Source organism: Coregonus clupeaformis, chromosome 7 (assembly GCF_020615455.1).
Source record: "Coregonus clupeaformis isolate EN_2021a chromosome 7, ASM2061545v1, whole genome shotgun sequence".
NCBI classification, from domain to species: Eukaryota; Metazoa; Chordata; class Actinopteri; order Salmoniformes; family Salmonidae; genus Coregonus; species Coregonus clupeaformis.
Genome location: NC_059198.1, coordinates 1,648,200 through 1,720,288, shown reverse-complemented (window position 1 = coordinate 1,720,288; position 72,089 = coordinate 1,648,200). Strand labels below are relative to the sequence as shown.

At 43.4% G+C, this 72,089-nt stretch overlaps 1 protein-coding gene and 1 pseudogene across 1 annotated transcript; one reads left to right on the top strand and one right to left on the bottom strand.

Annotated features, from left to right (window-relative positions):
• The first annotated feature begins 7,214 nt into the window (after window positions 1-7,214).
• LOC121568727 (transcription factor Sox-8-like) lies at window positions 7,215-11,690 on the top strand. The gene is made up of 3 exons (XM_041879129.2): window positions 7,215-7,914; window positions 8,346-8,575; window positions 8,888-11,690. Exons 1-3 carry the CDS (start codon window positions 7,499-7,501, stop codon window positions 9,655-9,657), a joined length of 1,416 nt encoding a protein of 471 aa, XP_041735063.1. The 5' UTR covers window positions 7,215-7,498; the 3' UTR covers window positions 9,658-11,690.
• Window positions 11,691-33,989: 22,299 nt separating this feature from the next.
• Window positions 33,990-52,042, bottom strand: LOC121570718 (annotated as a pseudogene).
• Between the last annotated feature and the right edge of the window lie 20,047 nt (window positions 52,043-72,089).

The following is a 72,089-nucleotide window of genomic DNA, read 5'->3' as shown; positions in this document are numbered from 1 at the left end:
ACACTCTTGCATGCTTACAACAACGAACAATGTATTATATCTGAATGCTTTCAGTAAAGTTTTACCATCATATACAGCTGAAGCTGAAATGAAAGCCTTTTAAGATTCACTGAGGTTGCCCATCACCCTTTTTTTGCTGGGTTTTAGGGTTATAGCCTCATAGTTGCCTCGCATGTTGAATGGGTGACCCATGTTTAGGGGTTATTATACATACTGTAATAGGGTCTTGGTTACTTTACCGTCTAATTTCCCCAAGCCCCTTTTCTCATCTTCAGAACAGGTCTCTCTTGTAAAATATTGAATAATCTGTTTAAACCTCAAATTAAAATCTGGACCACGAAGTGTTGAATAACCTGTATAAACCTCCAATTAAAATCTGGACCACGAAGTGTTGAATAACCTGTATAAACCTCCAATTAAAATCTGGACCACGAAGTGTTGAATAACCTGTATAAACCTCCAATTAAAATCTGGACCACGAAGTGTTGAATAACCTGTATAAACCTCCAATTAAAATCTGGACCACGAAGTGTTGAATAACCTGTATAAACCTCCAATTAAAATCTGGACCACGAAGTGTTGAATAACCTGTATAAACCTCCAATTAAAATCTGGACCACAAAGTGTTGAATAACCTGTATAAACCTCCAATTAAAATCTGGACAACGAATTGTTGAATAACCTGTATAAACCTCCAATTAAAATCTGGGCCACGAAGTGTTGAATAACCTGTATAAACCTCCAATTAAAATCTGGACCACGAAGTGTTGAATAACCTGTATAAACCTCCAATTAAAATCTGGACCACGAAGTGTTGAATAACCTGTATAAACCTCCAATTAAAATCTGGACCACGAAGTGTTGAATAACCTGTATAAACCTCCAATTAAAATCTGGACCACGAAGTGTTGAATAACCTGTATAAACCTCCAATTAAAATCTGGACCACAAAGTGTTGAATAACCTGTATAAACCTCCAATTAAAATCTGGACCACGAAGTGTTGAATAACCTGCATAAACCTCCAATTAAAATCTGGACCACGAAGTGTTGAATAACCTGTATAAACCTCCAATTAAAATCTGGACCACGAAGTGTTGAATAACCTGTATAAACCTCCAATTAAAATCTGGACCACGAAGTGTTGAATAACCTGTATAAACCTCCAATTAAAATCTGGACCACGAAGTGTTGAATAAGCTGTATAAACCTCCAATTAAAATCTGGACCACGAAGTGTTGAATAACCTGTATAAACCTCCAATTAAAATCTGGACCACGAAGTGTTGAATAACCTGTATAAACCTCCAATTAAAATCTGGACCATGAATTGTTGAATAACCTGCATAAACCTCCAATTAAAATCTGGACCACGAAGTGTTGAATAACCTGCATAAACCTCCAATTAAAATCTGGACCACGAAGTGTTGAATAACCTGTATAAACCTCCAATTAAAATCTGGACCACAAAGTGTTGAATAACCTGTATAAACCTCCAATTAAAATCTGGACCACAAAGTGTTGAATAACCTGTATAAACCTCCAATTAAAATCTGGACCACGAAGTGTTGAATAACCTGCATAAACCTCCAATTAAAATCTGGACCACGAAGTGTTAAATAACCTGTATAAACCTCAAATTAAAATCTGGACCACGAAGTGTTGAATAACCTGTATAAACCTCCAATTAAAATCTGGACCACGAAGCCAGTTCCACTACTTTTTTTCATTCTTCCCCTCTAATCAGGGACTGATTTGGACCAGGTGGGTTCTATCAGAGAAAAACCATCAGCACTCCTGACCTGTAGAGTAAGATTTAAATACCCTGCTGCATAAAATTAAATAAAAGGAACATAACACACCTGTTGATGGTCCTGTCAAGGCTACTGTACTATACATCACTTCTCAGCCAGCATTGTTCATATAATATATAGTTCTGCTAAGTGGGAAGCCTGTGCAAATTCATATAGCTACTTTAAAGAAATTGTTCCAAGCAAAGAGACGTGCTTTAAGTGTATTAGAAACAGAGGCAGACTAAAGGATATAGCTTTCCCGTGGGTGATTCTGTAATTTTATTTTGTATGTGTGGTAGAGTATTATTGACATGGCGAGGGGTATTGGCTGACCAGAGCTTGGGAGTGTTGGGATAGAGAAGAAGGGGAAGCTGTGCTGCATGAGGCTCTGTCTCAGTGAGAAAATCTTAACGCCAAAGCAGAGATCCTTTGAGATGTCTCCAAAAGCAGAACATTTAAACCTTCCTTCCCTCCACGGGACACTTAGGGTTCACGCACGCCCCCCCTCCCCACCCCCCTTTTATTTTTGTAATTCTCTCTCTCTCTCTCTCTCTCTCTCACAAGAGCTCTCCCAAGTCCCCACCACAACACAGGGACCGGCGAAGGACAAGGGCTGGAGTCTTTTTAACTGCCTTCCTCTCCTCACTTCCCTCCTCTCCTCTGTTCCCATATTCTCTCCTCTCTAAGCTCCGTTTCCCTCTCCTGACCCCAGACCCCTCCGAAACCACCACAGGCCAGTCCCGCTCCCGCCTTCCGCTTGGCAGAGTATTAAGGCAGCTGTCAGTCAATGTTACGGTTCCGCCCTCCTCGCTGTCTCTCTGAGTGGCGATACTATGATTGCGAGCTGAAACTAGTTGTAGTAATTTTAGCTATATTCTGTCCTGTTGGCTCTACTGGCATCCATTGCTCCTGAGTGAAGTTTACCCTAGGTACAGATCTAGGATCAGCTTCCCCTCCCCCAATCCTAACCTTAACCATTAGTGGGGAAAATGCTAAACTGACCCAAGATTGGCAGCTAGGGGCAACTTCACCCTACTCCGCAACCAGTAGGCTGGGTCTTATCCACATTCACTACCACAGGACAACAGGATTATTTCAATCACTCTAGTCAGTATATAGCTACACTCACCTGCTCTGGCTCTGAGACTTTTACCTCCATTTAACAACACTGCACAGAGACAACTTTTTCCTGTCATCAATAACATGTCTTTGAACCTTCTCCCAACACAATGTGACCCACCTGAGTCGACTTTGTTGGGGTGCTCCACTGTTCTTAATGAAAGCAGCCTGTCGTCGGCCATGCTGGCTATTCTTCTGTGTCCTGCCTTGGCCATTTACTTTCCCTTCCTCAGATACATGGCTTCTGGAATACGTAGCTTGTTCTGATATGTAGCTTGTTCTGCTGAGTCAGTCAGAAAGTGTGCAATTAGAGACCATCAATATCTAATTAAAATTATATTTTATCCAAAATGTCCCAATCAATTTACAGTATTCAACAAAAGTGCACAGATTGCTTACAAAACATTTAGGTAAAAAGTAAGTCAGTATTTTCTTTAGGAAACAGGGCAGTTTGATTACACTCATCCGATTACACTTCAAAATTCAAGAGAATCCAATCTTATGCAAATGCAGGGTCACAGGGACCCATGAGAAACCATTGAGAATGAAAATCTCAATGCTCCTTGTTCATTCAGTCATTCACAGAACTCCATGAGGTGCTGCAGAGAGTATTGTCTTACTGTTTACTGTGGTGGGCCCATATGCCCCACAACACGTAGCCGTGTGTGTGTGTCAGACATTACAGTATAGAGGCATGTTTAAACTAGCTCTGTGTATGACAGAAAACCCTCAGTACTGTCTACCTCTCTCCAGTCATCTTTCATAGAGCACCACAAACTTATAAAAAGCAACTTCCAGACTTAAAGAATTTCTCAAAGAATGACAAAACCCTCTGGAATTTGATGACATAATTTGTGTGGTGTGAAATAGGAAAATACTAGCAGATGGAGCTTACGCCTTTTAACTTGTGTTAAGCAAATTCTACAGTTTCTAGTTCAAATGAAAAACACAGTACACAGACAGAGAGATTATTATCAGTGCTGAGGGAGCAGATGGCCAACAGTAATTTAACTAACAAAGTATTAAAACATTTTCATTCACACTTTAAAAAAAAAAGGCCAACCCTTCTTTTTTTCTGACTCCCTCGCTCTCATCTTGTTAGCCCATAAAGATCACACGAGATGTACTCTACAAGCCCATTCTTCTTACCTCCAAATAGAGTATGGAAGATAGTGATGATGGAGATATTTCCAATATTTTACATCCCCTTTTCCCATCCGATTCTGCATTGAAGAGCAACAGCAACAACATATTCCACATTGTTAAAGACCTCTCCCATCCCATCCAAGTCCCATTCAACTGTCTGTCCATTCCATACGTAGATATCCAAAGGTTGGCTTACCATTCCCCTAGCCTAGCTGTTTCCCTAGCCACCTACAGTGAGCATTGAATAAACCAAACTGCCGGTCAACTGAAACATACCTTGTCTTTTCAATGGAAAGAGCGGTGATAAAATATCTACATGGGAACACACAGAGCCACACAGAGCCACACAGAGCCACACAGAGCCACTAACAAAGGCAGTGATTCAATCTCTCATCTTATCTCCTCTACTCATTCTCTCTAGCCTTCAACATCATCAAGAGGCCTGTTCATATTTTCATCTGAAGTCAGATGTGTTTTTTTCCTCATGGATAACAAACAGACATCTGTCTTTGAGAGATGGACTTCCTCCTTCAACTGTGAAACCTGGCTGCAGTTATAGTCACTACTATAGTAATGTTAACAAAAGAGCTTTACAGTAGCCTACGTGGCCCTGACTGGTAAGTGATGTGGCCATGTTATCTAAAGCTAACAGAGGCCTTTGTTTCAATACATTAGGAGTATTCTGTACATGTGTGGTTCATAGTGTGGCACAGTGTGTGAACAAGAGTCTGGTCCATTTGGTTACATTCAAATTCAGGCTGTGCCCCTCACAGGGATGGATGTGTCTTATCATAGGCCACTAAAACAGAGATGAGAGTCACTGCTACAGTGTAAATGAAAATAGCACCCTGATTATGTGGCTGTTGAACTAACTGACGCATAAATAATCTACATGTTGAAAATGTTATTTATTTATTGATGTATTATTTTTTATTTCCATGTGGCTTAAGTTTTCATTTAGTATTTTCAAAACGTTTTTCCCCAATACTTTTAAGTTCACCATAGGCATCTGACTTATTTTGTAAACTGGCAAGCTCAGAACAGTACTGTCTCTGTGTTACCTTTATTACAGTGACTGACTGCAATGTCACAGGCAACTAGGACCAGAGGTGCCCACTGTATATAGCCTCGTTATTGTTATTTTACTGTGTTACTTTTTATTTTATTTTTTACTTTAGTTTATTGAGTAAATATTTTCTTAACTCTATTTCTTGAACTGCATTGTTGGTTAAGGGCTTGTAAGTAAGCATTTCACGGTAAGGTTGTATTGGGCGCATGTGAGAAATACAATTTGATTTGATTTGATTTGAACTCTCACAAGTTATTTATTAGAATGACCTTAAAAAATAAACATTTGTCTTAGTAGGCCTATGTAACCATAATATATTCCATTCACATTTACTTTTAATTTGTACTTCACATTTTCAGATTGAAGTCCATTGCCCTGGCACAAAGTGGGAAGATATCTATGCACTGACCTGTGGTGGTGCCGTGCCACTGGCGAATCCTAATTGGCCGACAGCGTCTCTGATGGGCAAGAGAGCGCTGCTGCTACAGAAATACAAGCCAGAGCACCACTGACTACACTGGACACCGCGCTGAACCGACTGTGTAGTTAGTTATGTTCTCATACCTGTCATTAATACGGGTTTGTCTCAATAGTTTTTAGAATGGGAACCAGAATAGGTTACAACTCCCTGCGCGTTCAACAAGTGCTTTTTAATGTGGATGTTTAAATAATGTACATGCTATCATGAAGCCAAGTATAATTATTATTCCAGCGTCCAACCACAACTTTTGACAAATATCTGACCAATTGACAACATTACGAATCTGTTGGCACTCGAACGAAATCAGCAAAATATTTTTTTATCTGGACATTTTTATATCCTACCTCTTTACAATATTTTCTCCCTATAGTCCTATCCCATGTGAATTAATTTCGATTGTCGGTGTCTATTTTGTCCAAACAAAACTTAGCCTACGGATAAAAACCCTGTCAAAATGTCCGCAAGGAATGGAAACGCATGACTTTCCTCTTCAACAATGAAGTGGCTGTGCATAATAGAGTGAATGTGATGCTTTAATCCAAGTCCCTGACGTGGATAAAAATGATTACATATTTGTAATACCTAGAAACCTAAAACGTTTTCTATGCAATGGTTTAAATTAAAATTCCACCTTGTCAAAATGATGAAAATATTATCTTTGTTATTGGACGTTTTATTTATCTAGAATATAGATGCAATTCTATCAAAAGGGTCAGCACGTTATTAGATGAAGTCTTAAACAATAAATACGACACATCTGTTTATGAGTGTGTTTTAAACGTATAAGTGCACGGAGGACATTAAGGTTGGTTTCATATGATGCGTTATCATCTACGTAACCACTACGAATCAAATTGCCAAGGCAATGAAATATCACAAATAATATGTTCATAGGATTATGTCTTTAAAAAAAACAAAAACATTATTGCTTAAATATGTATTTTTTTGTGCCAGGATACATGCATATTTACTAGGCTACCTAACATAAGGAGATCGAAATAAAACATATTATTTGTGAATAATGCACTGCAACTTAATAGTAAAATAGTCTAGAAAGTATGGAACAAAAGTAAAGTATGTCTCTCAAGTTTTTCCAAAAATATTTTACATACCAAAATTCTATTCAATAGAAGTATTCTTTATAAATAACATCAATTCCTTGATGTATTGATATGCTACTGGATTCAAGATTGGAAATAGATTTCTGACACTTTCATAATGTTTTGTGATAAAGCTTAGTCAATGTCACAATGGAGGTGTTTTTCCATGCATTAACCAACCGTTAAATCATTATTTGCGATTGCCAAATAGGTAGGCTAATCCGCACTAAACGAGAGTGTGCACGCTCGGATGAGTATGAAAAAATGAAAACGTTATTACAGAAACATATATATATATATATATATATATATATATATATATATATATATATATATATATATATATATATATATATATATATATTATAATAATATTTTAAATTTTTTACAAATGACTTGCCATTCAATACCACAACCAATCGGAAACGAAAATGGTGATAAGGCTCAGCCAATCAGAAGCAGAAGGTGGAGTGAGGGCTCCAAACTTCAAGTAAAGTTCCTCTATCGCCCAACCTCTGCACTCATAGTGAAGACTGCTGCGTCCAGAACTGTACCACCCCTGACAGCACAGGACAGGACCGAAGAAAAACAAACAAACAAAGAAAGGGAAAACAACAGAGTTTTTGTTTTTGTTGATGCTGTCAAGGAGTCTACCTAACATGGTTCAGCGTGCGTAAAATGCGCAATCGTTCTAGCTCATTATTTTCACTTAAATAGTCGGCGACGCTTTAAAAAAGAAATCAACAACACTAAAGTATTTACATCGGATTTAATCATTTTGAGGCTGACCAAATGTTAAAAATGACCGCAGAGCATGACAAGTCCATCAGCGACCCGCCGTGTAGCCCGGCGGGGACTACCAGCTCCATGTCGCAGGATGACTCCGACTCGGATGCACCCTCGTCGCCGACGGGATCAGATGGACACGGATCACTGCTTGCTGGTATAGGAAAGAAACTGGACGGCGAGGATGATGACAGATTCCCAGCCTGCATACGTGACGCGGTGTCGCAGGTTCTCAAGGGATACGACTGGTCCCTCGTCCCCATGCCGGTGCGGGGAAATGGCTCGCTGAAAAATAAACCCCATGTCAAAAGACCGATGAACGCGTTCATGGTGTGGGCGCAAGCTGCGCGCAGAAAGCTCGCGGACCAATACCCTCATCTGCACAACGCCGAACTGAGCAAGACTTTGGGGAAGCTATGGCGGTAAGTAGGACCAAATGGGACTGTTTATAATTTGGTTAACTAAAAAAATATAATTTACATACGCCTATCAAACAAAAACAAGTATACTTGATACAGTACAATGTCTGAATCTGATTTTAAAGCGATGTGTCACTAAATAGAAACGAATTAGGTCATCATTCCAGTGACTATTCTGTGAAGTCAGTAGAAAACATGCACATTTTTGCATAATTTAGAAAGTTGAAATATTACGACTGTAAAGAAAAGAAAAGAAAAACGGAGGAAAGTATGTGTTTCCTACTTTGGATAATTGTAGGCCTAATGACCAGAATGATCTTCCCTGTTTAAATAGGCCTACTTAAAAAAAAATATATATGTGTTTTATAATTAGGCTATTACAATTCACCAACTGAATAGTTAATTTACATATTATGTTTACACTATTACCATAGCTTACTATCAGAGAATGAGAAGCGGCCATTCGTGGAGGAAGCGGAGAGGCTTCGGGTGCAGCACAAAAAAGATCACCCCGACTACAAGTACCAGCCTCGGCGTAGGAAGAGTGTGAAACCTGGGCAGAGTGACTCAGACTCTGGTGCGGAGCTGGGGAATCAAATGTACAAGGCTGAACCAGGATTGTTGGCGGGCATAGCCGATGGACACCACCACCCTGAACATGCAGGTGAGTTGATGAGAAGGAATGTGTCAAAATAGCACAATTAACATCTTATTGTAGTCAACCATTTGGATTTATGAAATGTGTTAATGGCTGAGGACAGTTAATACTTTACAATGTCTGTTGTTTTTTAGGAGCTAATTGTACAGTAACTGTTAATAATATTGAGATTTTACAGAATGTCCCCAAAGCTTCATGACATTCTAAATTGACCAATTAATTACATGTGATCAAATTCGACCATATTTGGATCACTTGGACCATTCCCAAGTGTGGTCCACAACACAGCTGACATGTTATTGTTTTACCATCCTCAAGGCCAACCTCATGGTCCACCCACACCCCCCACCACCCCCAAAACAGACCTGCACTACGGGGGCAAACAGGACATGAAGCACGAGGGACGGCGCCTGCTGGACAGCGGCCGACAGAACATAGACTTCAGCAACGTGGACATCTCCGAGCTCAGCACCGACGTCATCAGCAACATGGAAGCCTTCGACGTGCACGAGTTTGACCAGTATCTACCACTCAACGGCCATGCCTCCACCGCTGGCGCAGGTGTGGACCACCATGGCCACCATGGACCAAACCTGGCGTCTGGCGCCGGCTCGTATACATCATACAGCCATGCCACAGTGAACAGCGCCATTTGGAGCCGCAAGAGTGCCGCCATGTCTGCCTCTTCCTCAACTTCTAGCGAGGCGGTCCCACAGCACCGGGCCCACATCAAGACGGAGCAGCTGAGCCCCAGCCACTACAGCGGGGACAGTCACTCCCACAGCTCCCCCTCCCACTCAGAATACTCCCACTCCTACACAGCCCAGACCTGCGTGACATCATCCGCCGCTGCAGCTGCAGCCTCCTTCTCCAGCTCTCAGTGTGACTATACAGACCTCCAGAGCTCCAACTATTACAACCCCTACTCAGGCTACCCTTCCAGCCTGTACCAGTACCCCTACTTCCACTCCTCCAGAAGGGCGTACCACGGGAGCCCCATACTCAACAGTTTGTCCATTCCCCCCACCCACAGTCCCCCCACATCCAACTGGGACCAGCCGGTGTACACCACCCTATCCAGACCGTAGGTGACTGTTCATGTAAAAGGACCATCCATTACTCACCAGGAACATGTTCATCAATATGTTTTGCAACGGACAACAAAGATGACCACTTCTTATTTGACAAGTCCAAGTAGTCCCTCCCCTTATTGTTTGTCTGGTGCCCAATGAACATGACCAAGGTCTCATGGAAATGTGAGAACTAGAGGAAGAGGATCGGAGGGTGCTAGGCTACCCCCATGCCAATTTGAACATGAAGTGAAATAGAAAAATAATTGAAGTGCCTGCTGTTTTTATACAAAGCTTTTTCGTTTGAGCTTACCCATGGAAAGACAGAAAGACTGACTTTGACACAGAAATCAAGTCAAAGGCGAACCAAAATTCCTCTGTGAGGAGTCGGACATCCCCCCCGCCCCACACACACACACATCTAGTACAGCCACGCCTTTTTTCAAGTTCAGGGTTGTGTTCATTAGTGCACACAATGGAAACGTTTAAAGACGTTTTGCAACGGGAAATGAGCATTTCTTATTTCTTCTGTTTGGTGCCTAATGAATACGACCCAGGTCTGCACATGTTGTTGTGTTGTGTGCACCATTTGAGCCAGCAGCGTGCAGGCCTGCCATGGACTTGTGTAGGAGAGAGAGGGCATAACGGTTAGGCCCAAGTCCTTTGAGAAGCAGATGGAGAAACAGATACTTTTGGAATGAAGCTCTGGGATTAATGATGTGTTTTCACAGGCTGAATCCCAAATGCCACCCTATTCCTTTTATAGTGCACTACTTTTAACCAGGGCCCTTAGGGCTTTGGTCAAGTAGTGCACTACAGTACGAGGCCGAGCTGTATAACTTAAATATGCACACATATATTTACATCAGTGGACCAGTCTTAATTCAGTTGTTCATTTATATTCTTAAATGTTCATGTTGTTGTTATTTTGACGTTAGAAATATCTTAAATATGTATTTATGTTCATTACGTTATTTTCCTTTTTGTTTCCGATTTATTCGTTAAACACTAGTAACAAAGGAGGGGTATATCTCAATGTCTTTCGGATGAAAATGGGTGGATGGTGGATCTAAGTACAGTAGAAATTCTATGACACATTACTACATTTTATAGCACCATTCCCTAGACGACCAATAACAAACATTGTCTCCATTCCAAGTTGCGGGACAGCAAAGTGGGACCAATAGAACAGCTCTATTTGAATATCACATGATGCAACAGATACCAATAGACCAATAGAATGCCACCTGATCCAACAGGTGCCTGGAAGCTATGCTTGGCCAATTGCGATTAGTCATGATGTGGGGTTAAAGGAAGTGGGGTAAGATAACACCAGACACACTGAGTAACGCGTCAGCTGGACTCATGCAGACAAGACGACACACAGATGTGTGTGTGTGTGTGTGTGTGTGTGTGTTTGTGTGTGTGTTGTCTTAGGGGACCAAGCATGAACATGTAAGGACAGAACAGTTGTTTTGATTGACTAAGCAGCACACTGTACTGTTATCTGAGCTAAACAGGGTCACCGTAAGCTTACAAAGAAAAACTGAGAGTCTTCTTATTCACTATGACAGAATGCATGTGAGACCGTTTATGTGTGTGCATTGGGTCAATTCCTCAGAAGTCATAAGATGCCAATTCACTGTAACCCTGTTTACATGTGCAGAATATATTTGTGCCTTCTAATGCTTTATCTTAATTTCCGAATTGGATTATTAACAAACTTCATGCAACATACACTACAATCAGTAATCCACACTACAGAATCAAATAATTAATCTCTACGGAATCTTCATTTGGTGCCGTTTGTAACAGCCTCAATGTCTGTTCAATTTCTCTGTGATTAGTTGAGATTTAAAGGTACAGAGCACCATACTCTACTTTATGTCCACAGAATGCAGTGTTTTTCTTTATATTATCGCAGTGTATGTTTTTAATGACTAAGCTGTGAACCATGTTGTCATCTATTAACTAGGTCATCCACACGCCACAGCTAAACCATTTGCTGGCCATTTCTGTGTAAATAAATAAAAAAGAACTTTTCTCATTGACTGACTGTGCCTTTAAAAAAATTTAAACGTGATATTGAAGTTAGCCTGGTCCCAGATCTGTCTGTACTGTCTTGCCAATTCCTATTGTCATTGTTTGGCATGACAGCACAAACAGGTTTCGGACCAGTTTAGTTTAAAGTAGCTCTAGGCTTGAAATTTAAGATGATATATTGACATTTTATTTTCTCAAGCTCCAATACTGACGGATTCAGCTAAATGGGGTTACGATAACAGAATAGGGTCGTGTTAAACGTTCTCGGTTAGCTTTGAATAAGTAAGCTTTGTGGAAAGGTCTAAGCAGCACATATTGAGCAGCTTGAGGTAGTGGCTGTTTTGCTCTATCCTCCTCCTGCTCTCACATCTGTATAGTAGACAACAGTTGTCGAACACAGAACCATGTATTACAGATGAAAGGAGAACTACACTCAAAAACAATATTTTTGTATTGTATTAATTATTTCACTGTTACTACAATCCCAAAAAGCATCTCCAGAACACATTTAGCTCTGTGCTGAAATCCTGAAGAACATGACTGCTGCGCTGCCATGCACAATTTTGGGATTGTATTAACAGCAGAGTAATGAACAAAATATGAAAATATCCCTCACCCATCTAAAACATTAATATATAAGCAATGACAGTCCTTCATTTGGAACTGTCTATAGGATGCCACAGAGTCACTGTAGTTAGTTTTCCTCACTACATGCATCCATTTGGATCAGTTAGCTTTCACTTGAAACACTATGCTAAAATAAAATACTATTTAGGGTTCCATCAGTCTTTATTTCTGTCACCATCATGTAGGCCACATGATGTGCACGCGCACGCACATGCACGCACACACACACGCACACACACACACACACACACACACACACACACACACACACACACACACACACACACACACACACACACACACACACACACACACACACACACACACACACACACACACACACACACACACGCACACGGCTCTGGGAAACCCCTCCGACCTCTGATGTAGGTAGTTGAACTGTAAAAAATAAGAAGAAAGAACCTCAATAGTTCAAACAGAGTTAAACTAACAGGCAAAGAAGACTGAGAATGCCTGCCTGCCTGAATCTAGAATGTTCAAGTTGGCACTGGCATGCATGCCACCAAGCAGCCGTCCCCAATGGGTCTGAGGGAGAAAGCCAAGTGCCAGCACTGAACTGCTGAATTGTAATGAGTCATTATGCGCTGGAGGGGCCTCATTGTCTCCATTTATTCGGACGGAGAGAAAAGAATTAATTGGACAGAAAATGGCAGGGCAGAGGAACTGACCAGTCATTAAGAGGGCTGTGAATGGACGATTAGATGCACATTTATTTTTTAGATTTCCCCCTCGCCTGTTTCATATCGCAACGAATGCCCCGAAAACAACAAAACAACAACCACCGGTGGCAGCCTAACAACCACCACCACAACGTAGAATCAGGAAATGATATCAGCACATAATGTTAATACCAAACAAGAGAGAAAAGATAATACCACAGCAGATGGGGTGTGGGTGGTTCAGGAACGGCTTGTTGTTTTCCTCCTTCAAAGTCTGTCTTTTTTCACAGTTGTTCGCCAAATAGTTTCAGGAGGAACTCTTGAGAAAGGATGGGGGGGGCTGCTTGGGTCCTGTTTCGTTGGAGAACGTCCTTTCGCCATGTTTCTGCCGGGGCCCTCTTGAAAGCTCTACTGTAAATGAGTAACAATGAGGCTGAAGTGGAGGGCTGTTCCCACTGACTGGAAAAGCAGAGCAAGTCAAACCTGAGCAACACTCCCATCTCCAACATTTATGGGTTTAAAAGTATTTCATGCAGTTTTTAATGACACGAGAGAAGAAGACAATGGACTAGCACAGCCATGGGATTCATGTTCCATTTGTATTCAAATGAATGGGAGAAATTCTGAACATGCACACGCACTGACACACAAATGGATAAGACACACACATGCATGCTCACACACACGCACACTCGCACACACACAGGCGTACGCCATCAGAGTATTTGATCAGTGAACACCAGATCTAGACAGGGTTAGTTCTGTCAGGGGGTTCGTGTGTAGAGCAGGGTCCAAGGTCTGATGTACATTCCGCCTGTCACAGCCATTGTTGACTTTTGGAAAGACGTGGTCTGGGACACATCCCATTACGGAACACTGGATGAACCCAGGGACATCACAAAGCCACAACCACCTCACCAGATCCCATCGTTATCAAACTGGGTTCAAACAGTTTTTGTTTTCTTACAAGTACTTCAGCTTCACTCGTGCAATGGAATCAATGGAATAAATCAAATCAAAGTTTATTGGTCACGTGCACAGGATACAGGTGTATGCTTACTTGTTAACTCTCCTCAACAATGGAGTACAATATCAATATCAATATCAATCAATATTCAAATGCAAAATACAAAGTCCAAAATAACAGGAATAGTTCCAAAAATGCACTCCAGGCAGGCTCAATCAAATACTCAAAGTATTTGAAAGAAAATAAATACCATCGGAACCCAGTTTTGGGTCGCATTGTTAGGACTGGGATAGCTATCAGGGTTATAGTCTCATTGCTGTTAATGAGTCCCTGTTACTCTGCATGTTTAGGGGAAACGGGGAGCTACTGGGAACTCTGGGAACCCAGGGAACTCAGGGCCTGATTTGCAATGGAAATGAAGTGGACATAAAGTATCGTTACTGCCTGCCTGCCATTGAACTAACCGGCCTAGCCTGCCTGACCGGGACACACTTGATGCACAAAATCTTCCTGATAGAAGTGGGACTTGGTTGGGAGAAGAGCCTCTCCTTCCTTCCTGCTTCAAGGCAAACCTTACAGAAATGGCGCTTTAGCGGATTCCACGATGAGGTGTAGTCACCTTCACTATACAGAAAATGTTAAGCTGCTTTGTGTCGTTACTGTCCAAATATCCTGGCTATCTGAATAAAGTAATTGCTCCTGATTGCTGGAGTTGACTGTTTTAGATCGATACAAAATGTCAGACTTTTTATGTGTAGGCCTCCTTTTTTCTCAGGATGTAAACATACATCAATATAGATATAGAAGGTAAATAAATATACTAATGAAATATGAATATACATATAAGCTAATAAAAGCAGCAATGATTATAGCAAGGGGAAAGCTGTGCAATATGATATGACAAAAGCTAAAGCTAATATGCTAGTAGGCTAACGTGGTAGCATAGCATACAGGTGGCAAGCAACAAAAAATGCTTCTATAATAAAGCTGGTAAGTCTGATTTGGCAGTTATTTAACAGAAAAATATATGCACAAAAAATGCCAGTGCAAAAATATTGTGATTGAAGTAACGTGCTTTTCAATGGCTAGCTCCAATTAGCAAACATAAATAACTTCAGAATGCGAACAGAACTTCACAGAATGCAAACAAAAACTTCATTAAATGTTAAACAGATTTATTTAAATTGAGGCTAACAAAAACAACATAAAAGTAAACCCTGTTGTTAAATTACTACAGCAACCTGGTTAGTTAGTTAGTTAGTTAGTTACCACTAGTTCAACACCTAGTGACCCAATCAATAGATTTGTGCCTTTTAGGGAGGCTAAAAGAGGCATAGTTCAGCCATAATCCGAGTCCGAGAGGAAGTTGTGTATTACTGGAAGCTTGAGGACATTATTTTTGCTTTAATCGTTACACTTTTAAAATTTTCAGATTTTTAAGAGGGGGCGTCCGTTAATCATTTAATTACATTTGTATGGCCTAAATAGATGAATGTATTAACTAGTATATCAAGAAATCAATATAGATAGATACTGTAGATGAATGACCATATCAGTGGATTTAGATATAGATTTAACTATATAAATCAATAAATGTCATCTTGATTGAAAAGTTTGGATATGGCCACGTGACCTTGGGTACCAGTCTGAGTAATGTATTCTCTGAACCTACACCACCTCTTGTTTGCAATTGAATCCCCGGCCTCCAAAACAAACACTAAACTGAATTTCATTCATTCTGTCCCCAGAGTTAATGACTTCCTGAATACATCAGCTTTATTTTGTGTCCTTTTCTTGTTCTTCTCGCTAAATAAAATGTTGCGTTTTACCAGCAGTGTCTCCTGAGTGACTGGCGCACTGTGGACCAAGGAAAACAGGCTGCCAGACAGAACTAACATTGACTTAACATTGACTTCCCTAGTTCCACGAGGGCTCGGACAGAGGGGAAGGAGAGAGGGAGTGGGTCTTGGTGCCAGTGCATTCACCCTGCCGCCCCTGAACACGCCACTAAATTGGGTCTGGCTCCTCCAAGGACGACTATATTTGGCAAGATGTTCATCACCAACCGGGGCCCTGGATGGACCTAGCACTATAGATGTAGACCCACATCAGCCAATAGGAAAAGGAAAACAACTCTGTAATAGTCCTACAGTAGTTAAACATTTGACCGCACTTAATTCACACATGTCCGATGAAACACTGGGTGTTAACATCACAATAGAAAATATGCTGTGTGTTTACTGAATATGACAGGTAAAGTATAGTGCCTTTCACAACTAAAGAAAGCAGCAGAAAAGGACATCTGTTTCTGTTTTCACTGTCGAGAGGTTGTCATTTAGTGTCACTGAACAGTTGTCCATGTTTTTTCACCCTCTCCTTTCTTTTGTCTGTTGTTTTCTACTTTCTCTTGGCACATTTTGATTGTGAACTGGGTGATTACTTCATTTAGTTTCAACAGCCGCAACACTTGTTGATTTGTCACTATGGTGATGACCCCTCTATCGGAATCCACCAGGTACAGAACCAAGCACTACCAAAGAAGTGCCATAACATTGGCTGCTCAAACAGTGAGCTATGGACGGACACTTCTGTCTTACCCTTAGAACTGAGAGGTATGTATTTTAAAGTTGTAGTTTTTTTTATTGTGTCGATGATTTCCTTGTGCATAGTGTATTTATGTGAATTGTGTCAAATAATTCCGCATTGGCTGTCATTGGTACTTCATCATGTCGAATTTGTGAAATAAACCATTCTATATTGTTTCTCAGTCATTGCTCAGGACTATTGTAAAACTATTGTACACTTAGATAGGCCCATTTTCAGTATTACTTATCCCTCAAATGTATTCTCACTCTCCTCCTCACCCACCTCCTTCATCTTCTCCTCAACCTCCTTCCGTTCTCATCACCACATATCACGGTTGAGTAGAAGGGGAAATTCTATAAGAAAGCTTGTAATTGTTCATTATCTCACATAGATCATCTCACTAGGTCTCTGAAATTTGATTAAATCAACGTTAATGTCGTTAATTCACTCTAACTGTGTTCATTATCCTGTTAAAGAAGAGTAGTAGTCGGAGAGAAAGACTAAGGTCAGCTGAATGGAGTAATACACTCGTATTGTTGACATCCTTGCCATGCGAGTGGAGAAAGGCCTCCTTTGTGAGTGTTATTGAGGCAGCCATTACTTTTTAAAGAGGTTAGATGAATTAATGAGGGGGATCGTCTCTGCTAGGTCTGCTCTGATATAATTAGAGATGGAATATAGAGTGGTTAGCTCCATACGGATGTGGTAAATAAAACATAAAAATGTTGAATAAATACAGTGGGACCTTCTTCTAAACCCTCCCTACTCCCAGACGCCCACATATATTACTTTGTCGTCTCGTCAGAGCGCCGCCGGTGTGAGAGAGAGAGAGAGAGAGAGAGAGAGAGAGAGAGAGAGAGAGAGAGAGAGAGAGAGAGAGAGAGAGAGAGAGAGAGAGAGAGAGAGAGAGAGAGAGAGAGAGAGAGAGAGAGAGAGAGAGAGAGATTAAGAGAGAGGCACAGAGAAAAAGAAGCAGATGAAAGAAAGAGTCTCTGAATTGGAGAGAATGGCCAAACTACATATAGTGGGTCAGAAAGAAAAACAACACCCCTTTTTCTCTCCCACTGCCCCCCTTCTGGAGGCTGGCTGGCAGACAGACAGCAGGGCCAGAGGTTTACTGGTTGGCAGAGAGTGGCAGAGAGACAGCAGGGCCAGAGGTTTAAATGAAGCCTAGTGCTGTGCTGGCAGGGCTGTGTGTGAACTGTGAGCTGAGTTCGCTCTGTCACACGGCAACTGTGATAAAACAGTAGAGCCATCACAACCCATTTATTCTGTTGAGAAGCATGCTCCACCACTAGACTGGTCCCAGATCAGTTTCTTCTGCTGTCGTGCCAACTCCTATGGTCATTGTCACGCCTAACTGACAGCACAAACAGATCTGGGACCAGGCTACCCCACCACCACCACTTGCCTATTGAAACGTTGTAGACTATACACCACAGAAGGTTGGTGGCACCTTCACTGGGGAGGACGGGCTCGTGGTAATGGCTGGAGCGGAATTAGTGGAATGGTATCAAATACATCAAACACATGGTTTCCATGTTTGTTTCCATTATTATGAGCTGTCCTCCCCCCAGCAGCCTCTACATATTAAATACCATTACGAACCCAAGAGACCATAAGGAATACATTTGAAAACCTGAGGTGCCACTTTATCTTTCACTTCCAGGGCTGTTTTGAGCATGGACAATACAGACAGTACAACCACAACATATTATGTGACCATTGTGATATTTGTCGAAAATGCAGATGATCAGCAACACATGGACTTCCCCTCACACTTGATATCTTCTGTGGTATGACAAAGAACAGGAGAGAGAGAGAGAACAACTAAGGGAGAACAGAGTTTGTTCTCCCATGTGGTTTTGGCCCTGCTCTGCGAGGCTTGGAGAACGGCCAGTCTCTCTCCTGGCCCATGCTTTGATATGAATTGGGTTCATTATGTATGTGAATCTATTGTCAGTGAATGAAAGAATGTGGGGCCTTCTGGAGGAAAGTGTGTGTGTGTGTGTGTGTGTGTGTGTGTGTGTGTGTGTGTGTGTGTGTGTGTGTGTGTGTGTGTGTGTGTGTGTGTGTGTGTGTGTGTGTGTGTGTGTGTGAGCGAGTGCATCTGTGTGTGTACGTGTGTGTGTATTGGTCTCAGTGGAGGTTCTCTCTAGTCCTGTAGGTGGCTTATGTGCTTTATGGGGACACAAACCCAGCTCTGTGTCACCTGATCACAGCACCGGCTGTGTGGGGCAATGTCTCTGTAGCAGACATTTTCTCTGATCAGATTCCAGTTCTAAGCCATGTACTCCTCTCCTCTCATCATAGTGCTTGATGGTTTTTGCGACTGCATTTGAAGAAACGTTCAGTTCTTGAAATGTTCCTTATTGACTGACCTTCATGTCTTAAAGTAATGATGGACTGACGTTTCTCTTTGCTTATTTGAAGTGCTCTTACCATAATATGGACTTGGTATTTTACCAAATAGGGCTGTCTTCTGTATACCCCGCATACCTTGTCACAATACAACTGATTGTATCAAACGCATTAAGGAGGAAATAAATTCCACAAATACAATTTTAGGAAGGCACACCATTCCAGGTGATTACCTCATGAAACTGGTTGAGAGAATGCCAAGAGTGTGCAAAACTGTCATCAAGGCAAAGGGTGGTGTAGTGGGTGATTTCAGAGGGTAAATCACAGAATATATGGTTTATTCAGGAACACAGCGATACGCACCAATGTGTAAAAGACTGGGGCACTGGAGAAAAACAAGGCACAAGGGTGAATATCCCGGTGACACAAAATACAAAGTAGCTCCACCGAGCTTGAGTAACTTCCACAATAACTAATTACACACCAAGACAGGGGGGCAGAGGGAGCACTTACAGTGGCTTGCAAAAGTATTCACCCCCCTTGGCATTTTTCCTATTTTGTTGCCTTACAACCTGGAATTTAAATTGATTTTGGGGGGGTTTGTATCATTTGATTTACACAACATGCCTACCACTTTGAAGATGCAAAATATTTGTGAAAATTTAGAGCGCTTAACTATTCACCCCCCCCCCAAAGTCAATACTTTGTAGAGCCACCTTTTGCAGCAATTACAGCTGCAAGTCTCTTGGGGTATGTCTCTCTAAGCTTGGCACATCAAGCCACTGGGATTTTTGCCCATTCTTCAAGGCAAAACTGCTTCTGCTCCTTCAAGTTGGATGGGTTCCGCTGGTGTACAGCAAACTTTAAGTCATACAACAGAATCTCAATTGGATTGAGGTCTGGGCTTTGACTAGGCCATTCCAAGACATTTAAATGTTTCCCCTTAAACCACTCGTGTTGCTTTAGCTGTATGCTTAGGGTTATTGTCCTGATGGAAAGTGAACCTCCGTCCCAGTCTCAAATCTCTGGAAGACTGAAACAGGTTTCCCTCAAGAATTTCCCTGTATTTAGCGCCATACATCATTCCTTCAATTCTGACCAGTTTCCCAGTCCCTACCGATGAAAAACATGCTGCCACCACCATGCTTCACTGTGGGGATGGTGTTCTCAGGGTGATGAGAGGTGTTGGGTTTGCGCCAGACATAGCGTTTTCCTTGATGGCCAAAAAGCTCAATTTTTGTCTTATCTGACCAGAGTACCTTCTTCCATATGTTTGGGGAGTCTCCCATATGCCTTTTGGTGAACACCAAATGTGTTCGCTTATTTTTTTCTTTAAGCAATGGCTTTTTTCTGGCCACTCTTCCGTAAAGCCCAGCTCTGTGGAGTGTACGGCTTAAAGTGGTCCTATGGACAGATACTCCAATCTCCGCTGCGGAGCTTTGCAGCTCCTTCAGGGTTATATTTGGTCTCTTTGTTGCCTGTCTGATTAATGCCCTCCTTGCCTGGTCTGTGGGTTTTGGTGGGCGGCCCACTCTTGGCAGGTTTGTTGTGGTGCCATATTCTTTCCATTTTTTAATAATGGATTTAATAGTGCTCTGTGGGATGTTCAAAGTTTCTGATATTTTTTTTATAACCCAACCCTGATCTGTACTTCACCACAACTTTGTCCCTGACCTGTTTGGAGAGCTCCTTGTTCTTCATGGTGCCGCTTGCTTGGTGGTGCCCCTTGCTTAGTGGTGTTGCAGACTCTGGGGCCTTTCAGAACAGGTGTATATATACTGAGATCATGTGATATATCATTTGACACTTAGATTGCACACAGGTGGACTTTATTTAACTAATTATGTGACTTCTGAAGGTAACTGGTTGCACCAGATCTTATTTAGGGGCTTCATAGCTAAGGGGGTGAATACATATGCAAGCACCACTTTTCCGTGATTTAATTTTTTTGAAACAAGTTATGTTTTTAATTTCACTTCACCAATATGGACTATTTTGTGTATGTCCATTACATGAAATCCAAATAAAAATCCATTTAAATTACAGGTTCTAATGCAACAAAATAGTAAAAACGCCAAGGGGGATGAATACTTTTGCAAGGGACTGTATACAGGTGCTAATGAGGGGATATGAACCATGTGTGTGTAATAAACAAGAAAAAAACAAATGGAATGATGAGATGGGGAGCGGCAGTGGCTAGAAGGCCGGTGGCGATGAACACCGAAGCCTGCCCGAACAAGGAGAGGAGGCAGCTTCGGAGGAAGTCGTGACAGGTGGCTATTTGAAGAATCTCAAATCTCAAATATATTTTGATTTGTTTAAAACGTTTTTGGTTACTACATGATTCCATATGTGTTATTTCATATTTTCGATGTCTTCGCTATTATTCTACAATGTAAAAAATTGTAAAAATAAAGAAAAATCCTTGAATGAGTAGGTGTGTCCAAACTTTTGACTGATACTGTATATATATATATATATATAAATATATATATAGAGAGAGAGAGAGAGAGAGAGAAAGAGTAAGAGATCAACCCACCATGACCTTGGTTTGCACTCCTCCACTCCACCATGCCATGCCCCCCCCTTACTCCCTGTCTCATGTTTACAGGGCTAGCCCTTGTGGAACAGTAAGGCTATGGAGTGGCGACCCGGCGTGGAGGGGAGAGGAAGCCTTTTAGCCTTTTAGTGGTCTACCGGGGTTCATTATGACCTAGCTTTGCTGGCGGGAGTAACCTCAGCTCAGCATGGTTCTAAAGGTCGCTCCACTGCACGACGCTCCGGCGCCTGGGGTTCTTTGACACAGCAACGTTCCTCTGTGTCCAAACACACACACACACACACACACACACACACACACACACACACACACACACACACACACACACACACACACACACACACACACACACACACACACACACACACACACACACACACACACACACACACACACACACACACACACACACACACACACATAGCTGAGGCTGTAATGTCACTCTCCTTCTTAGGGACATCTCAGTAGTGTCCAATATGGTGAATATTTTAGGACACCGTCAGCTTTAAGCCTCACCCCTCCTTGAGTCAATCGTCAACCCTCCTTTAAGGAGGAACCCAAATGCCATGGAATGCATGTGGCGGATGGATCGATAGTAGGGGGAGCTAAGGTCATGGGGTGAAAGGTCAAAGGTTGACTCTGGGTTGACTCTGTGGTTTTGCTCTGGCATGCTCTGCCCTATATAGTGCACTACTCTTGACTAGAGCCCTGTGGGCCCTGCTCAAAAGAACTACACTATATAGGGAATAGGGTGCAATTTGGGAAGCAAACGGAATCTGGTGGTTAGAGTTCTAAACAAACAAAAAACAGAGATCAGAAATCGGCCTGTATAAATACTACCTCACTGGTTGTATACTCATATAACATCAAATAAAGGCGAACTGGAGATCAGACATCCTGCTGTATAAATACTTAACTACTCACTCATTGTGTACTCATATAAAAAGACAAAGAAAATATTTTTTGCATGTCCACTGTAGGTGATTATTGCGTCGTCAGAAGTGAGTGGGCTTTTCCATGCAAATCCATCTCAGATGTCCGGAGATTAAAGTTTCCTTTACAACTTTCCTCTCTGTTCCTCTTCCAATGGTCAGAAGAGCAGGGACCAGAGAGAGTGTAAAACTCCCTCTCGCTCTCCCTCTCCCACGTGACACCACACGTCCAGTCACATCTGACCAAAGTAAAGGAACTAAAGGCCCCAAATAACATTTTCCCATATTGACCGAGCCACACTGATGTCATCAAGTATAGTCTATGACATCACTCTAATAGTGAGATATAAACATATAATGACATAATATAACTTAATAGGATCTCTGTGGTTTAAAAGGCTTGTGATTAACTAATGTAGGGAACACACAGAGAGAGTGGCCGTGGCACCAGTTCCCTCCAACGGTCAGGCAGCTTTGAATCATGTGACACCCAACAGCCAATCACTGACTAGAATAAATTGAGTCAAAAAACAAAAAATACTTACTGAGCCATGCTGATGTAATAGGGTACACAATACCGTATGATGTCATTCCATTAGTGTGTTTTAAAGGCCTCTGACTGGTGTGAGAGAGTGGACAAGGTGGAATCGGGCAACAGAGGATGACGTGGTGGTTCTGTCCCTGTTCCAGCAGCGTCGGCCAATGACGACCATTCACTCTGACTGCTAATGAGGTTGACCTCTAACCCTTTTTTCCTGGGCAGGGGGCCTGGCTGGGAGTCGGGCTGCTCCTGGTACTGCCTGGTGGTAATGTATTGGTCATATTATAAAAGAGGCATGGGGAGATTCAAGGGGAGGGAGGAATGAGAGAAGAGGGGTATAGTGAGAGATTCAGAGAGGGATAGAGTGATAATAACAGAGAGGGATAGAGTGAGAGAAACAGAGAGGGATAGAGTGAGAGAAACTGAGAGGGATAGAGTGAGAGAAACTGAGAGGGATAGAGTGAGAGAAACAGAGAGGGATAGAGTGAGAGAAACAGAGGGATAGAGTGAGAGAAACAGAGAGGGATAGAGTGAGAGAAACAGAGAGGGATAGAGTGAGAGAAACAGAGAGGGATAGAGTGAGAGAAACAGAGAGGGATAGAGTGAGAGAAACAGAGAGGGATAGAGTGAAAGAAACAGAGAGGGATAGAGTGAGAGAAACAGAGAGGGATAGAGTGAGAGAAACAGAGAGGGATAGAGTGAGAGAAACAGAGAGGGATAGAGTGAGAGAAACAGAGAGGGATAGAGTGAAAGAAACAGAGAGGGATAGAGTGAGAGAAACAGAGAGGGATAGAGTGAGAGAAACAGAGAGGGATAGAGTGAGAGAAACAGAGAGGGATAGAGTGAGAGAAACAGAGAGGGATAGATAACATAGAGAGTGAGATAGGGAGATGTGACTGGATGTCGAGGGACAGTCATGAGTGGAGGATGGTGAGGAAGAAGATGAACATTATAGGGATAGAGAGACGGCACAGAAGAGACTGGGATTCTTCTTTTACAGGATGGAGCCATGTTATTCTCTGCAGGGCAAAGGGAAAATGAACTTGCACTCAACGGCTCGTTCCATAGATCACACTTTGGAATTACCTTCACAAACAACATTCATTTCAAAATGAAATGTTTCATGCAAATGATGCTTTTCTCGAGTTAGAGATCTTTGAGCAAACTTGATTGTTTAGCTTTCTCCTGAATTTATTAGGAAATCTTTTCATTGACTTATAAGAGTGGAAGAGCTATCGTTTTTCCCATCTCCTTACTGTGGATGGCAATGCATGGACACACACGTACACAAGCACATACAAACGCGTACACACCCCCCCACACACACACACACACACACACACACACACACACACACACACACACAAACACACCACTGGCCAAGGTAGCATTTCACTTCCTGGCAGTCGCAGTGTCGGACGGGACGGTGAGGAGATTATGATTGAATGTGAAAAGTGATCTGTTCTGGGGTGGGTGGCTTTCTAATAAAACAAGCCTTTCACTGCTCGGTGTGTGTGTGTGTGTGTGTGTGTGTGTGATATCCCTGAGAAGACCTGTTTTCACTCCTGCAGGGAAGGGAGACACACTGTTCAGGGTGGAGTGCAGGCCTGGGTAGCCAACATAGTGCTGTAGGTCACAAGTTGAAGGTTATTGAAGGTTAAGAAAATCTCTTATGATTACAACCTATGTCACCATGAAATCACAATGACTGGGTGACTGTACCTATGGCACAGGTACAAGATATAGAGATACAGGACTGTTTGTATGTGAATGGCAGTCAGGTCAAAAGGAGGACTCCTTCATGCCTCCGATTTAGGATGATGTTCATTAGGGCACATACTGGAAAATATTTGGAAACGTTGCAATGGAGAAAACAAAAGTCCAGGTAGTCCCTCCCTGTTTCAGCCCCTTTTCTTCCATTTGGTTGCTTATGAACATGTCCCAGGTCTGGGTTTTAAGACAGGGCCAGGGGGGAAGGGGGGAAACTCGCCCGCCCGCCTGTTTGGTGAATCGGATTCGTTGGCACATGCAGTGGGCGTGGACCCCCGCCAGCCACAGACAGACCCTACAGGCAGGATATTTGTGGTGCAACTCACATGCCACAATTTCACTGACGCAACTGGGAGAAAGTCAGCCAACGGGCCACCTATTACGTCTACAGGTAGTGCAGAGACAGCCTGGTGAGAGAGAGGAAGGGGTTTGGGCTGTTTAGAACACGGCCATGGTTATTGTGAAAGACTGTGGTTTACAGAGCGGTCCAAACGGACCAGAACAAGATTATCAATGTGATGGATTATTGACTGTTGGTTTGACCGCTGCGTTGCTGGTTCTGTTAGAGATTTAAGGGCTTATCTGAGACCAGTGTCCGCATTTCAACCATGTCAAAATTCCAGAGAGAGAGAGAGGGACATTTATTTTCCTAGTCCCCTCCCCTTCTCCTTCCTTCCCTCATCCCTCTCTCCACCCTGTGTGTGAAAACAGAGTGTTTCTCCCCAGGATAGGACTAATCCTATGGTAGATGGAGTGAGGGCACCACATGCTGCAGATGTCTCAGCTTCTTTTAGCTGCAGCCTGCCATGTTTAGTCTTGCCTCGTCAGCACTTCTTGAACCAGGTCCAGAAAAGCTTTTAATCTCCCATAATTCTAGGCTCCCTTTGCATCCTGGAGCTGCTCTCTGGCCAACTGGAGCTAGCTAGGACGTTCCCCCACAGCCGCGATAGAAAAGCAAAGCAAAAATGATACAATTTGAAACATATCCATTTACATAAAGTCAGCAGACACATCTCACAAGACCAGTTAGATTGCAATGTCTGAAAAACGATACAAATCATCATTAGGAATCCAAATTTGATACGTATCCACTTACATAAAGCTAAGAGAGGTCACTGGCAAGACCAACTACTTCAGAATGCATCCGAGAAATTATACAAATCATAATTTGATACATTTGCATTTACATACTGTAGCTTGCAGTGAGTTTCCAATAGAGGCTATATATTATGGACGGGACATTCCCTATCTCACTCCTGTTTCTGCTCATCATGGCAGGTTGGCACAGTTTTGAATTTGACTGAGATATCATTTAGTGTACCCATGTCACCATGTTCACTCTGTCTCTCTATCCCTCCTCTCTCTCGCTCCCTCGTCTCTCTCCCCCTCTCCCTATTTGAATAGAAAAACAAATCATGCGGTGTACTGGCAGGCAGAAGCTTTAGGGGGTTTCCCTGGCCTAGTGGTCATAGTCTCTGGCGCCCCAGTCAAAACACACAACTCACATTCATATTTCTAAGAACATCACACACGTAAAACACAATTAAATCCCCAATATCTAATTCAGCTGCCTCAATGTCAAATTCAGTTGACTGATACAGAACTTAATTATGTTTTTATTTGATTTGAAAAGACACATGATGTGTTATCAGTGACTTGTTGTGGTATCATATTGTTTCCATCATCAGATATTTAAATGGCGTCTACTACTAGAGGGATGTGTATGGTTATTTGTCATAGTTACGGTGGACCTAAGGGGCAAACCAGCTTTTAAGAAGTGACAGCATGGACACAAAGCTGGTTTGCCCCTAAGGGCCACCGTACATATTTGTAGTAAAACAACATGGAGCTCAGTTTCACAGAGTATTGCACCCCAAGGCTTGCTATCCACGAGACAACTGGTCAGCACCATAATCACTTTTACTTTCCTGGTCCTGCAGCTGTCTGGTCACCAAGGTCCTCCTGGGTCCATAACAACAGCTGAAGCCCCCACCCCACAACACATCTAACCTTAACCCTAACTCCATAACACCCCCATGTCACGATTAAAACCCCATAACCCCCCTCCCCCTCCCCACCCCAATACTCTACTCTTTATTACACACAGACACACACACACACCCACACATACACACACACACACAGGCTCTCTCTCACACACACACACACACACACACACACACACACACACACACACACACACACACACACACACACACACACACACACACACACACACACACACACACATACATACACACAGGCACACACACAGGCACACACACACACACACACACACACACACAAACACACACACACAGACACACACACACACACACACACAAACACACACCTCAACCTATAGTGAGGGAAAAATGTATTTGATCCCCTGCTGATTTTGTACGTTTGCCCACTGACAAAGAAATGATCAGTCTATCATTTTAATGGTAGGTTTATTTGAACAGTGAGAGACAGAATAACAACAACAAAAAATGTTATAAATTGATTTGCATTTTAATGAGGGAAATAAGTATTTTACCCCTCTGCAAAACATGACTTAGTCCTTGGTGGCAAAACCCTTGTTGGCAATCACAGAGGTCAGACGTTTCTTGTAGTTGGCCACCAGGTTTGCACACATCTCAGGAGGGATTTTGTCCCACTCCTCTTTGCAGATCTTCTCCAAGTCATTAAGGTTTCGAGGCTGATGTTTGGCAACTCGAACCTTCAGCTCCCTCCACAGATTTTTTTATGGGACTAAGGTCTGGAGACTGGCTAGGCCACTCCAGGACCTTAATGTGCTTATTCTCGAGCCACTCCTTTGTTGCCTTGGCCGTGTGTTTTGGGTCATTGTCATGCTGGAATACCCATTCACGATAATGTTTCCACCTCCATGTTTGACAGTGGGGATGGTGTTCTTGGGGTCATAGGCAGCATTCCTCCTCCTCCAAACACAGCGAGTTGAGTTGATGCCAAAGAGGTCGATTTTGGTCTCATCTGACCACAACACTTTCACCCAGTTCTCCTCTGAATCATTCAGATGTCAACTGGCAAACTTCAGATGGGCCTGTATATGTGCTTTCTTGAGCAGCAGGACCTTGCAGGCGCTGCATGATTTCAGTCCTTCACAGCGTAGTGTGTTACCAATTGTTTTCTTGGTGACTATAGTCCCAGCTGCCTTGAGATCATTGACAAGATCCTCCCGTGTAGTTCTGGTCTGATTCCTCACCGTTCTCATGATCATTGCAACTCCACGAGGTGAGATTGACAGTTATTTTGTGTTTCTTCCATTTGCGAATAATCGCACCAACTGTTGTCACCTTCTCACCAAGCTGCTTGGTGATGGTCTCTGGATAAGAGCAGACGCTCTTACCCAGAGCGACTTACATTACACTTTTTTTTATTTTTCATACTGACCCCCCGTGGGAATCGAACCCACAACCCTGGCTTTGCAAACGCCATGCACTACATCCCTGCCGGCCATTCCCTCCCCTACCCTGGACGACGCTGGGCCAATTGTGCGCCGCCCCATGGGTCTCCCGGTCATGGCCGGCTACGACAGAGCCTGGATTCGAACCAGGATCTCTAGTGGCACAGCTAGCACTGCGATGCAGTGCCTTAGACCACTGCGCCACTCGGGAGAGCCTTGTGTTGGTCTACAATCTTGTCCCTGACATCCTTGGAGAGCTCTTTGGTCTTGGCCATGGTGGAGAGTTTGGAATCTGATTGATTGATTGCTTCTGTGGACAGGTGTCTTTTATACAGGTAACAAGCTGAGATTAAGAGCACTCCCTTTAAGAGTGTGCTCCTAATCTCAGCTCGTTACCTGTATAAAAGACACCTGGGAGCCAGAAATCTTTCTGATTGAGAGGGGGTCAAATACTTATTTCCCTCATTAAAATGCAAATCAATTTATAACATTTTTGACATGCGGTTTTCTGGATTTTTTGTTGTTGTTATTCTGTCTCTCACTGTTCAAATACACCTACCATTAAAATTATAGACTGATCATGTCTTTGTCAGTGGGAAAATGTACAAAATCAGCAGGGGATCAAATACTTTTTTCCCTCACTGTACATGTGTCATAACAACTCCCTTTGACCCTCATGTCGTGAACTTCTTCTGATGGAACCTTTCTCTTCCACAATTCTTCCGGAATGCTCTCTTCTCTCTCTCTCTCTTTCACACACACACACACACACACACACACACACACACACACACACACACACACACACACACACACACACACACACACACACACACACACACACACACACACACACGCGCGCACACACACACACACACACACACACACACACACACACACACACACACACACACACACACACACACACACACACACACACACACACACACACACACACTCACACACACACACACACACTCACTCACAAACACCCTCAATATCCACTGCCTCTCTAATTTACTGCTGACATTGCCTCTCACACTCTAACTTACCTCCTACATGAAAGCATATCAACATTATTCAAATAAGGGACTTTAAAGTTTCATCAAATGAGCCAGATTGAGAGAAGGGCTGGTGTGTGTCTCAGTCTCATTGACCAGCTGTGTAGCTGATCACTCCATACCTCCTCACCTGCATTAGAAATGATTGAGCAGTGAGATCTCTGATGACGGCTTCCAAACCGCCAAACTGTTCTGTTACACCTCACACATGCCTCTACCATTTCCTGCTCTCTGAAAAGAAGAAGGATGGAGAAAAAAGTCTGATCCGGCCCCCTGAAAGACAGATGTCCCACAGGTGGAGAAGCAGTACTGGAGAACTGGGAGAATACCCAAAGGAACTGACCATGTTCCACCTGCTCTGTCCAAGTAACCACGGTAACCAACGACAGCCAAGTAATGTGACACTGTAAAACGTTCTGCACTGCTGCAAACATAGAGTTGAGCAGAGTCTTTATTATGCCGGGGGGCGATTCATTTTGCAGCACGTAGTAAAAACACATTAGTATACAGGCATTTTAACATCATAGATTTAGCCGGTGGTAACTTGTGCAATAGACACAGGCTGGAATGCGATTTTTACCAATCAGCTTTCAGGATTAGACCCACCCCTTGTATAAACGACAATAAATACAGAAACATATACACAACTACCAGTACTACTGGAGCTGACAGAGAAAGTTGATAGCAGCTGGCATGAAGGAGAGTTTAAACCTATTTATTTTGAAATTCATAAAAGCAACATAAATTCATCAAACAAGGGATGCATGCTGGGTGTCCCTCAGAATGGATTGCACCTTACGTATGACTCCCGTCTGATACAGGTGACAAAGGTCAATTTCTAACCAATGATCCTGCTACTTTGTTTAACAGTGTTACCCATCCTGTTCTTACTCTTTAAGTTTAGATGAACAAAACAGCAGATCATACTGAATGTTAAAATGGATTCAATGAACGATCTGTAAAAGATGGTCATCAGCATCTTATCCACCCTTCAACCCTTTCCTCATGAGTGGTAGTTAATGCACATTTGTGTCTCAACATTCTTCTTGTACAGAATAAGTACATGATAAAGCTCACTGATAGAGGATGTTACAGTATATGTCTTCATAGAGGTGAGTCCCTACATACTGTGTGTAATACTGTGAGAGGCATTGGCGTATGTATATTAGAGTAGGGTGAAGTAGCTTTCAGGCGCTGATCTTGGGTCAGTTTTGCATGATCCTAGGTCTGTACCTAGGGGACACTTTACCTCGGAGCGCGTATGTTAGCACAGGGTGGCACTACAGAGCTACTATTCTGATTTTGTGTCTCTCTCTCACTGTGATTTTGAGACCAGTTCCGCCACCCAGTGTTGGGCAGAGCACATTACAATAAACAATTCACATTATGGTAATGTTTAATATGATAATATGGACTTTAATGTCGCTTATAGCACTAAAAAATGGCATGGATCACTGGGTCATAGAGATACTTTATGACTTCTTAAAATAAAGTGTACTTCCCTTTGTAGAGGTCTTCACTTTCTCCTATAAGTCTCCTCTCTCTCTCTCTCTCTCTCTCTCTCTCTCTCTCTCTCTCTCTGCTCTCTCTCTCTCGCTCTCTCTCTCTCTCTCTCACGCACACACACGCCAAAACGCATGCATGCATCCGCGCAACAAGCACACGCGCACACACACGCACACACAAACACACACTGTAATCGCTACAGCCCTACTTCAAATCAATTCAAATCAAATTGTACTTGTCACATGCACCGAATACAACAGGTGTAGACCTTACAATGAAATACTTACTTACCAGCCCTTAACCAACAATCCAGTCTCTGATGTACTGGGCCATACGCACTACCCTCTGTAGTGCCTTGCGGTTGGATGCCAGGCGGTGATGCAACCAGTCAGGACGCTACGATGGTGCAGCTGTAGAACTTCTGAGGACCCATGCCATATCTTTTCAGTCTCCTGAGGGGGAAAAAGTGTTGTCTTGTCCTCTTCACGACTGTCTTGGTGTGTTTGGACCATGATAATTTGTTGGTGATGTGGACACCAAGGAACTTGAAGCTCTAAACCTGCTCCACTACAGCCCCCGTCGATGAGAATGGGGGCGTGCTCGGTCCTACTTTTCCTGTAGTTCACAATCATCTCCTTTGTCTTGATCACGTTGAGGGAGAGGTTGTTATCCTGGCTCCACACGGCCAGGTCTCTGACCTCCTCCCTATAGGCTGTCTCATCGTTGTCTGTGATCAGCCTACCACTGTTGTGTCGTTGGCAAACTTAATGATGGTGTTGGAGTCGTGTCTGGCCATGCAGTCATGGGTGAACAGGGAGCACAGGAGGGGCCAGAGCACGCACCCCTGTGGGGCCCCCTTGTTGAGGATCAGCGTGGCAGATGTGTTGTTACCTAACCTTACCACCTGGGGGCGGCCCGTCAGGAAGTCCAAATCCAGTTGCAGAGGGAGGTGTTTAGTCCCAGGGTCCTTAGCTTAGTGATGAGCTTTGAGGGCACTATGGTGTTGAACGCTAAGCTGTGGTCAATGAATAGCATTCTCACGTAGGTGTTCCTTTGTCCAGGTGGGAAAGGGCAGTGTGGAGTGGAATAGAGATTGCATCATCTGTGGATCTGTTGTGGCGGAATGCAAATTGGAGTGGGTCTAGGATTTCTGGGAGAATAGTGTTGATGTGAGCTATGACCAGCCTGTCAAAGCACTTCATGGCTACAGACGTGAGTGCTACGTGTCGGTAGTCATTTAGGCAGGTTAACTTAGTGTTCTTGGGCACAGGGACTATAGTGGTCTGCTTGAAACATGTTGGTATTACAGACTCAATCAGTGACAGGTTGAAAATGTCAGTGAAGACACTTGCCAGTTGGTCAGTGCATGCTCGGAGTACACGTCCTGGTCCGGAACAGCTGATGCTCTTGTGCATGCTTCAGTGTTGCTTGCCTCGAAGCGAGCATAGAAGTAATTTAGCTCGTCTGGTAGGCTCGTGTCACTGGGCAGCTCGCGGCTGTGCTTCCCTTTGTAGTAAGTAATAGTTTGCAAGCCCTGCCACATTTGACGAGTGTTCGAAACCGGTGTAGTACGATTCAATCTTAGTCCTGTATTGACGCTTTGCCTGTTTGATGGTTCGTCGGAGGGCATAGCAGGATTTCTTATAAGCTTCCGGGTTAGAGTCCCGCTCCTTGAAAGCGGCAGCTCTACCCTTTAGCGCAGTGCGGATGTTGCCTGTAATCCATGGCTTCTGGTTGGTATGTACGTACAGTCATTGTGGGGATGACGGCATCAATGCACTTATTGATGAAGCCAGTGACTGATGTTGTGCATTCCTCATTGCCATCGGAAGAATCCCGGAACATATTCCAGTCTGTGCTAGCAAAACAGTCTTGGAGCTTAGCATCTGCGTCATCTGCCCACTTTTGTATTGAGCGAGTCGCTGCTAAATTGATCATTATTGGGTTCATTTCTGCTCCAGAACATGAATGTCGAGTTGCTTCCATCTGACCAGGTTGTGGCTCTGTACAGGCCGATCCAAGCGAACTTTTGAGATCCTTTTAAAATCAGTATAGCCTGGTCCTCTGCTTGGTTCCTCACACTGGCCAGGTCTGTGTAGTGTTCTCTGCAGTAACTCTGAGCTTTAAACCATGTCTTCAATTATTTAATGTGTATGTAGGTCTGAGTGGCATTGTCTCTTCCTGGAATGAGAGGCCACACATATCCGAGAATGTTTCAGTTACTGTGATGTAAGACATTGGGTGCGTTCAAGTTCAACCAGGGAAATAGTTTGCAAACGTTAGCAACATATTCCATTTGTTTTGTGTTAGCTAACAGTCTGAGATGTTAGTGTGCTCTGAACGTAAGTGTCTGTTTCGGGTCTAAACTGCCACTACAAATTATATTGTGACCATATATGTTTTCTATTACATGTAGTAGGAATAGCAGAGTCATTTGCAGTTTGATAGTTGCCACTAAAATGCCATAATCATTTAAAAAAGATAGCTGTTTAAACAAGGAAACATGCTCACCGCAAACGGAAGCCTTGTTGAACGCACCTCTTGCAAAGCTAAGTCACTTAATAATAGTTATCAGCAAAGCTGTATTCTCACAAACGACTTGTATATGAAGTGTTTGAATGTCTGTACATTAGATAATTAGCCTACATTTAATAATAATAATACATTTCATTTTAAGCAAAAACAAAGAAATCCAAAGTCACTTTACATACTCAGCAAGATCATCACCAAGATAAAAAGCTATAAAATCACACATTAACGAGCTATTGAACCCCCCCAAAAAATGCAATCATGCCAACTTACATTTTTACATTTTAGTCATTTAGCAGACGCTCTTATCCAGAGCGACTTACATGAGCAATTAGGGTTAAGTGCCTTGCTTAAGGGCACATTGACAGATTTTTAACCTAGTCGGCTCGGGGATTAGACCTTTCGGTTACTGGCACAATGCTCTTACCCACTAAGCTACCTGCCACTTAAACATGACAGCTGCCTGGCAGCACCCAAATGATCAGAGCATGATGCACAGCTATGGTAGGTAGGTAAGGACTGTTAGTCAATAACGTCCAGGCCAGAAAAGGCGTTACGTACTTTCCTTTGCCTCAAAGGACTATTTGAATGCATCGTATGTTAGGATATAATTTGATGTCACTGTATGAGAGGATAGCTGGGTCTAGTCTACCTGATGATGCCATGGGTCAGTGAGTAAGTTCCAATAGGTTCTAACTCAACTAGGGCTGGTTAACACAGTGGGTGTTTCTCAATATGCATACTACCGTGCTCCACACTCTCATGCTCCAAGTGCATTCTCCGAGGACGTTCTCTTGAGTACGTTCTTGTGAGACGAGAGTGTGGAGTTACACAGTGGAGAACACATAAAACATTACATTTGAGAAGCACTCGCACTCCGCTTACTGTATTACCTCACACTGCATCTCCCCATTCACTAAGCCTTTTTCCAGCCATGAAAATGGCTATAGGGACAAAACAAGATATACACAAAGCAAACATTTTACTTCATAACTATCAGCTAGCTATATGTGAATCGTATAATCTTGCTAACCAGCTAGCTATTAAACAGGCAAAAATAACCTACAACTGATGTTATTCAAGGTACACTAGGTGCACATTCTTTGTAGGTAGCTAGCTAGCAATTATTCGTGGCTAGCTAGATATCCAGTTAGTCCTATTGACTTAATATGGACTTACCCATTCACTGAACCTTCCATCTTCTAGCCAGGACAATGGCAAAAGAGACGAAACAAGATATACACAAAGCAAACGTTTTACTTAATAACTATCAGCTAGCTATATGTGAATCGTAATACAGCACGCAATGTCACAGGAAGGTCAAAAAGATCATCAAGGACATGAACGATTCGAGACACGGCCTGTTCACCCCGCTATCATCCAGAAGGTCAGGTCAATACAGGTGCATCAAAGCTGGGACCAAGAGACTGAAAAACAGCTTCTATCTCAAGGACATCAGACTGTTAAATAGCCATCTCTAGCCGGCCTCCACCCAGTACTCTGCCCTGAACTTAGTCACTGTCACTAACCAGCTACCACCTGGTTACTCAACCCTGCACCTTAGAGGCTGCTGCCCTATGTACATTGACATGGAATCACTGGTCACTTTAATAATGGAACACTGGTCACTTTAATAATGTTTACATACAGTTTTACTCATTTCATTTGTATATACTGTATTCTAGTCAATGCCATCCTATTCAACTATTGCTTTATATATACTATTCTATCCTACGTATTCTACATATATACTAAATATCCTATCCACATACTGTCCATAATGTCTATACATCCCATCACATACAGTGCATTTGGAAAGTATTCAGACCCCTTGACCTTTTCCACATTTTGTTACGTTACAGCCTTATTCTAAAATTTATTAAATCATCAATCTACACACAATACCCCATAATGAGAAAGCAAAAACAGTTTTATAGAAACTTTACAAATGTATAAAAAATTAAAAACTGAAATATCATATTTACATAAGTATTCAGACCCTTTACTCTGTCCTTTGATTAAGTGCCTTTGGTAGACATTACAGCCTCGAGTCTTCTTGGGTATGACGCTACAAGCTTGGCACACCTGTATTTGGGGAGTTTCTCCCATTCTTCTCCGCAGATCCTCTCAAACTCTGTCAGGTTTGATGAGGAGTGTCGCTGCACAGCTATTTACAGGTCTCTCCAGAGATGTTCGATTGGGTTCAAGTCTGGGCTCTGGCTGGGCCACTCAAGGACATTCAGAGACTTGTCCCGAAGCCACTCCTGCATTGTCTTGGCTGTGTGCTTAGGGTCGTTGTCCTGTTGGAAGGTGAACCTTCACCCCAGTCTGAGGTCCTGAGCGCTCTAGAGCAGGTTTTCATCAAGGATCTCTCTTTACTTTGCTCCGTTCATCTTTCCCTCGATCCTGACTAGTCTCCCAGTCCCTGCCACTGAAAAACATCCCCACAGCATGATGCTGCCATCACCATGCTTCACCGTAGGGATTGTGACAGATGTCCTCCAGACGTGACGCTTGGCATTCAGGCCAAAGAGTTCAATCTTGGTTTCATCAGACCAGAGAATCTTGTTTCTCATGGTCTGAGAGTCCTTTAGGTGCCTTTTGGCAAACTCCAAGCGGGCTGTCATGTGCTTTTTACTGAGGAGTGGCTTCCGTCTAGCCACTCTACCATAAAGGCCTGATTGGTGGAGTGCTGCGGAGCTGGTTGTCCTTCTGGGAGGTTCTCCCATCTCCACAGAGGAACTCTGGAGCTCGTCAGAGTGACCATCAGGTTCTTTGTCACCTCCCTGACCAAGGCCCTTCTCCCACAATTCCTTCGACCTCGTGGCTTGTTTTCTGCTCTGGCATGTATATAGACAGGTGTGTGCCTTTCCAAATCATGTCCAATCAATTGAATTTACCACAGGTGGACTCCAATCAAGTTGTATAAACATCTCAAGGATGATCAATGGAAACAGGATGCACCTGAGCTCAATTTTGAGGCTTATAGCAAATGGTCTGAATACTTATGTAAATAAGGTGTTTCTGTTTTTTTATTTTTAATAAATTTGCAAACATTTCTAAAAACCTGTTTACGCTTCATCATTATGGGGAATTGTGTGTAGATTGATGAGGAACATTTCTTATTTAATCAATTTTAAAATAAGGCTGTAACGTAACAAAATGTGGAAAGAGTCAAGGGGTCTGAATACTTTCAGAATGCACTGTATATATGTCACGATCATCGGATATAGAGGACCAAGGCGCAGCGTGGAAGGTGAACATACTTATTTATTAAATGATACACGAACAAAACAACAAATCGATACGTGATGTCCACAGGTGCAAAACACAAACCAACACGGAACAAGATCCCACAAACACTGTGGGAAAAACCACCTGACTAAATATGGTTCCCAATCAGAGACAACCAGCAACAGCTGATACTCGTTGCCTCTGATTGAGAACCACTCTGGCCAACATAGATATACAAACACTAGACTAGACACAACGAGCACAAAACATAAACTCTACACACCCTGGCTCAACTTAAAAGAGTCCCTAGAGCCAGGGCGTGACAGTACCCCCCCCTAAAGGCGCGGACTGCGACCGCGCCTAAACATCACCGAACAGGGGAGGGCTGGGTGGGCATTCCTCCTCGGAGGCGGTTCCAGCTCCGGGCTTGACCACCACCCTCTACTAACCCCCCCGTAGTGCCCCTGGTCTGGTCTAGCCCCACTGGCTGGAGCTGGACTGGACTTCGGTGGAGCGGATTGCTCAGGCTCCGGTGTGGAGCAGCTGACCGGTACCTGACCAGGCACCGGTGAAACGGGCACGGGCTGGCGATGCGCACCACAGGTTTGGTGCGGGGAGCAGGAACAGGCCGGACCAGGCTGGCGACGCGCACCATTGGCTTGGTGCGGGGAGCAGGAACAGGCCGGGCCGGGCTGGCGACGCGCACCACTAGCCTGGTGCGGGGAGCAGGAACAGGCCGGGCCGGGCTGGCGATGCGCACCACAGGTTTGGTGCGGGGAGCAGGAACGGGGCGGGCCGGACTGGCGACGCGCACCATAGGCTTGGTGCGAGGGGCAGGAACAGGCCGGGCCGGGCTGGCGACGCGCACCATAGGCTTGGCGCGATGGACAGGAACAGGCCGGACCGTACTAGGAACACACACCACTGGTCTTACACGGGGATCAGGAACGGGCCGGACCGGACTGGCAACACACTTCAGTACCTCTCGCCGTGCCTCTACATTTTCCTTCCCTCCATACACCAATGGCTCCCGTAACCTGGTGGCCTTCTCTCCTCGTCCACCAACTCGCCCCTTATCTGCCTCCAGTGGCCCCGTCGTCCCTGCCATGTGCACCCCCCTAAAAATTTATTGGGGGTGCCCCTCGCCTGTCCGATGACTGCCCGGTTGGCGCCGCTTCCCCTCTCCTGCCTGGGCATGCTGCTTGGTTCTGTATTGGTGGGATCTTCTGTCACGATCGTCGGATATAGAGGACCAAGGCGCAGCGTGGAAGGTGAACATACTTATTTATTAAAGGATACACGAACAAAACAACAAATCGATACGTGACGTCCACAGGTGCAAAACACAAACCAACACGGAACAAGATCCCACAAACACTGTGGGAAAAACCACCTGACTAAATATGGTTCCCAATCAGAGACAACCAGCAACAGCTGATACTCGTTGCCTCTGATTGAGAACCACTCTGGCCAACATAGATATACAAACACTAGACTAGACACAACGAGCACAAAACATAAACTCTACACACCCTGGCTCAACTTAAAAGAGTCCCTAGAGCCAGGGCGTGACAATATATATATATATATACTTTGGATTCTGACATTGCTTGTTCTAATATTTATATTTCTTAATTCTATTATTTTACTTTTAGATTTGTGTGTATTGTTGTGAATTGTTAGATATTGCTGCACTGTAGGAACACAAGCAATTTGCTACACCCGCAATAACATCTGCTAAATATGTGTATGCGACCAATAACATTTGATTTGATTTTGAGTTTGTAATAATGTAGCTAACCAGATAGTATAACAGGCAAAAATGACCTAAAACCAATGTTATCCAAGGTAGATGTCAGTTTTTCGTGGGAAGCTAGCTAACAATTCTTTGTGGCTACCTGTCCAGCTAACAGTAGTAGCTAGCCAGTTAGCTCTATTGCGTTACTATGGGCTTGCGAGCTATGCACACTACAATGGGTATTGTAGGCAGGTAACCATGCCATAATTAACACAGGATGTATTTATTAACATGTCAAGATAAAATATTGTAGTCAGGCAACATTTCATTCTGAAGTCGGAGTGTATTTTCTCTCGGTTCAGCTCAAATAATGGCCACCATGGATTTCAAGAAAATTGGCAAAATGTTTTGAGTGGTTGCGTCATATTTCTTTGCATACTTTCTGTTGATGCTTGAATCGATGCATGTTTCAAAATATGTACAAATGGAACACGCATTTGAGAAGTGCCCTCTGTTTCACATACTTTGAATTGGACTCATGCTCCGACCCTCCCGTGCTCCAATTTGCGTGCTCGGAGCACGGTAGTATGCATTTTGAGAAACACCCAGTGTGTGTGTGTCTGTGTGTGTGTGTGTGTGTATGTGGTTGTGTGTGTGTGTGTGTGTGTGTGTGTGTGTGTGTGTGTGTGTGTGTGTGTGTCAAAAAGACAAGGGTGTTATTAAGACGTGATCTTCCTCCTTCCTGGACAGTAACATTCCTCATGACCATGTCTCTCCAGGGGACTTTCCACTCAAAGGATTATAATCATTTTAGGAGATCATAGGTCCAATCTGCCTTCAGTATTTTCATCTTTATTGACAGAGAAGTGGAAAAGTGTAGAGCGCGGTATCAGAAAGTAGAGGGACACGAACGGAAAAGTGGCTGAGACGGGCTTGAACCCCGGTTGCAAAGGGGTGTTGTATATGTGGTCGGGAGGGCTAAGCACTATGCCAGACTCCAGCACACACAATGTTATTTTACACCTTGTAAATCATCGTTAACAATTCCTTCAGTAGCATCTGTATGGTACAAATGCACAAGTTACTGTATATAAAGAACAGACATTGTCAAGAAACTGAGCATCTGGGTCCCATTCAGGAGGGAACAATGTTGTGAACACCGCAGATACAGTAGATATGTATCGTATAGAGCTGACATGATTCCCTTTTCTTCATGACATAGAATCATATCTGTTCTATATAATGTATTTCTGTCTGAGCCTTCTGTTACATGATCCAGGGCAGCTTGCCAGGAAGTGCCTCCAGCATCCTTGCCATGAGTTTCACAAACCCCATTCTGTTGCTAACTTCCACATACCATCACCCTGCCTCCTCGTCGGGCATTCCCGTGAAGACAGCAGCCTTGTGCTCATATCTCCACTCTGTATCTCCATAACTTTAGCTGTGACATACTGAAGTTGAACCCCAAGGAAACCAGTCATGTGAACCTTCCATCAAATTTGTGAATTGTCAATGAAGCATATGACATACAGTGCCTTGCAAAAGTATTCATCCCCCTTGGTGATTTTCCTATTTTGTCGCATTACAACCTGTAATTTAAATGGATTTTTATTTGGATTTCATGTAATGGACATACACAAAATGAAAAACATAACTTGTTTCAAAAAATCAAAAACATCAATAATGGAAAAGTGGTGCGTGCATATGTATTCACCCCCTTTGCTATGAAGCCCCAAAATAAGATCTGGTGCAACCAATTACCTTCAGAAGTTACATAATTAGTTAAATAAAGTCCACCTGTGTGCAATCGAAGTGTCAAATGATCTGTCAATTGATCTCAGTATATATACACCTGTTTTGAAAGGCGCCGGAGTCTGCAACACCACTAAGCAAGGGGCACCACCAAGCAAGCGGCACCATGAAGACCAAGGAGCTCTCCAAACAGGTCAGGGACAAAGTTGTGGATAAGTACAGATCAGGGTTGGGTTATAAAAAAAGATCAGAAACTTTGAACATCCCACGGAGCACTATTAAATCCATTATTAAAAAATGGAAAGAATGTGGCACCACAACAAACCTGCCAAGAGAGGGCCGCCCACCAAAACTCACGGACCAGGCAAGGAGGGCATTAATCAGAGAGGCAACAAACACCAAATATAACCCTGAAGGAGCTGCAAAGCTCCACAGCGGAGATTGGAGTATCTGTCCATAGGACCACTTTAAGCCATACACTCCACAGAGCTGGGATTTACGGAAGAGTGGCCAGAAAAAAGCCATTGCTTAAAGAACAAAATAAGCAAACACATTTGGTGATCGCCAAAAGGCATGTGGGAGACTCCCCAAACATATGGAAGAAGGTACTCTGGTCAGATGAGACAAAAATTGAGCTTTTTGGCCATCAAGGAAAACGCTATGTCTGGCGCAAACCCAACACCTGTCATCACCCCAAGAACACCATCCAATTGAGAATCTTTGGTATGAAGTAAAGATTGCTGTACACCAGCGGAACCCATCCAACTTGAAGGAGCTGGAGCAGTTTTGCCTTGAAGAATGGGCAAAAATCCCAGTGGCTAGATTTGCCAAGCTTATAGAGACATACCCCAAGAGACTTGCAGCTGTAATTGCTGTAAAAGGTGGCTCTACAAAGTATTGACTTTGGTGGGGGGGATGAATAGTTATGCACGCTCAATCTTTCTGTTTTTTTTGTCTTGTTTGGTTCACCCAAAAATTATTTTGCATCTTCAAAGTGGTAGGCATGTTGTGTAAATCAAATGATACAAACCCCCAAATAATCCATTTTAATTCCAGGTTGTAAGGCAACAAAATAGGAAAAATGCCAAGGGGGGTGAATACTTTCGCAAGCCACTGTAGGTCATCATGCAGCATCTGTTATAGCAATAGTTGACATAAGAGCACATGACATCATGCCTGACCGTCATTTATGGCAACCATACAACAGGATTAGTTACATTTTATTCTGTTGTTCATAACCATGCTCATGGCTCTCTATATCTTATAACATGTTATGTAGCCTTTATAAAGGCTTCATGAATTCTTTCATATGGACACCTACAGTCTAGTTTACTACATAGAATAAAACATAAAATAAAGTCATTTACGCTTCAAACGTCTGAGCATGGCTCCTGCAAGTTCTGTAGTCTCCAACAAGTGGAGCCTTTGCATTACATATCAATAGACATGAGAATACATTGCTCACTCCTACTCACTGTATTGTGTTTCTGAGAATGGTAAACAATGTTTCCTACCCATGGATTACACTATGTTCTAGCAATAACATTGTAAGATCAAATCTAAATGTTTTATTGCCTTCAAAGCTCTTTAGTGTGAGGATAATGTGTAATCAGGTGACATAAAAAATCAGGATTCAACTTTTCACATACATGCGTAAGTGAATATATTTCAAAATGTGCAATATATCATCAGAAAGACTGAAAAGACGGATCGACTGAAAACCAACCACCAGGTTGGACCTGTAGCGTGCAGTTACTCTCCTGTACCAAGAGGGGGCATAGTTTGACAGCGAGGGACTGTAATACGCTGGTCAAACATTACATACTGCAACGCATCAGGTGTTTGTTTATTGAATGTGCCAAACTATTATTAGTATCCGTCTCTATTCAAACAAACCACACGCACACACACACACACACACCTAAAACAAGCAAGCACGCATGCCAAGCGCACACACACAACACTAACAACTACATAACACACACCAACACACACACACACACACACACACACACAAACAGACACACACACACACACACAGTGGATCAACAACCACACGTCCTTGCTGCTGTGTTCCCATTGGGGCACAGCAGACCACCATGTCCATTGAAACTATTTCTTATTGTTCCTTACCATGATAAACAAATCTGATGCATTAATAAACATGAGAGTCCATGACAGTTATATGACACATAACGAGACGTTACAGCATGTTCCTTATACTGTAGGTTCTCTACTCACTAGGGAGTGCATATGTGTTTGAGCAGTAGTGTTGTTGTCATAAACCCCTGTGTGTCCAGGCAGATACAGTGGCTTGGGAAAGTATTCACCCCCCTTTCATGAAGCCTTTATAAAGGCTACATAACATGTTATAAGATATAGAGAGCCATGAGCATGGTTATGAACAACAGAATAAGATGTAACGAATCCTGTTGTATGGTTGCCATAAATGAGGGTCAAGCATGATGTCATGTGCTCTTATGTCAACTGTTGCTATAACAGATGCTGCATGATGACCTATAGTGGCTTGCGAAAGTATTCACCCCCCTTGGCATTTTTCCTATTTTGTTGCCTTACAACCTGGAATTAAAATGGATTATTTGGGGGTTTGTATCATTTGATTTACACAACATGCCTACCACTTTGAAGATGCAAAATAATTTTTGGGTGAACCAAACAAGAAATAAGACCAAAAAAAACAGAAAGATTGAGCGTGCTTAACTATTTTTTTTCATTTCACTTCACCAATTTGGACTGCAAGGCACTGTAGCAAAGAACACCTGAGTGTGATTGGTGCTGTGGTTGATGAGTACACAGTGTCAATGTGTCAAGCATTCTTTCCGCACAAAGAGGACCAATAAACAATGGGAAGCTATCTATGCTCTTTTATAGCCCTTATTTTAAACTACTGCCAGTCACAAGTGCGTAGGTCTCAGACACAGGATAATGGACAGGATATATAGCCACAAACTGTCAAAAACATGGAAGAAATCCAAAATGGAGGCTCAGCTGCAAAAATATATAACTAAAAGTGAAAAAACTAACGTTTTGGTTGATCATTAAACCCTCATCAGGGACACAAAAAGGACCAACATGACTAGAGTGAGATGGGATCTGTGGCTGTTGATGTGTTGGCCTGGCTGTTGATATGTTGGCCTGGCTGTTGATCTGTTGGCCTGGCTGTTGATCTGTTGGCCTGGCTGTTGGTCTGTTGGCCTGGCTGTTGAAAATATTATAGAAGAACATGGTATAGAAACAATAGCACAATAATGACTATAGTTATGTTTCAATAGCACAGTGATGACTGTAGTTATGTTTCATTTGCACAGTAATGATTGTAGTTATGTTTCAATAGCACTGTGATGACTGTAGTTATGTTTCAATAGCACAATAAGGACTGTAGTTACGTTTCAATAGCACAATAATGACTGTAGTTATGTTTCAATAGCACAGTGATGACTGTAGTTATGTTTCAATAGCACAGTGATGACTGCAGTTATGCTTCAATACCACAGTGATGACTGTAGTTAATGTTTCAGTAGCACAATAATGACTGTAGTTATGTTTCAATAGCACAGTGATGACTGTAGTTATGTTTCAATATCACAGTGATGACTGTAGTTATGTTTCAATAGCACAATAATGACTGTAGTTATGTTTCAATAGCACAGTGATGACTGTAGTTATGTTTCAATAGCACAATAATTACTGTAGTTATGTTTCAATAGCACAGTGATGACTGTAGTTATGTTTCAATAGCACAGTGATGACTGTAGTTATGTTTCAATAGCATAATAATTACTGTAGTTATGTTTCAATAGCACAGTGATGTGGTGTAGTAGAGATGGTATAGCTACTGTACAATAACACAGTGAGGACCTCAGCGGATATGGTATGATTTTGTTGTCGTGTGCTGTTCCCTCCCAGAGCACATGTCAAAGAGCAGGCAGTTTAACACTTCAGAAATAGATTGATGTGACAGTATTTTTTGTAAATCATACAAAAGTGTTACATTCGTAAGACTGGTTATCCCTAGTTGAACTCAGAGTTGAACAAAGTTACCTTTGCTAACTCCTCAAACCTGCTTCGTAGGATAGCCCTATGCTCTAGCCAGTGCTTGTATTAGGCCAGTACACACCAGTGTGGGGTCTTAACACACCTGTATGGAATAAGTACCACCACCTTTTGAATTTCACTTCACTGGCTCTTACTGGTGACCTACACTATGTGTTGGTTGTGTCGTAGCATCGTAGCCCATAACACTTCCTATTTTCATTGTTAGTACTCACATCTTTCAATACACATGAACAAGTACAAAATAGCTATTTCTTCTCCAATGAGAACAGGTGTTGTTCATGATGAATTACTTTTTTCTTTGGTAAAACGTCAACTTCTAGGTGCTTCTGTGTACTTAAGCTCTCCTTTATAAACTCTACCCGTTGTAAACATGCCCGTTTTTCCATGGAATACTGGATAGAATCTTGTTTACAGTGGCTCTTGATATTTTAAACCCTTACCAATGTTACACAGCATAAACAAGGATTGTGAAATGACCACGTGTTTCCTGTCTGTTTATTTATTTATTTATTGAACTTTCCTGTGGATTTCTGTGGAATCATCTGCAACATAGTAACCCTAACCCATCAACCAAAACACACACAAACACGCACGCAAACACGCATGCAAACACACACACACACACACACACACACACACACACACACACACACACACACACACACACACACACACACATACGCTGATCTTTGTCTCTCATTCTCCCTCCCTCCCTCCCTCCCTCCCTCCCTCCCTCCCTCCCTCCCTCCCTCCCTCCCTCTCTCTTTGTCTCCCTCTCTCTTTTTCTACCCTCTCTTTGTGTTTGTGTTCCTTAGCAGGAGAGCGTGAATACTGCTGATTCCATCCTGTCAGGGACTCAGACCCCCTCTCATGCAAGTCTGCCCTCAAGCAGAGTAAACACAGCGGCCCCGGACCCAACAGGCCTCAGCCAATCACACGCCTTAAGACTAATTTCCCTCTCTCCCGCAGTCAGTTGCCAATTAGCCAGTTAGAGAGAAGAGAACAGGAGTGGAGAAAAGCGTGTTGCCCTTCTGTGAAAAAAATATAGTGATTTATATTAACGATAAAAACACCAACTGTATCTGCTCTGAAATAACTAACCCTGCTGTTATGATATAATGAGACTGTTGGCTATCGTCTGTTACACGCACAGGATAGGGCTATTCTACGATTGGTTATGAAACAGGTTTCTTATAAACAAGGTTGGTAACTGTGTCATGACACATCCTTTCTGAAGAGGTTTGAAGGTGAATATAGCTTAATCATAGGCCTGTTAATAAAAAATATCATCAAGGTTGATGACGCAACAGCCAAAGGTTGAGGCAGAGCAGCGGGGAGATGTGACCTATTAAAACAGCAGTTTCTGGGACAGATAGACAGGCTGCTGGAGTTTTAATGGTGTTACGCAATTTTACCTCATCTCTAATTTAAAGACCCACTCTGTGATATTTAAAGCCACTAATGACACCCATTGATCCTTGGAGAATGTCACTTATAAATACCATGAGTTTAGTTCAACTGGCTGCCATGTTGTTGATATCCAAATTAATTAGTGAGCCTTTAAAAGGTGTAATTTTATCCCATCACTTATTCAACGCACTTGACACACACCTGGATGATGCAAGAAGTACAGAAATATTCCCACCTCACCCCTCACCAGTTAATACGATGGAGAGCTATGAAACAGATTTAGCGCAGTTGACACACACCTGGATGATGCAAGGAATACGAAAATAGTCACGAAGGACTCATCTTCACACTTCATCCTCCCCAATTATCTTGGAGAGCGACACATGCAAAAGAGAAGGGAGTAGAAGAGTGACATCAAGACTCATCGCCGAAATCACCTCACATATAATTACACGGATCACACGTTTGCTTCGCAACGCAAATGTGACTTACAGGCCTCCTCAGTGGTGTGACTACTAACTCACTTCCTCCAGGTTGAGACAAGGAAGTCACATACCATTGACACTCACCTGTACTTCATGATTCACATCATGTGTAGAGGTTTGGACCAAAACGTGATTTAAAACGTGATGGAGTCTCGGACACCACCGGTTCAGGACCTCACGTGGACCCTCTGGTAACCCATGTGATGGTAACATGATAGGTTGCCTGTCAATTACTGTGTATTGATAAAAAAGATTTGCAATTCTGACCCCCTCAATGAAAGAGTAGGGAGGAAACAGCTCAATACAGTGAGGGGCTGAAGCTGGTTGACTGACACATAATGGTTGACCCACTGATGAACAGTTCATCAGAGTAACAAAAGAAGGAGTGATGTGGGTCAAAACGTGGCACACAAAGGACTCAAATAGACATCCAATTCCTTACACAATGCATTACTTTTGACCAGAGCAACACATGGTCTATAACAACCATATACAGTATAACAATGTAGAGCCTAGCATTTTACATTACAGTCATTTAGCAGCCGATTTTATCCAGAGGAGCGAACAGTAGTGAACGGATACATTTTCATACTTTTTGGGAAATTCATGTTAATCATAGGTCTGTTTATAAAAAATATGATCTACCCTACCCTCCTCTGGCCCTAATCTATCACACGTGATTTTACTAATTAGCTTCTGACCAAGACCTTGATTACTAGTAGATGAATCAGCTGTGTTACAACGAGGTTGGAGCAGAAGCCTGCACCCTGTATTCATAACCAAGTGGGAAGGTGGTATTTACCACATACGACTGGGAAAAATCCACTTGAACACCCCTCCAACTGGTAATTACTAGTGGGAAACTCATCCTTCATCCCTGAGCCCCGACTTCTCACACATGCTGGCCTCTGACCTCTACTAAGGAAATTACCCCCATAACATCATTTTTGGCAGTTAAATGCAACAAAACATTATTTATAAAAAAAGCAATCTAATAATATGGTTTTTGCACACTAATTTGATTATCAGCGTTTCTCAATGAGTTCACAGCACATGAATGCATCCAACTGGTATTTACGACTTCACAAGTAGTAATTTACACCTTCCCACTTGGTTATAAACGCATCATTAGTTGCTCTCCAGAAGGAGTATTGACCTAGCCTGGTCCCAGATGTGTTTGAGCTAAATAACCAACCCTGTCATGACCATAAGAGTTGGAAGAAAGCACAAACAGATCCAGGACCAGGCCAACGTTGGTCACCCCTGTCATAGAGAATAGGGTGTCATTTGAGTCACAGCCTCAGTCAGGTTGGGGTTGTGGATGGCGTGAGAGCTGGGACTGTTGCGTGTGAGAGGGACCAGGAGGTAGGTGAACTACTGAATGAGTCATTACGCACATCAGAGCCACTACGCAGGTGTCAGTTTTCACAGACAATCAGAGTGATGCTGAGGCTGGGGTGCTGACTGTTCAGTGTTCTGTCAGGGTGCAGATGGGTGTTTTCACTAACCAATGTTTTGACTAAGGAGCTTGGTGTATTCACTAACCAATGTTTTGACTAACCAGCTGGATGTTTTGACTAATAAATACATGTCAACAACTATTACAGTCTGTGAAGTCAAGCCACCTGTTGATTAGCTCCATGATTTCAATTGTGTATTAAGCACTATCCAAAATAATGTTTTTTGTTTTTGTCATGTTTTAAATCAAGTTTAGGAGGAGGACTGCTGTCTGCACACTGCAAACAAAGGTCTTTAACTAAAAACTAATATCTATCAAAAAACTGCATGGACTATATATTTTACAAAATCGTGTAAAGTTCAAAGATATGATAGAGCTAGATAGAGGAAACATATGCCTTCGTCAATACTCTGTATTTATGTATAGCCAGAAAGTTCATTGCAGACACTTTTCTTAAAAGTAAATCTAAACCTTTTGAAATAACCACAAAATCAGTTGGTGTGCTTTATCTGGAAATATTGATGGACCACATAAACAGAGTCTCCCTGAATCAACTGTGATTTTATCTGGCCTCTTCTGGGAACATTAACAGAACAGTGTGTTTAAACCATCCACTGGTCTATTTTACTCTGTTTTCTCTGTCGGTTGCAAGCAAACATAGGTAATCTTCCGGCTGGTGTCATCCTGGTCGATACTGTTCTACCCAGCAACCGAGGGGCCAGGGTTCAACAGGTTTTTACCCGCCAAACACGCCTCCTGAGTGGGTTACTTTAGATAGGGGTGTCCTTGCGTCTGCCTGGATCGATGGAGCTGAGTGATTTTCCAGTCAGCTGATTAGGGTAGACATGAGACCTGGCCTCAGAGCCTTGGAGAAATCTGACCAACAGGTAATAGGACTAATAACATGGTAATAACATGGTAATACCATGGTAATACAGAGTCAGCTTGTGATAGACTGATTTACGTAACTCTCTCAACATAGAATATTTATTGTACAGTTGTGACATGGCTACGTTTAGACAGGCAGCCCAATTCTGATATTTTTTTCACTATTTGGTCTTTTTACCAATCAGATCAGCTCTGAAAAAGATCTGATGTGAAAAGACCTGATGTGATTGGTCAAAACATACAAATTAGTGGAAAGAATATCAGAATTGGGCTGTGGAAACGCAGCCAATGAGCCTCCATTGCTTATGTTGTATAGCACATTGTATTACTTGTACAACTAATATAAGGACATGACATGAGACGGGAGTATAAATTAATGTGGGCATTGTTTTAAAGCTTTTTACAGGAAGAACATTCCAAGCATTTCAACGTAGGTAAGCAAGGGGGGGTTACAGGTGCCCTAAAGGGACAAAACTAGAATATCAATACACAACATATCCCTCCCCCTTTACCTTTGATGACTCATAAGGAAAAAGTAAATATTCAATGTTTTGCCTATTGTTTTCTTAATGTAAATAAATGAACTTTTCAGAATAACCTTTTCTAAACTAAGGATAGAGGGTAGACTGCCTCAGTCCCCAGACTTAACCCTGGGGTGTATTCTGCCCCAATGTCGGAGGTTAGTCTGAACTAAATAGTCAACCTGTCAGGGGGTCGTCTTTCTCTTGCAGGGTAATGACGACGTACAGGTGAGTCTACAGTCACATTATCTCTGAGTCTGTGTGGTGATGGTGTATGCTCAGACTGGGGTGCAACAGTACCCTGAGTAGGCACTCTGGCTGGTTCAGGTGAGTCTGGAGCACTTTCCACATTGGTAGGTTGCTGCAGTGGATGTTCAGGTGATAGTTCGTAGTCATGGTAGGTCTCCAGTAGCTGATCTTGGTTTGTCACTTGACAGGAGTCATCTCTGAGGTTGGTTCCTGGCAACAGTTGCTCCACGTGTCTCCCCCAGATGATGTTTTCCGGTGTGTGAACTGTGTTGGACACAGGCCCTGTTTGTGCAACCACTGTGGTTGGTATCCACTTTGGACCTTTGCAGTAGTTTCGAGCAAGAACTCTCTCTCCAGCTATGAAGCTTCTGTCTTTTGCTTTGCTCCGTCTCTCCACCTGTGCACTCAGTTGCGTCTGTACAACCTGTCTCGTCTTTGGAGGTCTCAGGAGGTCGAGTCGGATGCAAAGCTGTCTTTTCATCATGGCTGACGCGGGTGCCACTTTGGTTGTAGCGTGGGGAGTGTTTCTGTAGGTTAACAGGAAGGTGTTTAGACGCCTATTGAGGGAGCCGTTCCCTTGTGATGATTTTAAAGCTTGCTTCATCGTTTGGACAAACCTTTCAGCGAGGCCGTTCGTTGCAGGGTGATACGGCGCTGACTTGATGTGCTGAATTCCATTTGCTTCCATGAAGGACCGGAACTCTTCAGACACCAGTTGGGGGCCATTATCACTAACGAGTTGCGTTGGCAAGCCGAAGCGACTGAAAATTGACCGTAGCTCTTCGATGGTTCTCTCCACTGAGGTGCTCTTCATTACTGTGACCTCAGGCCATTTGCTGTGTGCGTCAACTACGACTAAGAACATACAATCCTCCAGTGGGCCGACATAGTCGATGTGGACTCGCTGCCAAGGCTCCTCTGGGAAGTTCCATGGGTGTAGTGGCGCTAGCTGAGGCATGTTCCTCATCTTTTGACATGCAGAACATGACTTGACCTTGTCTTCGATAGCTGCATCCAGACCTGGCCACCAAAAGTAGCTGCGTGCAATCTCCTTCATTCGCACCATGCCACAGTGCCCTGAATGGAGTTCTTCAAGCACCTGTCTTCTCAGTGGCGGAGGTATAATGACTTGAAAACCCCATAGCAAGCATCCAAACTGAACTGTGAGCTCGTTTCTCCTCTGTAGGTAAGGTTGTAGGCTGTCTGACATCTCTCCTTCTTTTCCACGAGTGACAATGTCCACGACCTCAGACATCACTGGATCAGAGTGGGTGAACTTTTTCACTTGGACAGATGTAACTGGGGCGTTCGTCACTTCCTTGAAGTAGAAGATTTCAGCCTGGGAGTGCTCAGTGTGTGCGACAGGTGAGGGAAGCCTTGAGAGGCCAACTGCATTGCAGTGCTGCTCAGACCTTCTGTACTTGATATCGTACTGGTGAGCAGATAACAATAATGCCCATCACTGCATGCGGCTGGCTGCAAGCGACGGAATGCCGGTGTGGGGACCAAAGATGGAGGTGAGGGGTCTATGATCCGTCAGCAGTGTGAATCGTTGGCCAAACAGAAACTGATGAAATTTCTTAACTCCAAACACAATGGCGAGTCCTTCACGCTCTATCTGTGCATAATTGCTCTCGGCTTTACTTAAGGTCCGTGATGCGAAAGCAATTGGCCTTTCTTCACCTGATGGCATGATGTGTGAGACAACCGCACCAACGCCATAAGGCGATGCATCACATGCCAACTGTAATGCCAAGTTGGGGTTGAAGTGGGTTAGGGCCTCTTGAAGGCCTCCTCACATCTGTCTGTCCACTTCCACTGTTTGGTTTTGTTCAAGAGTTCATGCAGTGGCTTTAACATGTTAGCTAGGTTTGGCACAAACTTTGCGTAATATGTCAGTAGTCCTAAGAATGATCTCAACTGACTCACGTTCTGTGGGGATGGAGCTTCTGCAACGGCCTTCACCTTCGATGGCTCCTTGTGGAGCCCCGAGCTGTCGATGACGTGGCCTAGGTACTCAACAGAGGGCCGGAAAAACTCGCATTTGTCCTTCCGGACCCTCAGACCGTACTCCTCCAATCTCTGTAGTGTAGCGTTCAGGTTTCTCAGGTGCTCCTGCTCATCTTTGCCGGTGATGAGTAGATCATCGAGGTAACATTGGACCCCAGTGAGCCCGCTCAGTATCTGGTCCATAGCTCTCTGAAACAAGGCCGGAGCTGAGGTGATTCCAAAAGGAAGCCTCCGGTACCTGTACAGTCCTTTGTGAGTCACTATGGTCAACAGTTCTTGTGACTCTTGGTCCACATGCATCTGTAGATAGGCATGACATAAGTCTATCTTACTGAATTTTTGTCCTCCAGCTAAACCAGAAAAGAGGTCGTCAATGAGGGGTAGTGGATATTTTTCAGCAGTCAAGACTGGGTTAATGGTGACTTTGAAATCACCACAGAGTCTGAGTGATCCATCTTTTTTTATGACTGGAACAACGGGTGTAGCCCATTCACTAACATTCACTAGATCCAATACTCCACTCTCGACTAGTCTGTTTAGCTCAATTTCAACTTTTGGCTTCATGGCGTATGGGACAGGTCTAGCTTTGAAGCATTTTGGCTTGCTGTCTGGTTTCACGGTTAGTTTAACTGTTATGTCCTTCATACTGCCAAGTTCTCCTTTGAACACATCCGCGTGTTTCCTCAGTATCCCTTGTAGATTTGTGTCCTCTTTTGCAACCATGTGAATTTCCTGCCAGTTTAGTTTGAACTTTTCCAGCCATGTGCGTCCTAGCAATGCTGGATGGTTGCCTTTCACAATGTAGAGTGGTAGCTTTACCTTCTGTTTGTTGAGCTCCACTGTAACAATCACGCTTCCTCTCACTGGAACAATCTCACCGGTGTATGTTTTCAGCGTCATCTTTGTGGGCTGTAGTGTGAGGTGATGTAGTTTCTCCTTGTATACAGCCTCAGACAGCAAATATATGGCTGCTCCAGTGTCCACTTGCATCCGTACTGCGTTTCCATCCAGTAGCGGTGTCACCCAGTACCCGTATCCATTGTCTGAAATTGACATAACATGCAAATATTCTTCCCCTTCAGACAGGGTATCACTTTGTTAATCCTCTGTGTGCTCCATTTTATGCACTTTCTTTTTGTACTTCCTGAAGTCGCTTTTCCTTTGTTCAGTACTTTTGTTTGATTGTGTCTTTTTGTTTTTACATGCACGTTCGATGTGACCCTTTTTACCACAACTTCTGCAGTCTAAGTCTTTGCACCAACACTCCTCTGCTTGGTGACCTGGTTTCCCACAGTGATAGCATTGCTTCCCACCTCCTGCCTTGTTTTTTAACTCCATAGACACCTTAGGCACTTTGGTCGATGCACTTAGCTGTTGTGCGTCTTTATTTGCCATTTCCATTGACGTACTCACTTCTATTGCTCTCTGCAATGTTAAGTTACTCTCAGACAAAAGGCGTTTCTGAATTGCCTCGCTGCGCATGCCACACACTAACCTATCACGTATAGTGTCACTCATTGATCGCCCAAATTCACAGTGTTCAGATAACTGTTTCAATACAGCCACAAACTGTGAGATTGATTCCCCCTCCTCTTGATTTCTCTTATGAAACCGGAATCTCTCTGCGATTATCAGTGGTTTTGGAGAATAATGTCCTTTTAAGGTAGCCACAATTTCATCATATGATTTATCACCAGGTTTTCCAGACTTTACTAGGCTGCGCAGTAGATTGAATGTTTTTCCTCCCATAACAGTAAAAAATGTTGGCACAACAACTTCAGCTTTAATTCCATTTGCCAACACAAAGTACTCAAAACGTTCTGTGTAAGAACTCCATTGTTCCACAGATTCATCAAATGTTCCTATATTTCCAATCAATGCAAACATTTTCGGTTTATTTTTATTTATTTTAACTCACGATGACACGATGACGCAGCGAAACTCTTCCTATCCCTCGAGGCTCTTGTTGCCGTGACATCAAAGGCTAGCTAGCATCACTCGACTGGCTAGCTCCACATTATGTTTGCGTCTTTCTACAGCGAGAAAAATAAATAAATAACGAATTTAACTCAGACTTTCTGTCGAAGACGATGAGCACAAACGTGAGAACGTTTCTTCCTCGTCGCCAGTTTTGTTGTATAGCACACTGTATTACTTAAACAACTAATATAAGGACAGGACATGAGACGGGAGTAGAAATTAACGTGGGCATTGTTTCAATGCGTTTCACAGGAAGAACATTCCAAGCATTTCAACGTAGGTAAGCAAGGGAGGGGTTACAGGTGCCCTAAAGGGACAAAACTAGAATATCAATACACAACAGCTTATCATGCATGCTTAGCCAACAGTGGCTAAAATGCACACTCACACTGTTTGGCTGACAGGGCCTGTATGGATGTCCTAATTAAAGAAACACACATTGTAGAATGCACAGACACAATCACGACTGTGTCACCAGAAAAGCACCCCCATACCATAACACCTCGTCCTCCATGCTTTATGGTTGGAAATACACATGCAGAGATCATCGGTTCAACCACACCGCGTCTCACAAAGACACAGCAGTTGTATCCAAAAATCTCAAATTTGGACTCCAGACCAAAGGACAAATTTCCAAGCAAGTCTCTTCTTATTATTGGTGTCCTTTAGTAGTGGTTTCTTGCAGTAATTCAACCATGAAGGCCTGATTCACACCATCTCCTCTGAACAGTTGATGTTGAGATGTGTCTATTACTTGAACTCTGTGAAGCATTTATTTGGGCTGCAATTTCTGAGGATGGTAACTTTAATGCACTTATCCTCTTCAGCAGAGGTAACTCTGGGTCTTCCATTCCTGTGGCAGTCCTCATGAGAGCCAGTTTCATCATAGCGCTTTATGGTTTTTGCGACTGCACTTGAAGAAACTTTAAAAGTTCTTGAAATGTTCTGTATTGACTGACCTTCATGTCTTAAAGTAATGATGGACTGTCATTTCTCTTTGCTTATTTGAGCTGTTCTTGCCATAATATGGACTTGGTATTTTACCAAATAGGGCTATCTTCTGTATACCCCCTACCTTGTCACAACACAACAGATTGGCTCAAACACATTAAGAAGGAAAGAAATTCCACAAATTAACTTTTAAGAAGGCACACCTGTTAATTGAAATGCATTCCAGGTGACTACCTCATGAAGCTGGTTGAAAGAATGCCAAGAGTGTGCAAAGCTGTCATCAAAGCAAAGAGTGGCTATTTGAATCATCTCAAATATAAAATATATTTTGATTTGTTTAACACTTTTTTGGTTACTACATGATTCCATATGTGTTATTTCATAGTTTTGATGTCTTCACTATTATTCTGCAATGTAGAAAATAGTAAAAATAAAGAAAAACCCTTGAATGAGTAGGTGTGTCCAAACTTTTGACTGGTAGTGTATAACGTGTGCAGTATGACGTATGTTAGAGTGAAATGTTTTACGTTTTCAAAGCAATATTCCATTATAATCTCTTTATTTCTTGGAATTGTAGAAACCTTTTTCCCATGACACTAAAAGAAATAGCTTTTCTCTTAAGCATGTTGGTCATTACTGCAAATTGATTACTAGAAAAGTTCTTAGGAAGAAAGTAATAGCGTTGAGCAAGGAAAATGAATTGGAGCTTTGCATCCATGGCTGAGATGGGCTGGCCATAGGCCTGTTCTGGCAAATGCCAGATGGGCTGGTCCATCTTTAGGCCAGGGGACCAGCCTAAATTTGAGGTTTTGAGCAGAATGATTATTATTTGGCTCATAATGGGGGCCTCAAGGAACAAAATAGGCCCGTGTTGGAGCCTCAAGGAAATCAATTGGCCGGTGTGTTGGAAATGCCAGGGCCAATTTCTGGTCCCAATTCATCCCCTTTCAAAGGTAAAGGTCAGGTAAAGAGATAAAGCTTAATCTGCTATACAGAGAGAGTCAGTCGGCCTTTGAGTCACAATTACTATCATTTTCTCAGCTGTTCTTTCCATCCATCAGCAAAAATTCAAGGGTGCCTTGGTAAAGATAAACTACTCCCATTGTCAACCGTTTCAAACTAGTGTGTGTGTGTCTTTGTCTGTCTGTGTGTGTCTGTCTGTATGTGACCTTCCTGACCTTCCAGCTTGATTAAGGGGTTCATCCATGAATGCAGACTGGAGTATTTCCTGTAAAGCCGTGTCTGTCTGACTAATGGATGGGAGACTAAGTTACACCTGAGTAATGTCTCCCTCTTTACCGTTTAGGCCACACACACACACAAACACACACACACACACACACACACACAACTAACTGTGCCAGGACACAGGGTCACTGAGGTTGGAGTACAGAGCAGAGCTGTAACAGGTACAGCGCCAAGGACATAGTGTGTGTGTGTGTGTTTGTGTGCATGCGTGCATGCATGTGCGTGTGCGTGTGTGTGTGTGTATACGTATGTTCAGTCCATGTGAGTTTATGTTTGCACCATAACGTATGTAAAGTTGAATTGCGTGTAAGATCTTATGTAACCCCATCATCCCTATGAGCTACTGAGGAACACTCAGAGGATTCTATGTTCTATTCCTTCCCCCTCTCTGTCCCTGAGCCAGAGGTAGCCTCTTCTCATTGGCTGCTAATACTGTGGTGATGTTAGCCAGCTGTGTCTTTACATTCAATAGATGTTCTTTCATTATCCTTTTGAGCCCACCCATAAGATAAGGTGTTCTGTACACCAAAGCCACACTTTGTGAATATGACCAGCTCTCGTAACTCCAGAGACATGCCTGGATCAAGACTCTACACCCTATAACTGTCTGGGGATTATGCGTTCTCACACGCGCACACACACACACACACACACAGGACAGTGTATCTCTTAGTACAATTAACCACACATTTTTAAGTGAAGACTCAGAACATACAGTAGTAGCAAATCAAATAGATAGAAATACAAAGAGAGCGAAGGAGAGAAATGGAAAAAGGGGAAATAGATCATGAGTTTTTTTTCTCAGAACAATAGATGTTCTGTAATGAGTAGAGGGTTAGAAAGAGGAAGTATTAATGGTGGAGATTGAATGATTGTGTACAGAGATTGAATGAGAGGTAGACAGGTTATTAGTGTCTATCTGTAGTGGGTATTTATGTCTGTTGACCCTATGATAACAGACTGTAAATACGCTAGAAGAGGACAGGCAGACTGGTGATTGTTAGTAACAAATCAAATCAATTTCTAAAGCCCTTTTTACATCAGCGGATGTCACAAAGTGCTTATACAGAAACCCAGCCTAAAACCCCAAACAGCAAGCAATGCAGATGTAGAAGCACAGTGGCTAGGAAAAACTCCCTAGAAAGGCAGGAACCTAAGAGGAAACCTAGAGAGGAACCAGACTCTGAGGGGTGGCCAGTCCTCTTCTGGCTGTGCCGGGTGGAGTTCATAACAGTACATGACTATTAAGGCCATGTTGTTATTCAAAGATGTTCAAACACTCATAGATGACCAGCAGGGTCAAATAATAATCACAGGGGTTGTAGAGGGTGCAACAGGTCAGCACCTCAGGAATAAATATCAGTTGGCTTTTCATAGCCGAGCATTCAGAGGTCAAGACAGCAGGTGCGGTAGAGAGGGAGAGAGAGAAGATGGAGAGAGAGAGATAGAGAAAGAGGGGGAGAGAGGGTTGAAACAATAGGTCCGGGGCAAGGTAGCCATAGCAGCAGGCAAAACAGCAGAAATTGGATCAGCAGCACGACCAGGTGGACTGGGGACGGGTAAAGCCAGGAGTCATCAGGCCAGGTAGTCCTAAGGCATGATCCTAGGGCTCTGGCTCTCCGGGAGGGGAGAGAGAGTGAGAGAGAGAGAGAGAGAGAGAGAGAGAGAGAGAGAGAGAGAGAGAGAGAGAGAGAGAGAGAGAGAGAGAGAGAGAGAGAGAGAGAGAGAGATGGGTGAATTAGAGGGAGCATATAAGTTCACACAGGACACCAGATAAGACAGGAGAATTTCACCAGATAGAACAGACTTACCCTAGCCCCATAGACTATTGCAACATAGATACTGGAGGCTGAGACAGGGGGCGTCGGGGGACACTGTGGCCCTGTCTGACGATACCCCCGGACAAGGCCAACCAGGTAGGATATAAACCCTCCCACTTTGCCAAAGCACAGCCAGACCACCAACTTACTACCCTGAGACAAGGCTGAGTTTAGCCCACCACACGAGCCCGAGGGGGCGCAAAACCGGACAGTAAGATCACGTTAGTGACTCAAACCACTCAAGTTGAGTGTAGCAAAAAAAGCCTGGCACGACGTAACGCACCCTTCCTAGGGACGGCATGGGAGAACACTAGTAAGCCAGTGACTCAGCCCCCGTAATAGGGTCAGAGGCAGAGAATCCCAGTGGAGAGAAGGGAGCCGGCCAGGCAGACAGAGCAAGAGCGGTTCGTCACTCCAGTGCCTTGCCGTTCACCTTCGCACCACTGGGCCAGACTACACTCAATCATAGGACCTACTGAAGAGATGAGTCTTCAGTAAAGACCTAAAGGTCGAGACTGAGTCTGCGTCTCTCACATGGATAGGCAGACCATTCCATAAAAATTTAGCTCTATAGGAGAAAGAGAAATTGCTTAGAAATTGCTTAGAAATTCTAGGGACAATAAGGAGGCCTGTGTCTTGTGACCGTAGTGTACGTGTAGGTATGTACGGAAGGACCAAATCGAAGTCCATGTAATGCTTTGTAGGTTAGCAGTAAAACCTTGTATCAGTGGTAAAGATGGAAGGAGATGTTATACTAGTGTTAGAGCCGATTTGGGCATATTTTGTATAAAAGACTGAACATACTGAGCTCCATGTACATTTGTGTAAATATATTAAATATTAATGTATATGATGAAATATTAGGTACGTACCTTTATGATTTATTTACCGGATTGAGATATATTCATTTGTTATTAGTGTAACTCAGTTTTTGGCCCCCCCTCTTGCCCATTCATTGTACTGTGTTAATTGTGTTAGTATAAAGGCAGGAAGTTGGGCCTTCGGGGGAAGGAGTCCTTGCTAGATGCGGGAGCGGTATAGTTTTTTGACCATATAGACATACAGAAATACAGACAGACAGGTCATATTATATTATGTATTTGCATTTCAAGTAATCTCTGCTTTAAGTTGATTGGAGAATACCTTTTTGTTAGATAAGAAGAATAAACATTTTTTGTTGCACTATATCCCTGGATCTCATTGAATGTTTGGCCGTTTGGAAACGTTGAGTGTGGACTGTATGCGTCCGAAACAACCCCGCTTCAGGCTAGGGCAGTGGCTATGGTAAAGAGGAAAGGAAGCCACTACATTCAAGTCAAAAAACTCCGTGAAGGATTACTACCGGAAGGAAATCTCCGGTTCGGACACACGCTGGATTTTGTTCTATTTGTAATTGCATTCGGACCATAAGGACAGCTCGCTTGGAAGGATTAGAACTCCTAGATTTCGCCAGCCGTGAGTAACCACTGCGAATGAATGAGCTGCCCTGTTCAAGGCGATCGTTTGATCATGCATATTATGGAAGCGCAAATGTGCTTATAATTGGAATGTTTGATAAACTTGGGAATGGAATTCAAAATACAGCGCTGTGAAAACAATTAAGAAGTTTAAGTTTGGGAAACACAGATCCTATGCACAATGTAGCCTAATCATATATCTAATATTTGGCCTAACGTGGAAATGCAATCCATCAACGCAACGAATGCAACTTAAGGATCTAAAGATACTGCGTGTTAAAACTTCATTAAAGGGACAAAACCTCAACGGGATGAAATGTTTAAAACGCATCTAAAATGCCAAACTTGCACATGTGCAATTCAAAATGGGTCAATATGCTGAAATGGATGACTGTGTTTTTAAAGATTAAAGGAGGTCTAAAGGGGCATTACGTTTAACAATCAAACCAACAACCGTGTCATTGTAAATTGAGTGAACTAAAAGTGAATGATGGAGGAGGAAATCCCAAATAAGACTCCACTGGAGAGGGCAGAGGAGCATCTAAATTCACTCTATGCAGCCCGGAGAGGCAAACTTGGAGTGTGTACACGCAAAATGAATGAAATAAAAGTCCTTCTTGTTGATGGAGGAAACATTGCAACTGTGAATGAGAGTCTTGAAGCATTTGATGCTGTGCTCAATGACTTTAAGAAGGCTCATGAATCTGTGCTAGAGCTGGTCACAGAGGAGGAACAGGAACAGGAGAGCATTAACTATTATCAACCAAGAATGAGAACTTATGAACATTTCCTGAAAGAGGTGGAAATATGGAAAAAGGCTGAAGTTGAGCCACAAACGCTCATTGAACCACATGACAGCATTTCCAATGTGTCAAAAATATCAAGTAAAACTAAGTATTCTAAGACTGCTTCCTCAGTGTCCTCTGAACGCCTTAAAGCCGAGGCAGAACGAGCAGCTCTACTAGCTCGCCAAGCATCATTACAAGACAAGCATACATTGGAACTGGAGAAAGCTCAACTGAATGTTAGGATGGAAAAAATGGCACTGGAAACGGACATAGCAGCATATAATGCCAAACTGAAGGTCCTGGAGAGTACCGAGTCAACTTCTCAATCCCATTCTGTGGCAGCCCATTTACTAAGCCAAGAAGATGGAATGAACTCTTATTTTGAGAAACAGGAACCAGAGGTCTATGTGGAACCTGAACCATCACCTGTTGAGTTTGCTGCATTAGGTGCAGTTCCAAAGACCCCACTACAAAGAGTTTTACAACAACCGACCACAAAGCCATCAAACCCTATTCCGAAAACAGTCGTAAACCACACTCTTCAGCAGCCAACAGCAAGGTCTAGCAATCGACACAGAATCAACACTGCGGGTATCAGCCATAATACCAGCCATGATAACCTCTCTACTGTCATGCAAAGGCAGAATGAAATTGCTGACCTCCTTGTACTACAGCACAAACAAGCCACACTCCCTGTTAGGGGAGATACCTATGTTTGACGGTGATCCTCTAAACTTTAGGCCATTCATGCGTGCATTTGAGCATGGTATAGAAGATAAGACAAGCAGTCACCAGGATAGGCTCTATTACCTGGAACAATACACCTCTGGTCAGCCCAAGGATCTGGTCCGTAGTTGTCTGCATATGGAAGCCAGAAGAGGCTATGCAGTAGCTAAGAGGTTGTTAAAGGAACACTTTGGCAATGAAATCAAAGTCACCACTGCTTACATGGAAAAGGCTTGGAACTGGACAAACATCAAACCCGATGATGGAAAGGGACTGGGTGGTTATGCACTCTATCTAAGAGGTTGCTGTAACGCTATGCAAGACCTACAGAACATGGAAGAGCTTAATCTTCCCTCCAACATAAAGCTGATCATGTCAAAACTTCCCTACAAACTAAGGGAAAAATGGAGGTCTATGGCATGTGATATTTTAGAGAGAAGTCACCTGAGGGCCCAGTTCAGTGACCTGGTAACGTTCATGGAAAAACAGGCCAAAATACTGCAGGATCCGTTGTATGGAGATATTCAAGATCCCCTGTACAACAAAAGGTTTTTAAAACCCAAAACAGAAGCTGACTTTAAACAGCAGTTCAAGTCCAAGAGTAGGGGAAGCAGCTTTGCCACTACAGTAGCTGTAGTGGCAGATTGTGACTCTGAAAAACCTTTAAAAGAACAAACATTCAAAGTAAAGAGACCAGGCACCTACCCTTCTGATGCTCCCAGTATCTCATGTATATTTTGTGCTGGTGCGCATTTATTGGTCGACTGCCAACAGGTGAAGGCACAGCCACATGAATTCAAGGTTGAGTTTCTGAGATCAAAAGGCCTTTGTTTTGGCTGTTTGATGAGAGGACACTTAAGCAGAGAATGTAAAAGAAGGATGACCTGTCAGAGCTGTCAAAGAAAGCACCCCACTATCCTGCACATTGAAGGAAGAGAGAGATTTAGATCTCAAAAGGCAGATATGAGTGGTGTAGCAGTAAAGCGGGAGGAGACTGTCAGCAGTGCTCTTGTTTCACTGGAAGCTGGTGAAGATACCGGGGCCGGTACAGATTGTGCACTTGCAATTGTGCCAGTTCAAGTAAAGGTGGCAAATGGAAGCAAGTCTGTGTTAACCTATGCGTTTCTCGATTCTGGTAGCTCAGCAACATTTTGTACGGAGAGACTCATGAGGCAGTTGCAAGCTAAAGGCAGTGCGACTGAAATTCTACTACGCACAATGGGGCAGGAGAGTCCTACCAAGAGCTTTGAGATATCTGGATTAGAGATTGGCAATGTGGAAGGCGACACATTTCTTGCATTACCAAAGGTCTACACCCAACATAAGATCCCAGTGACAAGAGAGAACATTCCCACTCAGAAAGAGCTCAAAAGGTGGCCATACCTGAAAGAGGTTCAGTTGAAGGAGATTGATGCTGACGTCGAACTTCTGATTGGCGTAAATGCTCCAAAGGCAATGGAACCCTGGCAAATCATAAATAGCCAAGGCAACGGACCGTATGCAGTGAAAACCCTCTTTGGATGGGTGATGAATGGTCCTCTCAACAGTTGTACCATGGCAGAAGAATCCGGGCGTCCTACGGTGATGGCCAATCGTATCTCAATGGCCGACCTGGGGGTTCTTCTTGTAAATCAGTACAACCATGACTTCCCTGAGAGAGAGTATGAAGAGAAAAGTGAGATGTCAGCTGAGGATCGTAGGTTTATGGAGATAGTATCAAGCTCCATAACCCTCAAAGACCATCACTACTACTTACCGTTGCCCTTTCGCAACAAAGATGTAGTCCTGCCAAACAACCGTGACATGGCAAAGCAGCGGGCTCTAAATATTATCAGGAAGTTCAAGAAGGACAAAGGTTACGCTGCAGAGTACAAAGGCTTCATGGAAGAGATGATAACAAAAGGTTACGCCGAGAAGGTACCACAAGAACAGCTCCTCAGAGAGAAAGGCAAGGTATGGTACATACCACACCATGGCGTTCACCATAAGCGCAAAGGAACGATACGAGTGGTGTTTGACTGTTCATCATCCTATAAAGGTACATCTCTTAACAGTGAACTCCTTCAAGGCCCTGACCTGGCAAACACGCTTATAGGAGTCTTGCTAAGATTTCGGCAAGAGCACATTGCCATGATGGCAGACATCGAAGGAATGTTCCATCAAGTACGTGTCCATGAAGATGACTTAGACTTCCTGCGATTCCTATGGTGGCCGGATGGTGATACTAACAAAAGATTGGAGGAGTACAGAATGACAGTACATCTTTTCGGTGCTATATCCTCTCCAAGTTGTGCAAACTTTGCACTGCGAAAGACTGCAGAAGACAACTGTGAGGGGTACGATGAAGAGGTGATTCAAACAGTCAAGTCCAACTTCTATGTTGATGACTGCCTCAAGTCAGTGGCCACAGAAGAACAAGCCATAGCTCTCACAAGAAACCTCAGGGATGTGTGCTCTCAAGGTGGGTTCAAATTGACCAAGTGGGTCAGCAACAGCCGCACTGTACTAGCTTCTATCCCTGATGAACACAAAGCCAAGCAGATAAAAGAACTGGACCTGGACAGAGAAAAGCTGCCTGTTGAAAGAGCACTTGGAATCCGATGGAACATTGAAAGGGGATGTGTTTACCTTCCAGGTCACTGTCAAGAACAGACCCCTTACAAGAAGAGGTATTCTCTCAACTGTCAGCTCTATTTATGATCCATTAGGTTTCCTCGCCCCATTCGTATTAAAGGCAAAGCAAATTCTTCAAGTGCTCTGCAAGCTAAAGTGTGGATGGGACGAAGTCATCCCTGAAGAACACTCTATTTCATGGAAGAGATGGCTCTCAGAGCTGGACCAGCTCTCCAGATTCCAGATCAACAGGTGTATGATGCCGGAGAACTTTGGTCAAATCAAGACCGCACAGCTGCATCACTTCGGTGATGCAAGTGAACAAGGTTATGGCACGGCAAGCTACCTTAGGTTCACAAACGTTATGGAAAAGGTCCACATCGCATTCATACTGGGGAAATCAAGGGTGACTCCACTCAAGCAGATGACGATCCCCAGACTGGAACTTGCTGCAGCAACATTGGCAGTGCGAGTGGACAGGATGTTAAGGTTGGAGCTCCAGATTGAACTTGAGGAGTCAACTTTCTGGACAGACAGCCAGTCGGTGCTAAAATACATCCGCAACGATACCAAGAGATTCCATACTTTTGTGGCTAATAGGGTTGCTATGATCCGTGACCTATCGAAAGCAAAACAGTGGAGGTATTTGAACTCCAAACACAACCCAGCCGATGATGCCTCAAGAGGATTACATGTTGAAACTTTCCTGAACTCAAAGAGATGGCGCAAAGGACCAGAATTCCTGGAGAAAACAGAAACACAATGGCCGAAAGTCCCCGAGGAGCTTGGCTCCATCCCTCCAGATGATCCAGAGGTGAGAAAAGACGTCATCGTAAACAGTACATGTGTGGAAGAAAAGAGTCCGACCAGCAAACTGATTGAGTACTATTCAACATGGAACAGCTTGAAGAAAGCAGTTGCCTGGATGCTGAAACTGAAGAGACTTCTACTACAGTTAAGCCAGAAAAGGAAAGTTCTCACCCAAACTGATCCAGGATCAGATCAGAGTCTGACAAACTCACTGAAGGAACAAATTGACAAGTTCAAACTGACGTTTGGAAAAGAAAGTCTGTCTGTAGATGACCTAGATGAAGCAGAAAAGGTCATCATTCGACTTGAGCAACGACAGCACTTTAAACAAGAAATTGCACTAGTTGTAAAAGGAAAACAACGTGCCAAGAGAAGCGGCTCAATCTGTAAGCTTGATCCAATAGTTGACAATGGCATTCTGAGAGTAGGAGGAAGGTTAAGCAAAGCTGCTATGCCTACGGAACTAAAGAATCCTATGATCCTGCCAAAAGACTACTACATCTCCAGACTGATCTTACTCCACATCCATGAGCAGGTTGGCCACTCTGGGAGAGGTCACATGCTTTCTAGACTTCGCCAGCGATATTGGATACCCTGTGCCAACTCCTTAGCAAGGAAGATCCTTAAGAGCTGTGTCTTCTGCAGGCGGATGCAAGCTAGAGCTGGGGAACAGAAGATGGCTGACCTTCCACAAGATCGGGTAGCACCTGATTTGCCGCCTTTCACCCATGTGGGCATAGATTACTTTGGCCCCATAGAGGTGAAGCGAGGCCGCGTTCATGTGAAGCGGTATGGTGTGATCTTTACTTGCCTTGTGAGTCGAGCTGTCCATCTAGAAGTTGCTAGTTATCTGGATACTGATTCCTGCATCAATGCCCTGCGCAGGTTCATCTGTCGAAGGGGCCCAGTAACAAGTATCAGAACAGACAATGGCACCAACTTTGTTGGAACACACAGAGAGCTAGGAGAAGCTCTGAAAGAGCTGGATCACAACAAGATTCAAAATAAATTACTGAAGGAAGGAGTGACATGGTCATTCAACCCTCCCTCTGGAGCCCACCATGGGGGTATGGGAGAGGTTGATCCGACTGGTGAAAAAGATCCTCTATTCAGTCCTTAAAGAGCAAGTACTGGATGATGAGGCTTTGCAGACAGCCTTGTGTGAAGTTGAGGCGATTATGAACGACAGACCAATCACTACTGTAACAAATGACCCTAACGATCTAGAACCCCTGACTCCGAACCATCTGCTTCATCTGAAAGCAAAGCCAGTCCTGCCACCAGGACTATTCCAGAGAAGTGACCTATACTCACGAAGGAGATGGAAGCAAGTACAATATATCACTGACCTCTTCTGGAAGAGATGGATCAGGGGAGTATCTTCCACTTATGCAGGAGCGGAACAAGTGGAACAAAACTAAGAGAAACTTCAGTCCTGGTGACCTTGTGGTCATCGTCGATGACACCGCCCCAAGGAACTCTTGGCTAATGGGGCGTGTGGTGAAGGCTTTGCCAGGGGCCAAAGGTCTTGTCCGGAGCGTCATGGTTAAGACTAAGACCAATATCCTACAGAGACCTATCAATAAACTCTGTCTGCTCCTTGAGGCGACGAAGTGAGACACACACACACACACACAGTGCTCCATCTTTGAATCACGTGCACCTCTGATTCGTTGATGTCGTACTCTTACATTCTTTGATGTCATACATTTTGTGGACGTCAAACTCTTGACATTTTTTGGAAGTTGAACACCTTTACACTTCAACTCAGACTGAGATCTATGGACTATTTTCCTATATGGCACCTTGTATATTTGTATATAGCTATGAACTGTAATGGTGCTCTGGTATAGAATGTTTTTGTATTGGCTCTACGTTTGAATATTAAGTAATTGTTGTGCATTCAGTGCAGTCAACAATTAGGGGCCGGTATGTTAGAGCCGATTTGGGCATATTTTGTATAAAAGACTGAACATACTGAACTCCATGTACATTTGTGTAAATATATTAAATATTAATGTATATGATGAAATATTAGGTACGTACCTTTATGATTTATTTACCGGATTGAGATATATTCATTTGTTATTAGTGTAACTCAGTTTTTGGCCCCCCCTCTTGCCCATTCATTGTACTGTGTTAATTGTGTTAGTATAAAGGCAGGAAGTTGGGCCTTCGGGGGAAGGAGTCCTTGCTAGATGCGGGAGCGGTATAGTTTTTTGACCATATAGACATACAGAAATACAGACAGACAGGTCATATTATATTATGTATTTGCATTTCAAGTAATCTCTGCTTTAAGTTGATTGGAGAATACCTTTTTGTTAGATAAGAAGAATAAACATTTTTTGTTGCACTATATCCCTGGATCTCATTGAATGTTTGGCCGTTTGGAAACGTTGAGTGTGGACTGTATGCGTCCGAAACAACCCCGCTTCAGGCTAGGGCAGTGGCTATGGTAAAGAGGAAAGGAAGCCACTACAACTAGTGAGTGTGAGTGAATGTGTGTGATTTTTGGGCTAACATTTCACCAATGAACCCTGCCCCAATCAACACCAAAAACAACAACAACAACAACAAAAGTAACGGAAAACAGAGCTATCGTGAAGGCCACATCCATACAACTGCCTGATTAGCTATGCTAAAAATAGTGAGACTCATCCATCAAAGCAGGACTTTTGATGTGTGTGTGTGTGTGTGTGTGTATGCAGTAGTTGCATAATGGTTGTGACTGGTGAGTGTGATAGTGGTGGGAAGTCAAGGTGATACTTTAGATATGGAAGAAGAGAAGGCTGCCCAGTGTCAGTGGTGACAGATTTGTATGTCTGCTGTCTGTCATCTACAGCCAACAGCCTGATAGTAGAGACAAGGACAAAAGAGATACGTAGATAGATAGACAGAGAGAGACAGAGAGAGAGACAGAGAGAGAGACAGAGACAGAGACAGAGACAGAGACAGAGACAGAGACAGAGAAAGACCAGGGACAGATAGAAGCCCCCAGCAAGGCCACTGCCTAGCCAATTAAAACAAACCCAAAGAGAGAGCAGAGGGGGAATTAGGTAAAGGGGGGGTTGTGAGGTAGAGAGGGGGATGAGGTAGAGAGGGGGGATGAGGTAAAGAGGGGGATGAGGTAGAGAGGGGGAGATGAGGTAGAGTGGGGGATGAGGTAGAGGGGGAGATGAGGTAGAGAGGGGAGATGTGGTAGAGAGGGGGAGAGGTAGAGAGGGGGTTGACGTAGAGAGGGGAGGATGAAGTAGAGAGGGGGGATGAGGTAGAGAGGGGGATATGAGGTAGAGAGGGGGGTTGAGGTAGAGAGGGGGATGAGGAAGAGAGGGGGATGAGGTAGAGAGGGGGATGAGGTAGAGAGGGGGATGAGGTAGAGAGGGGATGAGGTAGAGTGGGGGATGAGGTAGAGAGGGGGAGATGAGGTAGAGTGGGGGATGAGGTAGAGGGGGAGATGAGATAGAGGGGGAGGTAGAGAGGGGGTTGAGGTAGAGAGGGGGGATGAGGTAGAGAGGATGAGATGAGGTAGAGAGGGGGATGAGGTAGAGGGGGGCTGAGGTAGAGAGGGGGATGAGGTAGAGAGGGGAGGATGAGGTAGAGAGGGGGATGAAGTAGAGATGGGGGATGAGGTAGAGAGGGGGATGAGGTAGAGAGGGGGATGAGGTAGAGAGGGGGGATGAGGAAGAGAGGGGAATTAGGTAGAGAGGGGGATGAGGTAGAGAGGGGATGAGGTAGAGAGGGGGGATGAGGTAGAGAGGGGGATGAGGTAGAGGGGGGGCTGAGGTAGAGAGGGGAGGATGAGGTAGAGAGGGGGATGAAGTAGAGAGGGGGGATGAGGTAGAGAGGAGGATGAGGTGGAGAGGGAGGAGAGATAGAGGGGGGCTGAGGTAGAGAGGGGGATGAGGTAGAGAGGGGAGGATGAGGTAGAAGGGGGATGAAGTAGAGAGGGTGGATGAGGTAGAGAGGGGGATGAGGTAGAGCGGGGGAGATGATGTAGAGACAGGGGTTGAGGTAGAGAGGGGGATGAGGTAGAGAGGGGGGATGAGGAAGAGAGGGGGATGAGGTAGAGAGGGGGATGAGGTAGAGAGGGGGGATGAGAGAGAGGAGGATGAGGTGGAGAGGGGGGAGAGGTAGAGAGGGGTGAGGTAGAGAGGGGGATGAGGTAGAGAGGGGGGATGAGGTAGAGAGGGGGATGGGGTAGAGGGGGGGCTGAGGTAGAGAGGGGGATGAGGAAGAGAGGGTGGTGAGGTAGAGAGGGGGAGAGGTAGAGAGGGGTTATATGGTAGAGAGGGGATGAGGTAGAGGGGGGAGAGGTAGAGAGGGGGGAGAGGTAGAGAGGGGTTATGAGGTAGAGAGGGGATGAGGTAGAGAGGGGGATGAGGTAGAGAGGGGGGAGAGGTAGGGAGGGGTATGAGGTAGAGAGGGGTGGATGAGGTTTTTAACAGGGTCGTTAGCATTAGGGTCATCAGACCTAGCTCAATATCTAGGTGTCAGGTAAGATGGAGACTACAGCTTCCATAAAGTGACAATTAGACTTGCCACCTTTCGGACTGAATAATTTTGTAGGGGCAACAGTTCTGATAGAATGTATAATTTGTCTCTCTCACATGCTAATTGTGGTATTCAAGCTGAGGTTAATCAATAAATGCAAAGAGATATTTTATTTAGCTAGGTATCTAGATTACGTTAGCTAACATTAGGTTGCTTGTCCAAAGTCCAGCAGCTAGTTCTGTTGCTAGCTAACACCAGTCAACACCGTTCCAATTCATCCCAAAGGTGTTCGATGGGGTTGAGGTCAGGGTGGTGGTGATGATGATGATATGATGGTATGTCCTCTCTGTCCTCTCCAGCCTTCTCCCTGTTGGCATGGAGTCAGCCATTCTCTGTATCTGGGACCTTGGACACTCACACTCCGCTCAGCCGATAGGAGAACACAGGAACACAAGGTCCTTAATCTCTCTCATCTGCCTGGTGAACTGGAACCCAAGGACCTGGAACAGCCATTACCAACAGGTGCTGCACACCGTGTGTCCTGCTAGCCCTGCTAAATGACTCCTGGGTCAACAGAGTCTGCCTGTGATCTTCCCAAAGTGCCAGGTTAATTAAACATAATAGGTCCTGGCTGTGCTCTGTACATTAATGGCTGGAAGCCGCTCGGCTAAAGGGAACAAGTGCAGAGGTAGAAAGGTAGAAGCCTATACGTACTGTGAACACACACTGACGTACAGACAAACACACACACAGTGTACCCAGTCACCTGTGTGGTAATGTGAACTCTGAGCTGCCAGTTTGTCATATTGGTAGATATCCCATTCTTTTGTAGAGTCATCATACATATTGATAACTTCTGTTTTCCAATCCCTCTATCCTCGTTTGGCCCAACATGATTATTGATGAAAAGGCTCTATCATACAGCATCCCTTCCTGCATAATACAGGCTGCTGGAGGCTAGTGAAGAACCCCAGGCCTTCTCTGTCCCTTACCTCAGGAAACCTGCCTGGAACTGATTCAGGAACAGTTTGTTAGATCATCTTATTCAGGTTCACAGACAGAGACAGAGACAGAGAGAGCATGTAATAGGTATTGTGGTGTATGTCATAACAGGGCTGAAACCTCCTGAACTCCATTTGGAAGACAACAGGTGTTTTGGTCACGTAGGTATTTTTTTTATTTTTTTTGTCATTTAGCAGACGCTCTTATCCAGAGCAACTTACAGTTAGTGAGTGCATCCATTTTTTTATTTTTCATACAGGCCCCCCGTGGGAATCAAACCCACAACCCTGGCGTTGCAAACTGGACCAATTGTGCGCCATGGGACCATGGGTCTCCCGGTCGCGGCCGGCTACGACAGAGCCTAGATTCGAACCAGGATCTCTAGTGGCACAGCTAGCACTGCGATGCAGTGCCTTAGACCACTGCGCCACTCGGGAGACGATCTTAGGACTACACCATCGTTCTGAATATATTGGTGCTGTATGGGCGGTACTTTCACACAAGTTTCTTATTAACATCAATTCATGATTTTTGTAAAAATAGAGTTGCCTGCACTTATCTTAATTCTGAAAAGGATCCTATATCTATCTACCATCTACAATGATACTGGTTCCAATAGATGACATTGTCATGATAATTAATTGGCTCTGTATATTAATAAATGTTATTGTGGTGTTTCATACCCACCTGCTTTGTGATTTTGTGATGTGGAGGCTGTTTAGAATGGTAACAGTAATTACTTCACATCTCCCACACATAGAGTATGGTTATACACATCACACAGCACAGAATACAAGAACACATAAATGGTTCAATCTTATCTTTCAATTTAGTTTGGACAAACGTGTTCTCAGACATACTAGTTACTGTAAAGCTAGAACATGACTACTGCAGTTAGAGAGGAAATAGTTACTGTAATAGCTAGAACATTATTACCGCAGGCAGTCTGGTTTTCACACCTCTAATATGACCAAGAATAGATCTAGGGAGAAATGAAGTGTTAAAGAATGATTGAATCAGAGGTGAGGCAGCGCTAATAATCATCATCACCTAACTTCATCCCTTGGTTATTTTTTACATAATGTACAAACCGACAATCACTAAATATAGTTCCATGTATTATAGGCCCACTCTTTGATATTTACAGCAGTTTTTTGCTTTATATGAGACTCCGCAAAAGCTTTTTTTCATAATAGTTTTTTATTCAATGGGATTAGCAATTTCTGTGTCTGTGTATTTGTGAGTCTGCTTTATTCATAGTAAAGTATAATGTGATGAGCAATACGACACGTTAGTCTGATTACTGTAAGAGACAATGTACTTTTCCCTTTTCAATTCATTTCCATATACATTAAGCTGTGAATCGCAAACATAATGTCTATATTGGCAATTACAGAGAGAAAGCTTTTCTCGTCTATTTCTATTTTGTCATATTTTCCCATTCCCTTTGTAGCATATTCATAGTATATCCTAATATGCATTAATGTACACAAATTGCAATAGTATGTAGCACCATGATAGTTACTGTTTCATAGCAGATGGTGTGTGTGAATATTCTATAGGGTGTGAACCTGTTAACACCAGAGTGTACTATCACACCCTTGTTAGACCATTCCACTGTAAACCTGTTGACAGTCCCTACACATACATATATATACAGTGCATTCGGAAAGTATTCGGACCCCTTGATTTTTTCCACATTTTGTTACGTTACAGCCTTATTCTAAAAATGATTAAATTGTTTTTTTCCTCATCAATCTACACACAATACCCCATAATGACAAAGCAAAAACAGCTTTTTAGACATTTTTGCAAATGTATTTTAAATAAAAAACTAAAATATCACATTACATACAGTTGAAGTCAGAAGTTTACATACACTTAGGTTGGAGTCATTAAAACTCGTTTTTCAACCACTCCACAAATTTCTTGTTAACAAACTATAGTTTTGGCAAGTCGGTTAGGACATCTACTTTGTGCATGACACAAGTAATTTTTCCAACAATTGTTTACAGACAGATTATTTCACTTATAATTCACTGTATCACAATTCCAACGGGTCAGACGTTTACATACACTAAGTTGACTGCGCCTTTAAACAGCTTGGAAAATTCCAGAAAATGATGTCATGGCTTTAGAAGCTTCTGATAGGCTGATTGACATCATTTGAGTCAATTGGAGGTGTACCTGTGGATGTATTTCAAGGCCTACCTTCAAACTCAGTGCCTCTTTGCTTGACATCATGGGAAAATCAAAAGAAATCAGCCAAGACCACAGAAAAGGGATTGTAGACATCCACAAGTCTGGTTCATCCTTGGGAGCAATTTCCAAACGCCTGAAGGTACCACGTTCATCTGTACAAACAAGTATAAACACCATGGGACCACGCAGCCGTCATACCGCTCAGGAAGGAGACGCGTTCTGTCTCCTAGAGATGAACGTACTTTGGTGTGAAAAGTGCAAATCAATCCAGGAACAACAGCAAAGGACCTTGTGAAGATGCTGGTGGAAACAGGTACAAAAGTATCTATATCCACAGTATAACGAGTCCTATATTGACATAACCTGAAAAGCCGCTCAGCAAGGAAGAAGCCACTGTTCCAAAACCGCTATAAAAAAGCCAGACTAAAGTTTGCAACTGCACATGGGGACAAAGATCGTACTTTTTGGAGAAATGTCCTCTGGTCTGATGAAACAAAAATATAACTGTTTGGCCATAATGACCATCGTTATGTTTGGAGGAAAAAGGGGGTCGCTTGCAAGCCGAAGAACACCATCCCAACCGTGAAGCACAGGGGGTGCTTTGCTGCAGGAGGGACTGGTGCACTTCACAAAATAGATGGCATCATGAGGAAGAAAATTATGTGGATATATTGAAGCAACATCTCAAGACATCAGTCAGGTTGTTAAAGCTTGGTCACAAATGGGTCTTCCAAATGGACAATGACCCCAAGCATACTTCCAAAGTTGTGGCAAAATGGCTTAAGGACAACGAAGTCAAGGTATTGGAGTGGCCATCACAAAGCCCTGACCTCAATCCTATAGAAAATGTGTGGGCAGAACTGAAAAAGCGTGTGCGAGCAAGGAGGCCTACAAACCTGACTCAGTTACTTGAGCTCTGTCAGGAGGAATGGGCCAAAATTCACCC

Bases quoted from the DNA above. Each gene is read 5' to 3' on its own strand.
- LOC121568727 (XM_041879129.2), top strand. From the start codon at position 7,499: ATGTTAAAAATGACCGCAGAGCATGACAAGTCCATCAGCGACCCGCCG. The intron at 7,915-8,345 runs GTAAGTAGGACC...CTATTACCATAG, and splicing joins ACTTTGGGGAAGCTATGGCG to CTTACTATCAGAGAATGAGA. The intron at 8,576-8,887 runs GTGAGTTGATGA...ACCATCCTCAAG, and splicing joins CCACCACCCTGAACATGCAG to GCCAACCTCATGGTCCACCC.